The sequence below is a fragment of the Drosophila biarmipes genome, unplaced genomic scaffold (assembly GCF_025231255.1).
Source record: "Drosophila biarmipes strain raj3 unplaced genomic scaffold, RU_DBia_V1.1 ptg000019l, whole genome shotgun sequence".
NCBI lineage: Eukaryota > Metazoa > Arthropoda > Insecta > Diptera > Drosophilidae > Drosophila > Drosophila biarmipes.
This window is the reverse complement of record NW_026114537.1, coordinates 160447-232535: the sequence shown is the minus strand read 5'-3', so window position 1 is coordinate 232535 and position 72089 is coordinate 160447. Positions and strand designations below refer to the sequence as shown.

Below are 72089 nucleotides of genomic sequence, written 5' to 3'. Positions count from 1 at the left end.
GGGCAACGTACCAGCAACGAATCTTTTACAGCACGGTGCTCTGCTTACACAGAGCAGCGATCAGGTGCTTAGTGGTACACTGGATACACGGAACAGCAACCAGGTGCTCAGTGGTAGCACAACAGAGCAAAGACATCAACAGCACGGTGCACTGCTGACACAGCAACAGATGGGTACTCTCAGCACAGCAACACAGCGGCATGCTCGTTCAGTCAGTCAGAATGAGGAAACGAGGTCAACAAAAAACCTAGCTCAACATAAACAATACACATAGAAGATATCTACTATATCAACGTTAGGGCCAATAGTACTTAAGCTCTAAACTCAAGCACAAACTCAAGTCCCATAACTACCCGTGCCTGGACGAGATCATGCTATCGTGCAGACTGTCCCCGTGCCAGCGACAAGGTGCTCACTACAACCACTTGTACCACGGCGACGCTCAGCAGTCGTCTATCTACCACCGGTTTTGCACAAACAATGTAACAAAGTATTATTTTTAATCTAGTTTTATGCAGTAATTTTAGTATTATCGTTGCGTACCAAGCTGTGCTACGCCTCTACTTTAATCAACCAAATTGTCTTCCGAAGCAGGCAAACAACTCACACACAAACGAAATATATAAGTTGTTATTCCCCCAACCTTAACGTAGGGTTTAAAAAGTATCTGGGCGATACCCTGAGTTTAAGGTAGACTTATGCATTCAACTACCTATTTAAATTAGATCAGTCAAGACCCAAAATCGTCTACTGCCTGACTTCGAACCTCGGCGAGGGCCGTTGCGAGTAAGACGTGGTCGATTCTTAGTGCAGAATGGGTTACCTGATTGTCAGAAGGAGACGGAAAAAATTTGCTAGGGAATGCTTGGGAGGTCAATGTATGGCGTGGTAAAACTGTATGATGGTGTTTTGTACAAAACGAGACAACGAGATGATTGGCATGTTGAGACTTCATGTCCGCTGTGTAGACAATTGAGTTAAAATGCGTGTAATGGCGTCTCGAAATGACTGTCCATGCACCCAAAGTGCGATGCCGACGCGCGGGATATTTAGAGTTAGTATTTTATGTATTTTCGCAACCATGCTCAAACTGCACAGTACCCAACACGGCGGGGTCGTAGGTGGGCAACGTACCAGCAACGAATCTTTTACAGCACGGTGCTCTGCTTACACAGCGCAGCGATCAGGTGCTTAGTGGTACACTGCATACACGGAACAGCAACCAGGTGCTCAGTGGTAGCACAACAGAGCGAAGACATCAACAGCACGGTGCACTGCTGACACAGCAACAGATGGGTACTCTCAGCACAGCAACACAGCGGCATGCTCGTTCAGTCAGTCAGAATGAGGAAACGAAGTCAACAAAAAACCTAGCTCAACATAAACAATACACATAGAAGATATCTACTATATCAACGTTAGGGCCAATAGTACTTAAGCTCTAACCAACGGAACAATAAAGTCAGTTTAAAACTCAAGCACACCCACCCCATAATTGCTAAACGGGCACCCATTATAAGCCACCCAAACACAGCACGGGAAGTCCCATAACTACCCGTGCCTGGACGAGATCATCCTATCGTACAGACTGTCCCCGTGCTAGCGACAAGGTGCTCACTACAACGCCTTCTACCACGACGAGGCTCAGCAGTCGTCTATCTACCACTGGTTTGGCACAAACATTGTAAGATAGTATTATTTTTAATCTAGTTTTATGCAGTAATTTTAGTACTATCGTTGCTTACCGAGCTGTGCTCCGCCTCTGCTTTGATCAACCAAATTGTCTTCCAAAGCAGGCAAACGACTCACACGCAAACAAAATATATGACTTGTTATTCCCCCAACCTTAACGTAGGGTTTAGAAAGTATCTGGGCGATACCTTGAGTCGAAGGTAGAATTATGCATTCAACTACCTCTTTAAAGGAGATCAGTCAAGACCATAAATCGTCTACTGCCTGACTTCGAACCCGGGCGAGGGCCGTTGCGAGTAAGACGTGGTCGATTCTTAGTGAAGAACGGGTTACCTGATTGTCAGAAGATGACGGCAAAAAATTGCTAGGGAATGCTTGGGAGGTCAATGTATGGCGTGGTAAAACTGTATGATGGTGTTTTGTACAAAACGAGACAACGAGATGATTGGCATGTTGAGACTTCATGTCCGCTGTGTAGACAATTGAGTTAAAATGCGTGTAATGGCGTCTCGAAATGACTGTCCATGCACCCAAAGTGCGATGCCGACGCGCGGGATATTTAGAGTTAGTATTTTATGTATTTTCGCAACCATGCTCAAACTGCACAGTACCCAACACGGCGGGGTCGTAGGTGGGCAACGTACCAGCAACGAATCTTTTACAGCACGGTGCTCTGCTTACACAGCGCAGCGATCAGGTGCTTAGTGGTACACTGCATACACGGAACAGCAACCAGGTGCTCAGTGGTAGCACAACAGAGCGAAGACATCAACAGCACGGTGCACTGCTGACACAGCAACAGATGGGTACTCTCAGCACAGCAACACAGCGGCATGCTCGTTCAGTCAGTCAGAATGAGGAAACGAGGTCAACAAAAAACCTAGCTCAACATAAACAATACACATAGAAGATATCTACTATATCAACGTTAGGGCCAATAGTACTTAAGCTCTAAACTCAAGCACAAACTCAAGTCCCATAACTACCCGTGCCTGGACGAGATCATGCTATCGTGCAGACTGTCCCCGTGCCAGCGACAAGGTGCTCACTACAACCACTTGTACCACGGCGACGCTCAGCAGTCGTCTATCTACCACCGGTTTTGCACAAACAATGTAACAAAGTATTATTTTTAATCTAGTTTTATGCAGTAATTTTAGTATTATCGTTGCGTACCAAGCTGTGCTACGCCTCTACTTTAATCAACCAAATTGTCTTCCGAAGCAGGCAAACAACTCACACACAAACGAAATATATAAGTTGTTATTCCCCCAACCTTAACGTAGGGTTTAAAAAGTATCTGGGCGATACCCTGAGTTTAAGGTAGACTTATGCATTCAACTACCTATTTAAATTAGATCAGTCAAGACCCAAAATCGTCTACTGCCTGACTTCGAACCTCGGCGAGGGCCGTTGCGAGTAAGACGTGGTCGATTCTTAGTGCAGAATGGGTTACCTGATTGTCAGAAGGAGACGGCAAAAAACTGCTAGGGAAATGCTTGGGAGGTCAATGTATAGCGTGGTTAAACTGTATGATGGTGTTTTGTACAAAACGAAACAACGAGATGATTGGCATGTTGAGACTTCATGTCCCCTGTGTAGACAATTGAGTTAAAGGGCGAGTAATGGCGTCTCCAAATGACTGTCCATGCACCCAAAGTGCGATGCCGACGCGCGAGATATTTAGTGTTAGTATTTTATGCATTTTCGCAACCATGCTCAAAATGCACAGTACCCAACACGGCGGGGTCGTAGGGGGCAACGTACCAGCAACGAATCTTTTACAGCACGGTGCACAGCAATACACATAGAAGATATCTACTATATCATCGTTAGGGCCAATAGTACCTAAGCTCTTATCAACGGAACAATAAAGTTAGTTTAAAACTCAAGCACACCCGCCCCATAATTGCCAAACGGGCACCCTTTATCAGCCACCCAAACACAGCATGGGAGATCAGTCATGACCCAAAATCGTCTACAGCCTGACTTCTAACCTGGGCGACGTGGTCGATTCTTAGTGATGATGGGTTAGCTGATTGTCAGAAGGAGACGGCAAAAAATTGCTAGGGAATGCTTGGGAGGTCAATGTATAGCGTGGTTAAACTGTATTATGGTGTTTTGTACAAAACGAGACAACGAGATGATTGGCATGTCGATTCTTAGTGACTGATGGGTTACCTGATTGTCAGAATGAGACGGCAAAAAACTGCTAGGGAATGCTTAGGAAGTCAATCTATGGCGTGGTAAAACTGTATGATGGTGTTTTGTGCAAAACGAGACAACGAGATGATTGGCATGTTGAGACTTCATGTCCCCTGTGTAGACAATTGAGTTAAAGGGCGAGTACTGGCGTCTCCAAATGACTGTCCATGCACCCAAAGTGCGATGCCGACGCGCGAGATATTTAGTGTAGTATTTTATGCATTTTCGCAACCATGCTCAAAATGCACAGTACCCAACACGGCAGGGTCGTAGGGGGCAACGTACCAGCAACGAATCTTTTACAGCACGGTGCACAGCAATACACATAGAAGATATCTACTATATCATCGTTAGGGCCAATAGTACTTAAGCTCTTATCAACGGAACAATAAAGTTAGTTTAAAACTCAAGCACACCCGCCCCATAATTGCCAAACGGGCACCCATTATCAGCCACCCAAACACAGCATGGGAGATCAGTCATGACCCAAAATCGTCTACAGCCTGACTTCTTACCTGGGCGACGTGGTCGATTCTTAGTGATTATGGGTTAGCTGATTGTCAGAAGGAGACGGCAAAAAATTGCTAGGGAATGCTTGGGAGGTCAATGTATAGCGTGGTTAAACTGTATTATGGTGTTTTGTACAAAACGAGACAACGAGATGATTGGCATGTCGATTCTTAGTGACTGATGGGTTACCTGATTGTCAGAATGAGACGGCAAAAAACTGCTAGGGAATGCTTAGGAAGTCAATCTATGGCGTGGTACAACTGTATGATGGTGTTTTGTACAAAACGAGACAACGAGATGATTGGCATGTTGAGACTTCATGTCCCCTGTGTAGACAATTGAGTTAAAGGGCGAGTAATGGCGTCTCCAAATGACTGTCCATGCACCCAAAGTGCGATGCCGACGCGCGAGATATTTAGAGTTAGTATTTTATGTATTTTCGCAACCATGCTCAAAATGCACAGTACCCAACACGGTGGGGTCGTAGAGGGGCAACGTACTAGCAACGAATCTTTTACAGCACGGTGCTCTGCTTACACAGAGCAGCGATCAGGTGCTTAGTGCTTACAGCAGTGTACAGGGAACAGCAACCAGGTGCTCAGTGGTAGCACAACAGAGCGAAGACATTAACAGCACGGTGCACTGCTGACACAGCAGCAGATGGGTACTCTCAGAACAGCAACACAGCGGCATGCTCGGTCAGTCGGTCAGAAAGAGGAAACAAGGTCAACAAAAAACCTAGCTCAACATAAACAATACACATAAAAGATATCTACTATATCAACGTTAGGGCCAATAGTAGTTAAGCTCTAATCAACGGAACAATAAAGTCAGTTTAAAAACTCAAGCACACCCGCCCCATAATTGCTAAACGGGCACCCATTATCAGCCACCAAAACACAGCACGGGAAGTCCCATAACTACCCGTGCCTGGACGAGATCATCCTATCGTACAGACTGTCCCCGTGCCACCGACAAGGTGCTTACTAAACCCCCTTGAGTCGCGGAGCGACTCAACCGGTGTCCAAATCACGGCTCTCAACCACATTCATTGCATCCCCGTGTCAGCGACAAGGCGCTCACGATAACACCCTTGTCCCGCGGAGTATTCCAATCATCGTCTACCCTGATTACCGAAACGTATATCGGGCATCCCCGTGCCAACGACAAGGTGTCCCTACAACCCCTTGTACCACGGCTTGGCACAAACAATGTAAGATAGTATTATTTTTAATCTAGTTTTATGCAGTAATTTTAGTACTATCGTTGCTTACCGAGCTGTGCTACGCCTCTGCTTCGATCAACCAAATTGTCTTCCGAAGCAGGCAAACGACTCACACACAAACGAAATATATAAAATGTTATTCCCCCAACCTTAACGTAGGGTTTAAAAAGTATCTGGGCGATGCCTTGAGTCAAAGGTAGAATTATGCATTCAACTACCTCTTTAAAGGAGATCAGTCAAGACCCAAAGTCGTCTACAGCCTGACTTTGAACCTGGGCGAGGGCCGTTGCGAGTAAGACGTGGTCGATTCTTAGTGACTGATGGGTTAGCTGATTGTCAGAAGGAGACGGCAAAAAATGGCTAGGGAATGCTTGGGAGGTCAATGTATAGCGTGGTTAAACTGTATGATGGTGTGTTGTACAAAACGAGACAACGAGTTGATTGGCATGTTGAGACTTCATGTCCCCTGTGTAGACAATTGATGCAAAGACACATGCCTTTTGCGAATTTGAACCGAGCTTCTACAAAGATATTTATAGGGAAGTACAACAACAATTGTTCATCTGACTTCCTTAAGTGACATTAGATTTAATTTCTTCAGCACTGCTTATGCGGTTTTACTAAAAGTAAGCTTGTTCCCCAACTGACCCAGCTTGGAAGCTCTTCTGCAAGTCGTAAATTCCTTAGCTGCTAACTGTTTATATCCTTCATTAAGCAATCCTTACATTACGAAATAGAGTTTAAACTAAATTGTTAGAACCATCGCGACGGCGTTTTGGGATCTACTCTAGACACAACGCTGTCATGCATTGCCGAGTGAAAGAAGGTATTTCTAAATACCACTTACGCTGGGATGGGATCTTGAAATCCCTTGTGGCGGATGGCGTATCATTGCAGGGATTCAAAACAAGCCAGATATATTTTTAAAATATATTAGGCTCAAATTATTATAAGCTCTGACTGATTGGGGTACGGGGACTCCGGTTGTGCGGGTGCTCCAACGACGAAAGATGAAATTAGAGGTAAAGGGCGAGTAATGGCGTCTCCAAGTGACTGTCCATGCACCCAAAGTGCGATGCCGACGCGCGAGATATTTAGAGTTAGTATTTTATGTATTTTCGCAACCATGCTCAAAATGCACAGTACCCAACACGGCGGGGTCGTAGAGGGGCAACGTACCAGCAACGAATCTTTTACAGCACGGTGCTCTGCTTACACAGAGCAGCGATCAGGTGCTTAGTGGTACACTGGATACACGGAACAGCAACCAGGTGCTCAGTGGTAGCACAACAGAGCAAAGACATCAACAGCACGGTGCACTGCTGACACAGCAACAGATGGGTACTCTCAGCACAGCAACACAGCGGCATGCTCGTTCAGTCAGTCAGAATGAGGAAACGAGGTCAACAAAAAACCTAGCTCAACATAAACAATACACATAGAAGATATCTACTATATCAACGTTAGGGCCAATAGTACTTAAGCTCTAAACTCAAGCACAAACTCAAGTCCCATAACTACCCGTGCCTGGACGAGATCATGCTATCGTGCAGACTGTCCCCGTGCCAGCGACAAGGTGCTCACTACAACCACTTGTACCACGGCGACGCTCAGCAGTCGTCTATCTACCACCGGTTTTGCACAAACAATGTAACAAAGTATTATTTTTAATCTAGTTTTATGCAGTAATTTTAGTATTATCGTTGCGTACCAAGCTGTGCTACGCCTCTACTTTAATCAACCAAATTGTCTTCCGAAGCAGGCAAACAACTCACACACAAACGAAATATATAAGTTGTTATTCCCCCAACCTTAACGTAGGGTTTAAAAAGTATCTGGGCGATACCCTGAGTTTAAGGTAGACTTATGCATTCAACTACCTATTTAAATTAGATCAGTCAAGACCCAAAATCGTCTACTGCCTGACTTCGAACCTCGGCGAGGGCCGTTGCGAGTAAGACGTGGTCGATTCTTAGTGCAGAATGGGTTACCTGATTGTCAGAAGAAGACGGCAAAAAACTGCTAGGGAATGCTTAGGAAGTCAATCTATGGCGTGGTAAAACTGTATGATGGTGTTTTGTACAAAACGAAACAACGAGATGATTGGCATGTTGAGACTTCATGTCCCCTGTGTAGACAATTGAGTTAAAGGGCGAGTAATGGCGTCTCCAAATGACTGTCCATGCACCCAAAGTGCGATGCCGACGCGCGAGATATTTAGAGTTAGTATTTTATGTATTTTCGGAACCATGCTCGAAATGCACAGTACCCAACACGGCGGGGTCGTAGAGGGGCAACGTACTAGCAACGAATCTTTTACAGCACGGTGCTCTGCTTACACAGAGCAGCGATCAGGTGCTTAGTGGTACACTGCTTACAGGGAACAGCAACCAGGTGCTCAGTGGTAGCACAACAGAGCGAAGACATTAACAGCACGGTGCACTGCTGACACAGCAGCAGATGGGTACTCTCAGCTCAGCAACAAAGCGGCATGCACGGTCAGTCGGTCAGAATAAGGAAACGAGGTCAACAAAAAACCTAGCTCAACATAAACAATACACATAGAAGATATAACAATAAAGTCAGCTTAAAACTCAAGCACACCCGCCCCATAATTGCTAAACGGGCAGCCATTATCAGACACCAAAACACAGCACGGGAAGTCCCATAACCACCCGTGCCTGGACGAGAACATCCCATCGTACAGACTGTCCCCGTGCTATCGACAAGGTGCTCACTAACCCCCCTTGACTCGTGGAGCGACTCAACCTGTGTCCAAATCACGGCTCTCTACCACATTCATTGCATCCCCGTGTCAGCGACAAGGCGCTCACGATAACACCCTTGTCCAGCGGAGCTGTGCTACGCCTCTACTTCGATCAACCAAATTGTCTTCCGAAGCAGGCAAACGACTCACACACAAACGAAATATATAAGTTGTTATTCCCCCAACCTTAACGTAGGGTTTAAAAAGTATCTGGGCGATGCCTTGAGTCAAAGGTAGAATTATGCATTCAACTACCTCTTTAAAGGAGATCAGTCAAGACCCAAAATCGTCTACTGCCTGACTTCGAACCTGGGCGAGGGCCGTTGCGAGTAAGACGTGGTCGATTCTTAGTGACTGATGGGTTAGCTGATTGTCAGAAGGAGACGGCAAAAAACTGCTAGGGAAATGCTTGGGAGGTCAATGTATAGCGTGGTTAAACTGTATGATGGTGTTTTGTACAAAACGAAACAACGAGATGATTGGCATGTTGAGACTTCATGTCCCCTGTGTAGACAATTGAGTTAAAGGGCGAGTAATGGCGTCTCCAAACGACTGTCCATGCACCCAAAGTGCGATGCCGACGCGCGAGATATTTAGTGTTAGTATTTTATGCATTTTCGCAACCATGCTCAAAATGCACAGTACCCAACACGGCGGGGTCGTAGGGGGCAACGTACCAGCAACGAATCTTTTACAGCACGGTGCTCTGCTTACACAGAGCAGCGATCAGGTGCTTAGTGGTACACTGGATACACGGAACAGCAACCAGGTGCTCAGTGGTAGCACAACAGAGCAAAGACATCAACAGCACGGTGCACTGCTGACACAGCAACAGATGGGTACTCTCAGCACAGCAACACAGCGGCATGCTCGTTCAGTCAGTCAGAATGAGGAAACGAGGTCAACAAAAAACCTAGCTCAACATAAACAATACACATAGAAGATATCTACTATATCAACGTTAGGGCCAATAGTACTTAAGCTCTAATCAACGGAACAATAAAGTCAGTTTAAAACTCAAGCACACCCACCCCATAATTGCTAAACGGGCACCCATTATAAGCCACCCAAACACAGCACAGGAAGTCCCATAACCACCCGTGCCTGGACGAGAACATCTTATCGTACAGACTGTCCCCGTGCCAGCGACAAGGTGCTCACTACAACCCCTTGTACCACGACGAGGCTCAGCAGTCGTCTATCTACCACCGGTTTGGCACAAACAATGTAAGATAGTATTATTTTTAATCTAGTTTTATGCAGTAATTTTAGTACTGTCGTTGCTTACCGAGCTGTGCTACGCCTCTGCTTTGATCAACCAAATTGTCTTCCGAAGCAGGCAAACGACTCACACACAAACGAAATATATAAGTTGTTATTCCCCCAACCTTAACGTAGGGTTTAAAAAGTATTTGGGCGATACCTTGAGTCGAAGGTAGAATTATGCATTCAACTACCTCTTTAAAGGAGATCAGTCAAGACCCAAAGTCGTCTACAGCCTGACTTCGAACCTGGGCGAGGGCCGTTGCGAGTAAGACGTGGTCGATTCTTAGTGACTGATGGGTTAGCTGATTGTCAGAAGTAGACGGCTAAAAATTGCTAGGGAATGCTTGGGAGGTCAATGTATAGCGTGGTTGAACTGTATGATGGTGTGTTGTACAAAAAGAGACAACGAGATGCTTGGCATGTTGAGACTTCATGTCCCCTGTGTAGACAATTGATGCAAAGACACATGCCTTTTGCGAATTTGAACCGAGCTATATATAGGGAAGTACAAAAACAAATGTTCATCTGACTTGCAGAAGTGACATTTAGATTTAAGTTCTTCCGCATGTTGGGATACTGCTAATGCCGTTTTACTATAAGTAAGCTTGCTCCCCAACTGACCCAGCCTGGGAGCTCTTCTGCAAGTCGTAAATTCCTCAGCTGCTAACTGTTTACATCCTTAATTAAGCAATCTTTACATTACGAAATAGAGTTTAAACTAAACAGTTCTAAACAGTCAAGACCCAAAATCGTCTACTGCCTGACTTCGAACCTGGGCGAGGGCCGTTGCGAGTAAGACCTGGTCGATTCTTAGTGACTGGTGCGTTAGCTGAATGTCAGAAGGAGACTGCAAAAAATTGCTTGGGAATGCTTGGGAGGTCAATGTATGGCGTGGCAAAACTGTATGATGGTGTTTTGTACAAAACGAGACAACGAGATGATTGGCATGTTGAGACTTCATGTCCGCTGTGTAGACAATTGAGTTAAAGGGCGTGTAATGGCGTCTCGAAATGACTGTCCATGCACCCAAAGTGCGATGCCGACGCGTGAGATATTTAGAGTTAGTATTTTATGTATTTTCGCAACCATGCTCAAAATGCACAGTACCCAACACGGCGGGGTCGTAGGTGGGCAACGTACCAGGAACGAATCTTTTACAGCACGGTGCTCTGCTTACACAGAGCAGCGATCAGGTGCTTAGTGGTACACTGCATACACGGAACAGCAACCAGGTGCTCAGTGGTAGCACAACAGAGCGAAGACATCAACAGCACGGTGCACTGCTGACACAGCAGCAGATGGGTACTCTCAGCACAGCAACACAGCGGTATGCACGGTCAGTCGGTCAGAATGAGGAAACGAGGTCAACAAAAAACCTAGCTCAACTTAAACAATATACATAGAAGATATCTACTATATCAACGTTAGGGCCAATAGTACTTTAGCTCTAATCAACGGAACAATAAAGTCAGTTTAAAACTCAAGCACACCCACCCCATAATTGCACCCATTATCAGCCACCCAAACACAGCACGGGAAGTCCCATAACTACCCGTGCCTGGACGAGATCATCCTATCGTACAGACTTTCCCCGTGCCAGCGACAGGGTGCCCACTAACCCCCCTTGACTCGTGGAGCGACTCAACCGGTGTCCAAATCACGGCTCTCTACCACATTCATTGCATCCCCGTGTCAGCGACAAGGCGCTCACGATGACACCTTTGTCCCGCGGAGTATTCCAATCATCGTCTACCCTGATTACCGAAACGTACATCGGGCATCCCCGTGCCAACGACAAGATGTCCCTCCACATCCTTGTACCACGGCGATGCTCAGCAGTCGTCTATCTACCACTGGTTTGGCACAAACATTGTAAGATAGTATTATTTTTAATCTAGTTTTATGCAGTAATTTTAGTACTATCGTTGCTTACCGAGCTGTGCTCCGCCTCTGCTTTGATCAACCAAATTGTCTTCCGAAGCAGGCAAACGACTCACACGCAAACAAAATATATGACTTGTTATTCCCCCAACCTTAACGTAGGGTTTAGAAAGTATCTGGGCGATACCTTGAGTCGAAGGTAGAATTATGCATTCAACTACCTCTTTAAAGGAGATCAGTCAAGACCATAAATCGTCTACTGCCTGACTTCGAACCCGGGCGAGGGCCGTTGCGAGTAAGACGTGGTCGATTCTTAGTGAAGAATGGGTTACCTGATTGTCAGAAGATGACGGCAAAAAATTGCTAGGGAATGCTTGGGAGGTCAATGTATGGCGTGGTAAAACTGTGATGGTCTTTTGTGCAAAACGAGACAACGAGATGATTGGCATGTTGAGACTTCATGTCCCCTGTGTAGACAATTGAGTTAAAGGGCGAGTAATGGCGTCTCCAAATGACTGTCCATGCACCCAAAGTGCGATGCCGACGCGCGAGATATTTAGAGTTAGTATTTTATGTATTTTCGCAACCATGCTCGAAATGCACAGTACCCAACACGGCGGGGTCGTAGAGGGGCAACGTACTAGCAACGAATCTTTTACAGCACGGTGCTCTGCTTACACAGAGCAGCGATCAGGTGCTTAGTGGTACACTGGATACACGGAACAGCAACCAGGTGCTCAGTGGTAGCACAACAGAGCAAAGACATCAACAGCACGGTGCACTGCTGACACAGCAACAGATGGGTACTCTCAGCACAGCAACACAGCGGCATGCTCGTTCAGTCAGTCAGAATGAGGAAACGAGGTCAACAAAAAACCTAGCTCAACATAAACAATACACATAGAAGATATCTACTATATCAACGTTAGGGCCAATAGTACTTAAGCTCTAACCAACGGAACAATAAAGTCAGTTTAAAACTCAAGCACACCCACCCCATAATTGCTAAACGGGCACCCATTATAAGAAGTCCCATAACTACCCGTGCCTGGACGAGATCATCCTATCGTACAGACTGTCCCCGTGCTAGCGACAAGGTGCTCACTACAACCCCTTCTACCACGACGAGGCTCAGCAGTCGTCTATCTACCACTGGTTTGGCACAAACATTGTAAGATAGTATTATTTTTAATCTAGTTTTATGCAGTAATTTTAGTACTATCGTTGCTTACCGAGCTGTGCTCCGCCTCTGCTTTGATCAACCAAATTGTCTTCCAAAGCAGGCAAACGACTCACACGCAAACAAAATATATGACTTGTTATTCCCCCAACCTTAACGTAGGGTTTAGAAAGTATCTGGGCGATACCTTGAGTCGAAGGTAGAATTATGCATTCAACTACCTCTTTAAAGGAGATCAGTCAAGACCATAAATCGTCTACTGCCTGACTTCGAACCCGGGCGAGGGCCGTTGCGAGTAAGACGTGGTCGATTCTTAGTGAAGAATGGGTTACCTGATTGTCAGAAGATGACGGCAAAAAATTGCTAGGGAATGCTTGGGAGGTCAATGTATGGCGTGGTAAAACTGTGATGGTCTTTTGTGCAAAACGAGACAACGAGATGATTGGCATGTCCCCTTTGTAGACAATTGAGTTAAAGGGCGAGTAATGGCGTCTCCAAATGACTGTCCATGCACCCAAAGTGCGATGCCGACGCGCGAGATATTTAGAGTTAGTATTTTATGTATTTTCGCAACCATGCTCGAAATGCACAGTACCCAACACGGCGGGGTCGTAGAGGGGCAACGTACTAGCAACGAATCTTTTACAGCACGGTGCTCTGCTTACACAGAGCAGCGATCAGGTGCTTAGTGGTACACTGGATACACGGAACAGCAACCAGGTGCTCAGTGGTAGCACAACAGAGCAAAGACATCAACAGCACGGTGCACTGCTGACACAGCAACAGATGGGTACTCTCAGCACAGCAACACAGCGGCATGCTCGTTCAGTCAGTCAGAATGAGGAAACGAGGTCAACAAAAAACCTAGCTCAACATAAACAATACACATAGAAGATATCTACTATATCAACGTTAGGGCCAATAGTACTTAAGCTCTAACCAACGGAACAATAAAGTCAGTTTAAAACTCAAGCACACCCACCCCATAATTGCTAAACGGGCACCCATTATAAGCCACCCAAACACAGCACGGGAAGTCCCATAACTACCCGTGCCTGGACGAGATCATCCTATCGTACAGACTGTCCCCGTGCTAGCGACAAGGTGCTCACTACAACCCCTTCTACCACGACGAGGCTCAGCAGTCGTCTATCTACCACTGGTTTGGCACAAACATTGTAAGATAGTATTATTTTTAATCTAGTTTTATGCAGTAATTTTAGTACTATCGTTGCTTACCGAGCTGTGCTCCGCCTCTGCTTTGATCAACCAAATTGTCTTCCAAAGCAGGCAAACGACTCACACGCAAACAAAATATATGACTTGTTATTCCCCCAACCTTAACGTAGCGTTTAGAAAGTATCTGGGCGATACCTTGAGTCGAAGGTAGAATTATGTATTCAACTACCTCTTTAAAGGAGATCAGTCAAGACCATAAATCGTCTACTGCCTGACTTCGAACCCGGGCGAGGGCCGTTGCGAGTAAGACGTGGTCGATTCTTAGTGAAGAATGGGTTACCTGATTGTCAGAAGATGACGGCAAAAAATTGCTAGGGAATGCTTGGGAGGTCAATGTATGGCGTGGTAAAACTGTGATGGTCTTTTGTGCAAAACGAGACAACGAGATGATTGGCATGTTGAGACTTCATGTCCCCTGTGTAGACAATTGAGTTAAAGGGCGAGTAATGGCGTCTCCAAATGACTGTCCATGCACCCAATGTGCGATGCCGACGCGCGAGATATTTAGAGTTAGTATTTTATGTATTTTCGCAACCATGCTCGAAATGCACAGTACCCAACACGGCGGGGTCGTAGAGGGGCAACGTACTAGCAACGAATCTTTTACAGCACGGTGCTCTGCTTACACAGAGCAGCGATCAGGTGCTTAGTGGTACACTGCTTACAGGGAACAGCAACCAGGTGCTCAGTGGTAGCACAACAGAGCGAAGACATTAACAGCACGGTGCACTGCTGACACAGCAGCAGATGGGTACTCTCAGCACAGCAACACAGCGGCATGATCGGTCAGTCGAACAGAATGAGGAAACGAGGTCAACAAAAACCCTAGCTCAACATAAGCAATACACATAGAAGATATCTACTATATTAACGTTAGGGCCAATAGTAATTAAGCTCTAATCAACGGAACAATAAAGTCAGTTTAAAAACTCAAGCACACCCACCCCATAATTGCTAAACGGGCACCCATTATCAGCCACCCAAACACAGCACGGGAAGTCCCATAACTACCCGTGCCTGGACGAGATCATCCTATCGTACAGACTGTCCCTGTGCCACCGACAAGGTGCTTACTAAACCCCCTTGAGTCGCGAAGCGACTCAACCTGTGTCCAAATCACGGCTCTCTACCACATTCATTGCATCCCCGTGTCAGCGACAAGGCGCTCACGATAACACCCTTGTCCCGCGGAGCTGTGCTACGCCTCTACTTCGATCAACCAAATTGTCTTCCGAAGCAGGCAAACGACTCACACACAAACGAAATATATAAGTTGTTATTCCCCCAACCTTAACGTAGGGTTTAAAAAGTATCTGGGCGATACCTTGAGTCGAAGGTAGAATTATGCATTCAACTACCTCTTTAAAGGAGATCAGTCAAGACCCAAAGTCGTCTACAGCCTGACTTCGAACCTGGGCGAGGGCCGTTGCGAGTAAGACGTGGTCGATTCTTAGTGACTGATGGGTTAACTGATTGTCAGAAGGAGACGGCAAAAAATTGCTAGGGAATGCTTGGGAGGTCAATGTATAGCGTGGTTGAACTGTATGATGGTGTGTTGTACAAAACGAGACAACGAGATGATTGGCATGTTGAGACTTCATGTCCCCTGTGTAGACAATTGATGCAAAGACACATGCCTTTTGCGAATTTGAACCGAGCTATATATAGGGAAGTACAAAAACAAATGTTCATCTGACTTGCAGAAGTGACATTTAGATTTAAGTTCTTCCGCATGTTGGGATACTGCTAATGCCGTTTTACTATAAGTAATCTTGCTCCCCAACTGACCCAGCTTGGGAGCTCTTCTGCAAGTCGTAAAATCCTCAGCTGCTAACTGTTTATATCCTTAATTAAGCAATCTTTACATTACGAAATAGAGTTTAAACTAAACAGTTCTAAACAGTCAAGACCCAAAATCGTCTACTGCCTGACTTCGAACCTGGGCGAGGGCCGTTGCGAGTAAGACGTGGTCGATTCTTAGTGACTGGTGCGTTAGCTGAATGTCAGAAGGAGACTGCAAAAAATTGCTAGGGAATGCTTGGGAGGTCAATGTATGGCGTGGCAAAACTGTATGATGGTGTTTTGTAAAAAACGAAACAACGAGATGATTGGCATGTTGAGACTTCATGTCCGTGTGTAGACAATTGAGTTAAAGGGCGTGTAATGGCGTCTCGAAATGACTGTCCATGCACCCAAAGTGCGATGCCGACGCACGAGATATTTAGAGTTAGTATTTTATGTATTTTCGCAACCATGCTCAAAATGCACAGTACCCAACACGGCGGGGTCGTAGGTGGGCAACGTACCAGGAACGAATCTTTTACTGCGCGGTGCTCTGCTTACACAGAGCAGCGATCAGCTGCTTAGTGGTACACTGCTTACAGGGAACAGCAACCAGGTGCTCAGTGGTAGCATAACAGAGCGAAGACATTATCAGCACGGTGCACTGCTGACACAGCAGCAGATGGGTACTCTCAGCACAGCAACACAGCGGTATGCACGGTCAGTCGGTCAGAATGAGGAAACGAGGTCAACAAAAAACCTAGCTCAACTTAAACAATATACATAGAAGATATCTACTATATCAACGTTAGGGCCAATAGTACTTAAGCTCTAATCAACGGAACAATAAAGTCAGTTTAAAACTCAAGCACACCCGCCATATAATTGCTAAACGGGCACCCATTATCAGCCACCCAAACACAGCACGGGAAGTCCCATAACCACCCGTGCCTGGACGAGAACATCCTATCGTACAGACTGTCCCCGTGCCAGCGACAAGGTGCTCACTACAACCCATTGTACCACGACGAGGCTCAGCAGTCGTCTGTCTAACACCAGTTTGGCACAAACAATGTAAGATAGTATTATTTTTAATCTAGTTTTATGCAGTAATTTTAGTACTATCGTTGCTTACCGAGCTGTGCTCCGCCTCTGCTTTGATCAACCAAATTGTCTTCCGAAGCAGGCAAACGACTCACACGCAAACAAAATATATGACTTGTTATTTCCCCAACCTTAACGTAGGGTTAAAAAAGTATCTGGGCGATACCCTGAGTTTAAGGTAGACTTATACATTCAACTACCTATTTAAATTAGATCAGTCAAGACCCAAAATCGTCTACTGCCTGACTTCGAACCTCGGCGAGGGCCGTTGCGAGTAAGACGTGGTCGATTCTTAGTGCAGAATGGGTTACCTGATTGTCAGAAGGAGACGGAAAAAATTTGCTAGGGAATGCTTGGGAGGTCAATGTATGGCGTGGTAAAACTGTATGATGGTGTTTTGTACAAAACGAGACAACGAGATGATTGGCATGTTGAGACTTCATGTCCGCTGTGTAGACAATTGAGTTAAAATGCGTGTAATGGCGTCTCGAAATGACTGTCCATGCACCCAAAGTGCGATGCCGACGCGCGGGATATTTAGAGTTAGTATTTTATGTATTTTCGCAACCATGCTCAAACTGCACAGTACCCAACACGGCGGGGTCGTAGGTGGGCAACGTACCAGCAACGAATCTTTTACAGCACGGTGCTCTGCTTACACAGCGCAGCGATCAGGTGCTTAGTGGTACACTGCATACACGGAACAGCAACCAGGTGCTCAGTGGTAGCACAACAGAGCGAAGACATCAACAGCACGGTGCACTGCTGACACAGCAGCAGATGGGTACTCTCAGCACAGCAACACAGCGGCATGCTCGTTCAGTCAGTCAGAATGAGGAAACGAGGTCAACAAAAAACCTAGCTCAACATAAACAATACACATAGAAGATATCTACTATATCAACGTTAGGGCCAATAGTACTTAAGCTCTAACCAACGGAACAATAAAGTCAGTTTAAAACTCAAGCACACCCACCCCATAATTGCTAAACGGGCACCCATTATAAGCCACCCAAACACAGCACGGGAAGTCCCATAACTACCCGTGCCTGGACGAGATCATCCTATCGTACAGACTGTCCCCGTGCCAGCGACAAGGTGCTCACTACAACCCCTTCTACCACGACGAGGCTCAGCAGTCGTCTATCTACCACTGGTTTGGCACAAACATTGTAAGATAGTATTATTTTTAATCTAGTTTTATGCAGTAATTTTAGTACTATCGTTGCTTACCGAGCTGTGCTCCGCCTCTGCTTTGATCAACCAAATTGTCTTCCGAAGCAGGCAAACGACTCACACGCAAACAAAATATATGACTTGTTATTCCCCCAACCTTAACGTAGGGTTTAGAAAGTATCTGGGCGATACCTTGAGTCGAAGGTAGAATTATGCATTCAACTACCTCTTTAAAGGAGATCAGTCAAGACCATAAATCGTCTACTGCCTGACTTCGAACCCGGGCGAGGGCCGTTGCGAGTAAGACGTGGTCGATTCTTAGTGAAGAATGGGTTACCTGATTGTCAGAAGATGACGGCAAAAAATTGCTAGGGAATGCTTGGGAGGTCAATGTATGGCGTGGTAAAACTGTGATGGTCTTTTGTGCAAAACGAGACAACGAGATGATTGGCATGTTGAGACTTCATGTCCCCTGTGTAGACAATTGAGTTAAAGGGCGAGTAATGGCGTCTCCAAATGACTGTCCATGCACCCAAAGTGCGATGCCGACGCGCGAGATATTTAGAGTTAGTATTTTATGTATTTTCGCAACCATGCTCGAAATGCACAGTACCCAACACGGCGGGGTCGTAGAGGGGCAACGTACTAGCAACGAATCTTTTACAGCACGGTGCTCTGCTTACACAGAGCAGCGATCAGGTGCTTAGTGGTACACTGGATACACGGAACAGCAACCAGGTGCTCAGTGGTAGCACAACAGAGCAAAGACATCAACAGCACGGTGCACTGCTGACACAGCAACAGATGGGTACTCTCAGCACAGCAACACAGCGGCATGCTCGTTCAGTCAGTCAGAATGAGGAAACGAGGTCAACAAAAAACCTAGCTCAACATAAACAATACACATAGAAGATATCTACTATATCAACGTTAGGGCCAATAGTACTTAAGCTCTAACCAACGGAACAATAAAGTCAGTTTAAAACTCAAGCACACCCACCCCATAATTGCTAAACGGGCACCCATTATAAGCCACCCAAACACAGCACGGGAAGTCCCATAACTACCCGTGCCTGGACGAGATCATCCTATCGTACAGACTGTCCCCGTGCCAGCGACAAGGTGCTCACTACAACCCCTTCTACCACGACGAGGCTCAGCAGTCGTCTATCTACCACTGGTTTGGCACAAACATTGTAAGATAGTATTATTTTTAATCTAGTTTTATGCAGTAATTTTAGTACTATCGTTGCTTACCGAGCTGTGCTACGCCTCTGCTTTGATCAACCAAATAGTCTTCCGAAGCAGGCAAACGACTCACACACAACCAAAATATATGACTTGTTATTTCCCCAACCTTAACGTAGGGTTAAAAAAGTATCTGGGCGATACCCTGAGTTTAAGGTAGACTTATGCATTCAACTACCTATTTAAATTAGATCAGTCAAGACCCAAAATCGTCTACTGCCTGACTTCGAACCTCGGCGAGGGCCGTTGCGAGTAAGACGTGGTCGATTCTTAGTGCAGAATGGGTTACCTGATTGTCAGAAGGAGACGGAAAAAATTTGCTAGGGAATGCTTGGGAGGTCAATGTATGGCGTGGTAAAACTGTATGATGGTGTTTTGTACAAAACGAGACAACGAGATGATTGGCATGTTGAGACTTCATGTCCGCTGTGTAGACAATTGAGTTAAAATGCGTGTAATGGCGTCTCGAAATGACTGTCCATGCACCCAAAGTGCGATGCCGACGCGCGGGATATTTAGAGTTAGTATTTTATGTATTTTCGCAACCATGCTCAAACTGCACAGTACCCAACACGGCGGGGTCGTAGGTGGGCAACGTACCAGCAACGAATCTTTTACAGCACGGTGCTCTGCTTACACAGCGCAGCGATCAGGTGCTTAGTGGTACACTGCATACACGGAACAGCAACCAGGTGCTCAGTGGTAGCACAACAGAGCGAAGACATCAACAGCACGGTGCACTGCTGACACAGCAGCAGATGGGTACTCTCAGCACAGCAACACAGCGGCATGCTCGTTCAGTCAGTCAGAATGAGGAAACGAGGTCAACAAAAAACCTAGCTCAACATAAACAATACACATAGAAGATATCTACTATATCAACGTTAGGGACAATAGTACTTAAGCTCTAACCAACGGAACAATAAAGTCAGTTTAAAACTCAAGCACACCCATCCCATAATTGCTAAACGGGCACCCATTATAAGCCACCCAAACACAGCACGGGAAGTCCCATAACTACCCGTGCCTGGACGAGATCATCCTATCGTACAGACTGTCCCCGTGCTAGCGACAAGGTGCTCACTACAACCCCTTCTACCACGACGAGGCTCAGCAGTCGTCTATCTACCACTGGTTTGGCACAAACATTGTAAGATAGTATTATTTTTAATCTAGTTTTATGCAGTAATTTTAGTACTATCGTTGCTTACCGAGCTGTGCTCCGCCTCTGCTTTGATCAACCAAATTGTCTTCCGAAGCAGGCAAACGACTCACACGCAAACAAAATATATGACTTGTTATTCCCCCAACCTTAACGTAGGGTTTAGAAAGTATCTGGGCGATACCTTGAGTCGAAGGTAGAATTATGCATTCAACTACCTCTTTAAAGGAGATCAGTCAAGACCATAAATCGTCTACTGCCTGACTTCGAACCCGGGCGAGGGCCGTTGCGAGTAAGACGTGGTCGATTCTTAGTGAAGAATGGGTTACCTGATTGTCAGAAGATGACGGCAAAAAATTGCTAGGGAATGCTTGGGAGGTCAATGTATGGCGTGGTAAAACTGTGATGGTCTTTTGTGCAAAACGAGACAACGAGATGATTGGCATGTTGAGACTTCATGTCCCCTGTGTAGACAATTGAGTTAAAGGGCGAGTAATGGCGTCTCCAAATGACTGTCCATGCACCCAAAGTGCGATGCCGACGCGCGAGATATTTAGAGTTAGTATTTTATGTATTTTCGCAACCATGCTCGAAATGCACAGTACCCAACACGGCGGGGTCGTAGAGGGGCAACGTACTAGCAACGAATCTTTTACAGCACGGTGCTCTGCTTACACAGAGCAGCGATCAGGTGCTTAGTGGTACACTGGATACACGGAACAGCAACCAGGTGCTCAGTGGTAGCACAACAGAGCAAAGACATCAACAGCACGGTGCACTGCTGACACAGCAACAGATGGGTACTCTCAGCACAGCAACACAGCGGCATGCTCGTTCAGTCAGTCAGAATGAGGAAACGAGGTCAACAAAAAACCTAGCTCAACATAAACAATACACATAGAAGATATCTACTATATCAACGTTAGGGCCAATAGTACTTAAGCTCTAACCAACGGAACAATAAAGTCAGTTTAAAACTCAAGCACACCCACCCCATAATTGCTAAACGGGCACCCATTATAAGCCACCCAAACACAGCACGGGAAGTCCCATAACTACCCGTGCCTGGACGAGATCATCCTATCGTACAGACTGTCCCCGTGCCAGCGACAAGGTGCTCACTACAACCCCTTCTACCACGACGAGGCTCAGCAGTCGTCTATCTACCACTGGTTTGGCACAAACATTGTAAGATAGTATTATTTTTAATCTAGTTTTATGCAGTAATTTTAGTACTATCGTTGCTTACCGAGCTGTGCTCCGCCTCTGCTTTGATCAACCAAATTGTCTTCCGAAGCAGGCAAACGACTCACACGCAAACAAAATATATGACTTGTTATTCCCCCAACCTTAACGTAGGGTTTAGAAAGTATCTGGGCGATACCTTGAGTCGAAGGTAGAATTATGCATTCAACTACCTCTTTAAAGGAGATCAGTCAAGACCATAAATCGTCTACTGCCTGACTTCGAACCCGGGCGAGGGCCGTTGCGAATAAGACGTGGTCGATTCTTAGTGAAGAATGGGTTACCTGATTGTCAGAAGATGACGGCAAAAAATTGCTAGGGAATGCTTGGGAGGTCAATGTATGGCGTGGTAAAACTGTGATGGTCTTTTGTGCAAAACGAGACAACGAGATGATTGGCATGTTGAGACTTCATGTCCCCTGTGTAGACAATTGAGTTAAAGGGCGAGTAATGGCGTCTCGAAATGACTGTCCATGCACCCAAAGTGCGATGCCGACGCGCGAGATATTTAGAGTTAGTATTTTATGTATTTTCGCAACCATGCTCGAAATGCACAGTACCCAACACGGCGGGGTCGTAGAGGGGCAACGTACTAGCAACGAATCTTTTACAACACGGTGCTCTGCTTACACAGAGCAGCGATCACGTGCTTAGTGGTACACTGGATACACGGAACAGCAACCAGGTGCTCAGTGGTAGCACAAAAGAGCAAAGACATCAACAGCACGGTGCACTGCTGACACAGCAACAGATGGGTACTCTCAGCACAGCAACACAGCGGCATGCTCGTTCAGTCAGTCAGAATGAGGAAACGAGGTCAACAAAAAACCTAGCTCAACATAAACAATACACATAGAAGATATCTACTATATCAACGTTAGGGCCAATAGTACTTAAGCTCTAATCAACGGAACAATAAAGTCAGTTTAAAACTCAAGCACACCCACCCCATAATTGCTAAACGGGCACCCATTATAAGCCATTATGATATCTACTATATCAACGTTAGGGCCAATAGTACTTAAGCTCTAATCAACGGAACAATAAAGTCAGTTTAAAGCTCAAGCACACCCACCCCATAATTGCTAAACGGGCACCCATTATAAGCCACCCAAACACAGCACGGGAAGTCCCATAACTACCCGTGCCTGGACGAGATCATCCTATCGTACAGACTGTCCCCGTGCTAGCGACAAGGTGCTCACTACAACCCCTTCTACCACGACGAGGCTCAGCAGTCGTCTATCTACCACTGGTTTGGCACAAACATTGTAAGATAGTATTTTTAATCTAGTTTTATGCAGTAATTTTAGTACTATCGTTGCTTACCGAGCTGTGCTCCGCCTCTGCTTTGATCAACCAAATTGTCTTCCGAAGCAGGCAAACGACTCACACGCAAACAAAATATATGACTTGTTATTCCCCCAAACTTAACGTAGGGTTTAGAAAGTATCTGGGCGATACCTTGAGTCGAAGGTAGAATTATGCATTCAACTACCTCTTTAAAGGAGATCAGTCAAGACCATAAATCGTCTACTGCCTGACTTCGAACCCGGGCGAGGGCCGTTGCGAGTAAGACGTGGTCGATTCTTAGTGAAGAATGGGTTACCTGATTGTCAGAAGATGACGGCAAAAAATTGCTAGGGAATGCTTGGGAGGTCAATGTATGGCGTGGTAAAACTGTGATGGTCTTTTGTGCAAAACGAGACAACGAGATGATTGGCATGTTGAGACTTCATGTCCCCTGTGTAGACAATTGAGTTAAAGGGCGAGTAATGGCGTCTCCAAATGACTGTCCATGCACCCAAAGTGCGATGCCGACGCGCGAGATATTTAGAGTTAGTATTTTATGTATTTTCGCAACCATGCTCGAAATGCACAGTACCCAACACGGCGGGGTCGTAGAGGGGCAACGTACTAGCAACGAATCTTTTACAGCACGGTGCTCTGCTTACACAGAGCAGCGATCAGGTGCTTAGTGGTACACTGCTTACAGGGAACAGCAACCAGGTGCTCAGTGGTAGCACAACAGAGCGAAGACATTAACAGCACGGTGCACTGCTGACACAGCAGCAGATGGGTACTCTCAGCACAGCAACACAGCGGCATGATCGGTCAGTCGAACAGAATGAGGAAACGAGGTCAACAAAAACCCTAGCTCAACATAAGCAATACACATAGAAGATATCTACTATATTAACGTTAGGGCCAATAGTAATTAAGCTCTAATCAACGGAACAATAAAGTCAGTTTAAAAACTCAAGCACACCCACCCCATAATTGCTAAACGGGCACCCATTATCAGCCACCCAAACACAGCACGGGAAGTCCCATAACTACCCGTGCCTGGACGAGATCATCCTATCGTACAGACTGTCCCTGTGCCACCGACAAGGTGCTTACTAAACCCCCTTGAGTCGCGAAGCGACTCAACCTGTGTCCAAATCACGGCTCTCTACCACATTCATTGCATCCCCGTGTCAGCGACAAGGCGCTCACGATAACACCCTTGTCCCGCGGAGCTGTGCTACGCCTCTACTTCGATCAACCAAATTGTCTTCCGAAGCAGGCAAACGACTCACACACAAACGAAATATATAAGTTGTTATTCCCCCAACCTTAACGTAGGGTTTAAAAAGTATCTGGGCGATACCTTGAGTCGAAGGTAGAATTATGCATTCAACTACCTCTTTAAAGGAGATCAGTCAAGACCCAAAGTCGTCTACAGCCTGACTTCGAACCTGGGCGAGGGCCGTTGCGAGTAAGACGTGGTCGATTCTTAGTGACTGATGGGTTAACTGATTGTCAGAAGGAGACGGCAAAAAATTGCTAGGGAATGCTTGGGAGGTCAATGTATAGCGTGGTTGAACTGTATGATGGTGTGTTGTACAAAATGAGACAACGAGATGATTGGCATGTTGAGACTTCATGTCCCCTGTGTAGACAATTGATGCAAAGACACATGCCTTTTGCGAATTTGAACCGAGCTATATATAGGGAAGTACAAAAACAAATGTTCATCTGACTTGCAGAAGTGACATTTAGATTTAAGTTCTTCCGCATGTTGGGATACTGCTAATGCCGTTTTACTATAAGTAATCTTGCTCCCCAACTGACCCAGCTTGGGAGCTCTTCTGCAAGTCGTAAAATCCTCAGCTGCTAACTGTTTATATCCTTAATTAAGCAATCTTTACATTACGAAATAGAGTTTAAACTAAACAGTTCTAAACAGTCAAGACCCAAAATCGTCTACTGCCTGACTTCGAACCTGGGCGAGGGCCGTTGCGAGTAAGACGTGGTCGATTCTTAGTGACTGATGGGTTACCTGATTGTCAGAAGAAGACGGCAGAAAATTGCTAGGGAATGCTTGGGAGGTCAATGTATGGCGTGGTAAAACTGTATGATGGTGTTTTGTAAAAAACGAAACAACGAGATGATTGGCATGTTGAGACTTCATGTCCGTGTGTAGACAATTGAGTTAAAGGGCGTGTAATGGCGTCTCGAAATGACTGTCCATGCACCCAAAGTGCGATGCCGACGCACGAGATATTTAGAGTTAGTATTTTATGTATTTTCGCAACCATGCTCAAAATGCACAGTACCCAACACGGCGGGGTCGTAGGTGGGCAACGTACCAGGAACGAATCTTTTACAGCACGGTGCTCTGCTTACACAGAGCAGCGATCAGGTGCTTAGTGGTACACTGCACACACGGAACAGCAACCAGGTGCTCAGTGGTAGCACAACAGAGCGAAGACATCAACAGCACGGTGCACTGCTGACACAGCAGCAGATGGGTACTCTCAGCACAGCAACACAGCGGCATGCTCGGTCAGTCGGTCAGAATGAGGAAACGAGGTCAACAAAAAAACAATACACATAGAAGATATCTACTATATCAACGTTAGGGCCAATAGTACTTAAGCTCTAATCAACGGAACAATAAAGTCAGTTTAAAACTCAAGCACACCCACCCCATAATTGCTAAACGGGCACCCATTATAAGCCACCCAAACACAGCACGGGAAGTCCCATAACTACCCGTGCCTGGACGAGATCATCCTATCGTACAGACTGTCCCCGTGCTAGCGACAAGGTGCTCACTACAACCCCTTCTACCACGACGAGGCTCAGCAGTCGTCTATCTACCACTGGTTTGGCACAAACATTGTAAGATAGTATTATTTTTAATCTAGTTTTATGCAGTAATTTTAGTACTATCGTTGCTTACCGAGCTGTGCTCCGCCTCTGCTTTGATCAACCAAATTGTCTTCCAAAGCAGGCAAACGACTCACACGCAAACAAAATATATGACTTGTTATTCCCCCAACCTTAACGTAGGGTTTAGAAAGTATCTGGGCGATACCTTGAGTCGAAGGTAGAATTATGCATTCAACTACCTCTTTAAAGGAGATCAGTCAAGACCATAAATCGTCTACTGCCTGACTTCGAACCCGGGCGAGGGCCGTTGCGAGTAAGACGTGGTCGATTCTTAGTGAAGAATGGGTTACCTGATTGTCAGAAGATGACGGCAAAAAATTGCTAGGGAATGCTTGGGAGGTCAATGTATGGCGTGGTAAAACTGTATGAAGGTGTTTTGTACAAAACGAGACAACGAGATGATTGGCATGTTGAGACTTCATGTCCCCTGTGTAGACAATTGATGCAAAGACACATGCCTTTTGCGAATTTGAACCGAGCTATATATAGGGAAGTACAAAAACAAATGTTCATCTGACTTGCAGAAGTGACATTTAGATTTAAGTTCTTCCGCATGTTGGGATACTGCTAATGCCGTTTTACTATAAGTAATCTTGCTCCCCAACTGACCCAGCTTGGGAGCTCTTCTGCAAGTCGTAAAATCCTCAGCTGCTAACTGTTTATATCCTTAATTAAGCAATCTTTACATTACGAAATAGAGTTTAAACTAAACAGTTCTAAACAGTCAAGACCCAAAATCGTCTACTGCCTGACTTCGAACCTGGGCGAGGGCCGTTGCGAGTAAGACGTGGTCGATTCTTAGTGACTGATGGGTTACCTGATTGTCAGAATGAGACGGCAAAAAACTGCTAGGGAATGCTTAGGAAGTCAATCTATGGCGTGGTAAAACTGTATGATGGTGTTTTGTGCAAAACGAGACAACGAGATGATTGGCATGTTGAGACTTCATGTCCCCTGTGTAGACAATTGAGTTAAAGGGCGAGTAATGGCGTCTCCAAATGACTGTCCATGCACCCAAAGTGCGATGCCGACGCGCGAGATATTTAGAGTTAGTATTTTATGTATTTTCGCAACCATGCTCGAAATGCACAGTACCCAACACGGCGGGGTCGTAGGTGGGCAACGTACCAGGAACGAATCTTTTACTGCGCGGTGCTCTGCTTACACAGAGCAGCGATCAGCTGCTTAGTGGTACACTGCTTACAGGGAACAGCAACCAGGTGCTCAGTGGTAGCACAACAGAGCAAAGACATCAACAGCACGGTGCACTGCTGACACAGCAGCAGATGGGTACTCTCAGCACAGCAACACAGCGGTATGCACGGTCAGTCGGTCAGAATGAGGAAACGAGGTCAACAAAAAACCTAGCTCAACATAAACAATATACATAGAAGATATCTACTATATCAACGTTAGGGCCAATAGTACTTAAGCTCTAATCAACGGAACAATAAAGTCAGTTTAAAACTCAAGCACACCCGCCATATAATTGCTAAACGGGCACCCATTATCAGCCACCCAAACACAGCACGGGAAGTCCCATAACCACCCGTGCCTGGACGAGAACATCCTATCGTACAGACTGTCCCCGTGCCAGCGACAAGGTGCTCACTACAACCCCTTGTACCACGACGAGGCTCAGCAGTCGTCTATCTACCACCGGTTTGGCACAAACAATGTAAGATAGTATTATTTTTAATCTAGTTTTATGCAGTAATTTTAGTACTATCGTTGCTTACCGAGCTGTGCTACGCCTCTGCTTTGATCAACCAAATAGTCTTCCGAAGCAGGCAAACGACTCACACACAACCAAAATATAAGACTTGTTATTTCCCCAACCTTAACGTAGGATTAAAAAAGTATCTGGGCGATACCCTGAGTTTAAGGTAGACTTATGCATTCAACTACCTATTTAAATTAGATCAGTCCAGACCCAAAATCGTCTACTGCCTGACTTCGAACCTCGGCGAGGGCCGTTGCGAGTAAGACGTGGTCGATTCTTAGTGCAGAATGGGTTACCTGATTGTCAGAAGGAGACGGAAAAAATTTGCTAGGGAATGCTTGGGAGGTCAATGTATGGCGTGGTAAAACTGTATGAAGGTGTTTTGTACAAAACGAGACAACGAGATGATTGGCATGTTGAGACTTCATGTCCGCTGTGTAGACAATTGAGTTAAAATGCGTGTAATGGCGTCTCGAAATGACTGTCCATGCACCCAAAGTGCGATGCCGACGCGCGGGATATTTAGAGTTAGTATTTTATGTATTTTCGCAACCATGCTCAAACTGCACAGTACCCAACACGGCGGGGTCGTAGGTGGGCAACGTACCAGCAACGAATCTTTTACAGCACGGTGCTCTGCTTACACAGCGCAGCGATCAGGTGCTTAGTGGTACACTGCATACACGGAACAGCAACCAGGTGCTCAGTGGTAGCACAACAGAGCGAAGACATCAACAGCACGGTGCACTGCTGACACAGCAGCAGATGGGTACTCTCAGCACAGCAACACAGCGGCATGCTCGGTCAGTCGGTCAGAATGAGGAAACGAGGTCAACAAAAAACCTAGCTCAACATAAACAATACACATAGAAGATATCTACTATATCAACGTTAGGGCCAATAGTACTTAAGCTCTAATCAACGGAACAATAAAGTCAGTTTAAAACTCAAGCACACCCGCCATATAATTGCTAAACGGGCACCCATTATCACCCACCCAAACACAGCACGGGAAGTCCCATAACCACCCGTGCCTGGACGAGAACATCCTATCGTACAGACTGTCCCCGTGCCAGCGACAAGGTGCTCACTACAACTCCTTGTACCACGACGAGGCCAGCAGTCGTCTATCTACCACCGGTTTGGCACAAACAATGTAAGATAGTATTATTTTTAATCTAGTTTTATGCAGTAATTTTAGTACTATCGTTGCTTACCGAGCTGTGCTACGCCTCTGCTTTGATCAACCAAATAGTCTTCCGAAGCAGGCAAACGACTCACACACAACCAAAATATATGACTTGTTATTTCCCCAACCTTAACGTAGGGTTAAAAAAGTATCTGGGCGATACCCTGAGTTTAAGGTAGACTTATGCATTCAACTACCTATTTAAATTAGATCAGTCAAGACCCAAAATCGTCTACTGCCTGACTTCGAACCTCGGCGAGGGCCGTTGCGAGTAAGACGTGGTCGATTCTTAGTGCAGAATGGGTTACCTGATTGTCAGAAGGAGACGGAAAAAATTTGCTAGGGAATGCTTGGGAGGTCAATGTATGGCGTGGTAAAACTGTATGAAGGTGTTTTGTACAAAACGAGACAACGAGATGATTGGCATGTTGAGACTTCATGTCCGCTGTGTAGACAATTGAGTTAAAATGCGTGTAATGGCGTCTCGAAATGACTGTCCATGCACCCAAAGTGCGATGCCGACGCGCGGGATATTTAGAGTTAGTATTTTATGTATTTTCGCAACCATGCTCAAACTGCACAGTACCCAACACGGCGGGGTCGTAGGTGGGCAACTTACCAGCAACGAATCTTTTACAGCACGGTGCTCTGCTTACACAGCGCAGCGATCAGGTGCTTAGTGGTACACTGGATACACGGAACAGCAACCAGGTGCTCAGTGGTAGCACAACAGAGCAAAGACATCAACAGCACGGTGCACTGCTGACACAGCAGCAGATGGGTACTCTCAGCACAGCAACACAGCGGCATGCTCGGTCAGTCGGTCAGAATGAGGAAACGAGGTCAACAAAAAACCTAGCTCAACATAAACAATACACATAGAAGATATCTACTATATCAACGTTAGGGCCAATAGTACTTAAGCTCTAATCAACGGAACAATAAAGTCAGTTTAAAACTCAAGCACACCCGCCATATAATTGCTAAACGGGCACCCATTATCAGCCACCCAAACACAGCACGGGAAGTCCCATAACCACCCGTGCCTGGACGAGAACATCCTATCGTACAGACTGTCCCCGTGCCAGCGACAAGGTGCTCACTACAACCCCTTGTACCACGACGAGGCTCAGCAGTCGTCTATCTACCACCGGTTTGGCACAAACAATGTAAGATAGTATTATTTTTAATCTAGTTTTATGCAGTAATTTTAGTACTATCGTTGCTTACCGAGCTGTGCTACGCCTCTGCTTTGATCAACCAAATAGTCTTCCGAAGCAGGCAAACGACTCACACACAACCAAAATATAAGACTTGTTATTTCCCCAACCTTAACGTAGGATTAAAAAAGTATCTGGGCGATACCCTGAGTTTAAGGTAGACTTATGCATTCAACTACCTATTTAAATTAGATCAGTCAAGACCCAAAATCGTCTACTGCCTGACTTCGAACCTCGGCGAGGGCCGATGCGAGTAAGACGTGGTCGATTCTTAGTGCAGAATGGGTTACCTGATTGTCAGAAGGAGACGGAAAAAATTTGCTTGGGAGGTCAATGTATGGCGTGGCAAAACTGTATGATGGTGTTTTGTACAAAACGAGACAACGAGATGATTGGCATGTTGAGACTTCATGTCCGCTGTGTAGACAATTGAGTTAAAATGCGTGTAATGGCGTCTCAAAATGACTGTCCATACACCCAAAGTGCGATGCCGACGCGCGGTATATTTAGATTTAGTATTTTATGTATTTTCGCAACCATGCTCAAACTGCACAGTACCCAACACGGCGGGGTCGTAGGTGGGCAACGTACCAGCAACGAATCTTTTACAGCACGGTGCTCTGCTTACACAGAGCAGCGATCAGGTGCTTAGTGGTACACTGCATACACGGAACAGCAACCAGGTGCTCAGTGGTAGCACAACAGAGCGAAGACATCAACAGCACGGTGCACTGCTGACACAGCAGCAGATGGGTACTCTCAGCACAGCAACACAGCGGCATGCTCGGTCAGTCGGTCAGAATGAGGAAACGAGGTCAACAAAAAACCTAGCTCAACAAAAACAATACACATAGAAGAAATCTACTATATCAACGTCAGGGCCAATAGTACTTAAGCTCTAATCAACGGAACAATAAAGTCAGTTTAAAAACTCAAGCACACCCGCCCCATAATTGCTAAAGGGGCACCCATTATCACCCACCGAAACACAGCACAGGAAGTCCCATAACCACCCGTGCCTGGACGAGATCATCCTATCGTACAGACTGTCCCCGTGCCACCGACAAGGTGCTTACTAAACCCCCTTGAGTCGCGGAGCGACTCAACCGGTGTCCAAATCACGGCTCTCTACCACATTCATTGCATCCCCGTGTCAGCGACAAGGCGCTCACGATAACACCCTTGTCCCGCGGAGTATTCCAATCATCGTCTACCCTGATTACCGAAACGTACATCGCGCATCCCCGCGCCAACGACAAGATGTCCCTTCACATCCTTGTACCACGGCGAGGCTCAGCAGTCGTCTATCTACCACCGGTTTGGCACAAACAATGTACACAGTATTATTTTTAATCTAGTTTTATGCAGTAATTTTAGTATTATCGTTGCTTACCAAGCTGTGCTACGCCTCTGCTCTGATCAACCAAATTGTCTTTCGAAGCAGGCAAACGACTCACACTGAACAGCTTGTGCGAAGAATGAAAAGCAAAACCTGCGTTATGCAGCTGCTAAAACGTAATCGTTACAACGTTTCCATGTTCTGCCATAAGCGAAACGAAATATATATGTTTTTATTCCCCCAACCTTAACGTAGGGCTTAAAAAGTATCTGGGCGATACCCTGAGTTGAGGGTAGAATTATGCATTCAACTACCTCTATAAAGGAGATCAGGCAAGACCCAAAATCGTCTACAGCCTGACTTCGAACCTGGGCGAGGGCCGTTGCGAGTAAGACGTGTTCGATTCTTAGCGACTGATGGGTTACCTGATTGTCAGAAGCAGACTGCAAAGAATTGCTAGGGAATGCTTGGGAGGTCAATGTATAGCGTGGTAAAACTGTATGATGGTGTTTTGTACAAAACGAGACAACGAGATGATTGGCATGTTGAGACTTCATGTCCCCTGTGTAGATAATTGAGTTAAAGGGCAAGTAATGGCGTCTCCAAATGACTGTCCATGCACCCAAAGTGCGATGCCGACGCGCGATATATTTAGAGTTAGTATTTTATGTATTTGCGCAACCATGCTCAAAATGCACAGTACCCAACACGGCTGGGTCGTAGGTGGGCAACGTACCAGCAACGAATCTTTTACAGCACGGTGCACTGCTTACACAGAGCAGCGATCAGGTGCTTAGTGGTACACTACTTACACGATAGCACAACAGAGAGAAGACATCAACAGCACTGCTGACACAGCAGCAGATTGGTACTCTCAGCTCAGCAACACAGCGGCATGCTCGGTCAGTCGGTCAGAATGAGGAAACGAGGTCAACAAAAAACCTAGCTCAACATAAACAATACACATAGAAGATATCTACTATATGAACGTTAGGGCCAATAGTACTTAAGCTCTAATCAACGGAACAATAAAGTCAGTTTAAAACTCAAGCACACCCGCCATATAATTGCTAAACGGGCACCCATTATCAGCCACCCAAACACAGCACGGGAAGTCCCATAACCACCCGTGCCTGGACGAGAACATCCTATCGTACAGACTGTCCCCGTGCCAGCGACAAGGTGCTCACTACAACCCCTTGTACCACGGCGACGCTCAGCAGTCGTCTATCTACCACCGGTTTGGCACAAACAATGTACACAGTATTATTTTTAATCTAGTTTTATGCAGTAATTTTAGTATTATCGTTGCTTACCAAGCTGTGCTACGCCTCTGCTCTGATCAACCAAATTGTCTTTCGAAGCAGGCAAACGACTCACACTGAACAGCTTGTGCGAAGAATGAAAAGCAAAACCTGCGTTATGCAGCTGCTAAAACGTAATCGTTACAACGTTTCCATGTTCTGCCATAAGCGAAACGAAATATATATGTTTTTATTCCCCCAACCTTAACGTAGGGCTTAAAAAGTATCTGGGCGATACCCTGAGTTGAGGGTAGAATTATGCATTCAACTACCTCTATAAAGGAGATCAGGCAAGACCCAAAATCGTCTACAGCCTGACTTCGAACCTGGGCGAGGGCCGTTGCGAGTAAGACGTGTTCGATTCTTAGCGACTGATGGGTTACCTGATTGTCAGAAGCAGACTGCAAAGAATTGCTAGGGAATGCTTGGGAGGTCAATGTATAACGTGGAAAACTGTATGATGGTGTTTTGTACAAAACGAGACAACGAGATGATTGGCATTTTGAGACTTCATGTCCCCTGTGTAGAAAATTTATGCAAAGACACATGCCTTTTGCGAATTTGAACCGAGCTTCTACCGAGAAGCACGGTGCTCTGCTTACACAGAGCAGCGATCAGGTGCTTAGTGGTACACTGCATACACGGAACAGCAACCAGGTGCTCAGTGGTAGCACAACAGAGCGAAGACATCAACAGCACGGTGCACTGCTGACACAGCAGCAGATGGGTACTCTCAGCACAGCAACACAGCGGCATGCTCGGTCAGTCGGTCAGAATGAGGAAACGAGGTCAACAAAAAACCTAGCTCAACATAAACAATACACATAGAAGATATCTACTATATCAACGTTAGGGCCAATAGTACTTAAGCTCTAATCAACGGAACAATAAAGTCAGTTTAAAAACTCAAGCACACCCGCCCCATAATTGCTAAAGGGGCACCCATTATCACCCACCGAAACACAGCACAGGAAGTCCCATAACCACCCGTGCCTGGACGAGATCATCCTATCGTACAGACTGTCCCCGTGCCACCGACAAGGTGCTTACTAAACCCCCTTGAGTCGCGGAGCGACTCAACCGGTGTCCAAATCACGGCTCTCTACCACATTCATTGCATCCCCGTGTCAGCGACAAGGCGCTCACGATAACACCCTTGTCCCGCGGAGTATTCCAATCATCGTCTACCCTGATTACCGAAACGTACATCGCGCATCCCCGCGCCAACGACAAGATGTCCCTTCACATCCTTGTACCACGGCGAGGCTCAGCAGTCGTCTATCTACCACCGGTTTGGCACAAACAATGTACACAGTATTATTTTTAATCTAGTTTTATGCAGTAATTTTAGTATTATCGTTGCTTACCAAGCTGTGCTACGCCTCTGCTCTGATCAACCAAATTGTCTTTCGTAGCAGGCAAACGACTCACACTGAACAGCTTGTGCGAAGAATGAAAAGCAAAACCTGCGTTATGCAGCTGCTAAAACGTAATCGTTACAACGTTTCCATGTTCTGCCATAAGCGAAACGAAATATATATGTTTTTATTCCCCCAACCTTAACGTAGGGCTTAAAAAGTATCTGGGCGATACCCTGAATTGAGGGTAGAATTATGCATTCAACTACCTCTATAAAGGAGATCAGACAAGACCCAAAATCGTCTACAGCCTGACTTCGAACCTGGGCGAGGGCCGTTGCGAGTAAGACGTGTTCGATTCTTAGCGACTGATGGGTTACCTGATTGTCAGAAGCAGACTGCAAAGAATTGCTAGGGAATGCTTGGGAGGTCAATGTATAGCGTGGTAAAACTGTATGATGGTGTTTTGTACAAAACGAGACAATGAGATGATTGGCATGTTGAGACTTCATGTCCCCTGTGTAGATAATTGAGTTAAAGGGCAAGTAATGGCGTCTCCAAATGACTGTCCATGCACCCAAAGTGCGATGCCGACGCGCGATATATTTAGAGTTAGTATTTTATGTATTTGCGCAACCATGCTCAAAATGCACAGTACCCAACACGGCTGGGTCGTAGGTGGGCAACGTACCAGCAACGAATCTTTTACAGCACGGTGCTCTGCTTACACAGCGCAGCGATCAGGTGCTTAGTGGTACACTGCATACACGGAACAGCAACCAGGTGCTCAGTGGTAGCACAACAGAGCGAAGACATCAACAGCACGGTGCACTGCTGACACAGCAGCAGATGGGTACTCTCAGCACAGCAACACAGCGGCATGCTCGGTCAGTCGGTCAGAATGAGGAAACGAGGTCAACAAAAAACCTAGCTCAACATAAACAATACACATAGAAGATATCTACTATATCAACGTTAGGGCCAATAGTACTTAAGCTCTAATCAACGGAACAATAAAGTCAGTTTAAAACTCAAGCACACCCGCCATATAATTGCTAAACGGGCACCCATTATCACCCACCCAAACACAGCACGGGAAGTCCCATAACCACCCGTGCCTGGACGAGAACATCCTATCGTACAGACTGTCCCCGTGCCAGCGACAAGGTGCTCACTACAACTCCTTGTACCACGACGAGGCCAGCAGTCGTCTATCTACCACCGGTTTGGCACAAACAATGTAAGATAGTATTATTTTTAATCTAGTTTTATGCAGTAATTTTAGTACTATCGTTGCTTACCGAGCTGTGCTACGCCTCTGCTTTGATCAACCAAATAGTCTTCCGAAGCAGGCAAACGACTCACACACAACCAAAATATATGACTTGTTATTTCCCCAACCTTAACGTAGGGTTAAAAAAGTATCTGGGCGATACCCTGAGTTTAAGGTAGACTTATGCATTCAACTACCTATTTAAATTAGATCAGTCAAGACCCAAAATCGTCTACTGCCTGACTTCGAACCTCGGCGAGGGCCGTTGCGAGTAAGACGTGGTCGATTCTTAGTGCAGAATGGGTTACCTGATTGTCAGAAGGAGACGGAAAAAATTTGCTAGGGAATGCTTGGGAGGTCAATGTATGGCGTGGTAAAACTGTATGAAGATGTTTTGTACAAAACGAGACAACGAGATGATTGGCATGTTGAGACTTCATGTCCGCTGTGTAGACAATTGAGTTAAAATGCGTGTAATGGCGTCTCGAAATGACTGTCCATGCACCCAAAGTGCGATGCCGACGCGCGGGATATTTAGAGTTAGTATTTTATGTATTTTCGCAACCATGCTCAAACTGCACAGTACCCAACACGGCGGGGTCGTAGGTGGGCAACTTACCAGCAACGAATCTTTTACAGCACGGTGCTCTGCTTACACAGCGCAGCGATCAGGTGCTTAGTGGTACACTGGATACACGGAACAGCAACCAGGTGCTCAGTGGTAGCACAACAGAGCAAAGACATCAACAGCACGGTGCACTGCTGACACAGCAGCAGATGGGTACTCTCAGCACAGCAACACAGCGGCATGCTCGGTCAGTCGGTCAGAATGAGGAAACGAGGTCAACAAAAAACCTAGCTCAACATAAACAATACACATAGAAGATATCTACTATATCAACGTTAGGGCCAATAGTACTTAAGCTCTAATCAACGGAACAATAAAGTCAGTTTAAAACTCAAGCACACCCGCCATATAATTGCTAAACGGGCACCCATTATCAGCCACCCAAACACAGCACGGGAAGTCCCATAACCACCCGTGCCTGGACGAGAACATCCTATCGTACAGACTGTCCCCGTGCCAGCGACAAGGTGCTCACTACAACCCCTTGTACCACGACGAGGCTCAGCAGTCGTCTATCTACCACCGGTTTGGCACAAACAATGTAAGATAGTATTATTTTTAATCTAGTTTTATGCAGTAATTTTAGTACTATCGTTGCTTACCGAGCTGTGCTACGCCTCTGCTTTGATCAACCAAATAGTCTTCCGAAGCAGGCAAACGACTCACACACAACCAAAATATAAGACTTGTTATTTCCCCAACCTTAACGTAGGATTAAAAAAGTATCTGGGCGATACCCTGAGTTTAAGGTAGACTTATGCATTCAACTACCTATTTAAATTAGATCAGTCAAGACCCAAAATCGTCTACTGCCTGACTTCGAACCTCGGCGAGGGCCGATGCGAGTAAGACGTGGTCGATTCTTAGTGCAGAATGGGTTACCTGATTGTCAGAAGGAGACGGAAAAAATTTGCTTGGGAGGTCAATGTATGGCGTGGCAAAACTGTATGATGGTGTTTTGTACAAAACGAGACAACGAGATGATTGGCATGTTGAGACTTCATGTCCGCTAATGGCGTCTCAAAATGACTGTCCATACACCCAAAGTGCGATGCCGACGCGCGGTATATTTAGATTTAGTATTTTATGTATTTTCGCAACCATGCTCAAACTGCACAGTACCCAACACGGCGGGGTCGTAGGTGGGCAACGTACCAGCAACGAATCTTTTACAGCACGGTGCTCTGCTTACACAGAGCAGCGATCAGGTGCTTAGTGGTACACTGCATACACGGAACAGCAACCAGGTGCTCAGTGGTAGCACAACAGAGCGAAGACATCAACAGCACGGTGCACTGCTGACACAGCAGCAGATGGGTACTCTCAGCACAGCAACACAGCGGCATGCTCGGTCAGTCGGTCAGAATGAGGAAACGAGGTCAACAAAAAACCTAGCTCAACAAAAACAATACACATAGAAGATATCTACTATATCAACGTCAGGGCCAATAGTACTTAAGCTCTAATCAACGGAACAATAAAGTCAGTTTAAAAACTCAAGCACACCCGCCCCATAATTGCTAAAGGGGCACCCATTATCACCCACCGAAACACAGCACAGGAAGTCCCATAACCACCCGTGCCTGGACGAGATCATCCTATCGTACAGACTGTCCCCGTGCCACCGACAAGGTGCTTACTAAACCCCCTTGAGTCGCGGAGCGACTCAACCGGTGTCCAAATCACGGCTCTCTACCACATTCATTGCATCCCCGTGTCAGCGACAAGGCGCTCACGATAACACCCTTGTCCCGCGGAGTATTCCAATCATCGTCTACCCTGATTACCGAAACGTACATCGCGCATCCCCGCGCCAACGACAAGATGTCCCTTCACATCCTTGTACCACGGCGAGGCTCAGCAGTCGTCTATCTACCACCGGTTTGGCACAAACAATGTACACAGTATTATTTTTAATCTAGTTTTATGCAGTAATTTTAGTATTATCGTTGCTTACCAAGCTGTGCTACGCCTCTGCTCTGATCAACCAAATTGTCTTTCGAAGCAGGCAAACGACTCACACTGAACAGCTTGTGCGAAGAATGAAAAGCAAAACCTGCGTTATGCAGCTGCTAAAACGTAATCGTTACAACGTTTCCATGTTCTGCCATAAGCGAAACGAAATATATATGTTTTTATTCCCCCAACCTTAACGTAGGGCTTAAAAAGTATCTGGGCGATACCCTGAGTTGAGGGTAGAATTATGCATTCAACTACCTCTATAAAGGAGATCAGGCAAGACCCAAAATCGTCTACAGCCTGACTTCGAACCTGGGCGAGGGCCGTTGCGAGTAAGACGTGTTCGATTCTTAGCGACTGATGGGTTACCTGATTGTCAGAAGCAGACTGCAAAGAATTGCTAGGGAATGCTTGGGAGGTCAATGTATAGCGTGGTAAAACTGTATGATGGTGTTTTGTACAAAACGAGACAACGAGATGATTGGCATGTTGAGACTTCATGTCCCCTGTGTAGATAATTGAGTTAAAGGGCAAGTAATGGCGTCTCCAAATGACTGTCCATGCACCCAAAGTGCGATGCCGACGCGCGATATATTTAGAGTTAGTATTTTATGTATTTGCGCAACCATGCTCAAAATGCACAGTACCCAACACGGCTGGGTCGTAGGTGGGCAACGTACCAGCAACGAATCTTTTACAGCACGGTGCACTGCTTACACAGAGCAGCGATCAGGTGCTTAGTGGTACACTACTTACACGATAGCACAACAGAGAGAAGACATCAACAGCACTGCTGACACAGCAGCAGATTGGTACTCTCAGCTCAGCAACACAGCGGCATGCTCGGTCAGTCGGTCAGAATGAGGAAACGAGGTCAACAAAAAACCTAGCTCAACATAAACAATACACATAGAAGATATCTACTATATGAACGTTAGGGCCAATAGTACTTAAGCTCTAATCAACGGAACAATAAAGTCAGTTTAAAACTCAAGCACACCCGCCATATAATTGCTAAACGGGCACCCATTATCAGCCACCCAAACACAGCACGGGAAGTCCCATAACCACCCGTGCCTGGACGAGAACATCCTATCGTACAGACTGTCCCCGTGCCAGCGACAAGGTGCTCACTACAACCCCTTGTACCACGGCGACGCTCAGCAGTCGTCTATCTACCACCGGTTTGGCACAAACAATGTACACAGTATTATTTTTAATCTAGTTTTATGCAGTAATTTTAGTATTATCGTTGCTTACCAAGCTGTGCTACGCCTCTGCTCTGATCAACCAAATTGTCTTTCGAAGCAGGCAAACGACTCACACTGAACAGCTTGTGCGAAGAATGAAAAGCAAAACCTGCGTTATGCAGCTGCTAAAACGTAATCGTTACAACGTTTCCATGTTCTGCCATAAGCGAAACGAAATATATATGTTTTTATTCCCCCAACCTTAACGTAGGGCTTAAAAAGTATCTGGGCGATACCCTGAGTTGAGGGTAGAATTATGCATTCAACTACCTCTATAAAGGAGATCAGGCAAGACCCAAAATCGTCTACAGCCTGACTTCGAACCTGGGCGAGGGCCGTTGCGAGTAAGACGTGTTCGATTCTTAGCGACTGATGGGTTACCTGATTGTCAGAAGCAGACTGCAAAGAATTGCTAGGGAATGCTTGGGAGGTCAATGTATAACGTGGAAAACTGTATGATGGTGTTTTGTACAAAACGAGACAACGAGATGATTGGCATTTTGAGACTTCATGTCCCCTGTGTAGAAAATTTATGCAAAGACACATGCCTTTTGCGAATTTGAACCGAGCTTCTACCGAGAAGCACGGTGCTCTGCTTACACAGAGCAGCGATCAGGTGCTTAGTGGTACACTGCATACACGGAACAGCAACCAGGTGCTCAGTGGTAGCACAACAGAGCGAAGACATCAACAGCACGGTGCACTGCTGACACAGCAGCAGATGGGTACTCTCAGCACAGCAACACAGCGGCATGCTCGGTCAGTCGGTCAGAATGAGGAAACGAGGTCAACAAAAAACCTAGCTCAACATAAACAATACACATAGAAGATATCTACTATATCAACGTTAGGGCCAATAGTACTTAAGCTCTAATCAACGGAACAATAAAGTCAGTTTAAAAACTCAAGCACACCCGCCCCATAATTGCTAAAGGGGCACCCATTATCACCCACCGAAACACAGCACAGGAAGTCCCATAACCACCCGTGCCTGGACGAGATCATCCTATCGTACAGACTGTCCCCGTGCCACCGACAAGGTGCTTACTAAACCCCCTTGAGTCGCGGAGCGACTCAACCGGTGTCCAAATCACGGCTCTCTACCACATTCATTGCATCCCCGTGTCAGCGACAAGGCGCTCACGATAACACCCTTGTCCCGCGGAGTATTCCAATCATCGTCTACCCTGATTACCGAAACGTACATCGCGCATCCCCGCGCCAACGACAAGATGTCCCTTCACATCCTTGTACCACGGCGAGGCTCAGCAGTCGTCTATCTACCACCGGTTTGGCACAAACAATGTACACAGTATTATTTTTAATCTAGTTTTATGCAGTAATTTTAGTATTATCGTTGCTTACCAAGCTGTGCTACGCCTCTGCTCTGATCAACCAAATTGTCTTTCGTAGCAGGCAAACGACTCACACTGAACAGCTTGTGCGAAGAATGAAAAGCAAAACCTGCGTTATGCAGCTGCTAAAACGTAATCGTTACAACGTTTCCATGTTCTGCCATAAGCGAAACGAAATATATATGTTTTTATTCCCCCAACCTTAACGTAGGGCTTAAAAAGTATCTGGGCGATACCCTGAATTGAGGGTAGAATTATGCATTCAACTACCTCTATAAAGGAGATCAGACAAGACCCAAAATCGTCTACAGCCTGACTTCGAACCTGGGCGAGGGCCGTTGCGAGTAAGACGTGTTCTATTCTTAGCGACTGATGGGTTACCTGATTGTCAGAAGCAGACTGCAAAGAATTGCTAGGGAATGCTTGGGAGGTCAATGTATAGCGTGGTAAAACTGTATGATGGTGTTTTGTACAAAACGAGACAATGAGATGATTGGCATGTTGAGACTTCATGTCCCCTGTGTAGATAATTGAGTTAAAGGGCAAGTAATGGCGTCTCCAAATGACTGTCCATGCACCCAAAGTGCGATGCCGACGCGCGATATATTTAGAGTTAGTATTTTATGTATTTGCGCAACCATGCTCAAAATGCGCAGTACCCAACACGGCTGGGTCGTAGGTGGGCAACGTACCAGCAACGAATCTTTTACAGCACGGTGCACTGCTTACACAGAGCAGCGATCAGGTGCTTAGTGGTACACTACTTACACGATAGCACAACAGAGAGAAGACATCAACAGCACTGCTGACACAGCAGCAGATTGGTACTCTCAGCTCAGCAACACAGCGGCATGCTCGGTCAGTCGGTCAGAATGAGGAAACGAGGTCAACAAAAAACCTAGCTCAACATAAACAATACACATAGAAGATATCTACTATATCAACGTTAGGGCCAATAGTACTTAAGCTCTAATCAACGGAACAATAAAGTCAGTTTAAAACTCAAGCACACCCGCCATATAATTGCTAAACGGGCACCCATTATCAGCCACCCAAACACAGCACGGGAAGTCCCATAACCACCCGTGCCTGGACGAGAACATCCTATCGTACAGACTGTCCCCGTGCCAGCGACAAGGTGCTCACTACAACCCCTTGTACCACGGCGACGCTCAGCAGTCGTCTATCTACCACCGGTTTGGCACAAACAATGTACACAGTATTATTTTTAATCTAGTTTCATGCAGTAATTTTAGTATTATCGTTGCTTACCAAGCTGTGCTACGCCTCTGCTCTGATCAACCAAATTGTCTTTCGAAGCAGGCAAACGACTCACACTGAACAGCTTGTGCGAAGAATGAAAAGCAAAACCTGCGTTATGCAGCTGCTAAAACGTAATCGTTACAACGTTTCCATGTTCTGCCATAAGCGAAACGAAATATATATGTTTTTATTCCCCCAACCTTAACGTAGGGCTTAAAAAGTATCTGGGCGATACCCTGAGTTGAGGGTAGAATTATGCATTCAACTACCTCTATAAAGGAGATCAGGCAAGACCCAAAATCGTCTACAGCCTGACTTCGAACCTGGGCGAGGGCCGTTGCGAGTAAGACGTGTTCGATTCTTAGCGACTGATGGGTTACCTGATTGTCAGAAGCAGACTGCAAAGAATTGCTAGGGAATGCTTGGGAGGTCAATGTATAACGTGGAAAACTGTATGATGGTGTTTTGTACAAAACGAGACAACGAGATGATTGGCATTTTGATGCAAAGACACATGCCTTTTGCGAATTTGAACCGAGCTTCTACCGAGATATTTGTAGGGAAGTACAACAACAAATGTTCATCTGACTTGCAGATTTAAGTTCTTCGGCATGTCGGGATTCTGCTAATGCCGTTATACTATAAGTAAGCTTGTTCCCCAACTGACCCAGCTTGGGAGCTCTTCTGCAAGTCGTAAACTCCTAAGCTGCTAACTGTTTATATCCTTCATTAAGCAATCTTTACATTATGAAATAGAGTTTAAACTAAACAGTTCTAAACAGTCAAGACCCAAAATCGTCTACTGCCTGACTTCGAACCTGGGCGAGGGCCGTTGCAAGTAAGACGTGGTCGATTCTTAGTGCAGAATGGGTTACCTGATTGTCAGAAGGAGACGGCAAAAAACTGCTAGGGAATGCTTGGGAGGTCAATGTATAGCTTGGAAAACTGTATGATGGTGTTTTGTACAAAACGAGACAACAAGATGATTGGCATGTTGAGACTTCATGTCCCCTGTGTAGACAATTGATGCAAAGACACATGCCTTTTGCGAATTTGAACCGAGCTATATATAGGGAAGTACAAAATTAAATGTTCATCTGACTTGCAGAAGTGACATTTAGATTTAAGTTCTTCGGCATGTCGGGATTCTGCTAATGCCGTTATACTATAAGTAAGCTAAACAGCCAAGACCCAAAATCGTCAACTGCCTGATTCGAACCTGGGCGAGGGCCGTTGCGAGTAAGACGTGGTCGATTCTTAGTGACTCATGGGTTACCTGATTGTCAGAAGCAGACTGCAAAGAATTTCTAGGGAATGCTTGGGAGGTCAATGTATAGCGTGGTAAAACTGTATGATGGTGTTTTGTACAAAACGAGACAACGAGCTGATTGGCATTTTGAGACTTCATGTCCCTAGTGTAGACAATTGAGTTAAAGGGCGAGTAATGGCGTCTCCAAATGACTGTCCATGCACCCAAAGTGCGATGCCGTCGCGTGGGATATTTAGAGTAAGTAGTTTATGTATTTTCGAAACCATGCTCAAAATGCACAGTACCCAACACGGCGGGGTCGTAGGTGGGCAACGTACCAGCAACGAATCTTTTACAGCACGGTGCACTGCTTACACAGAGCAGCGATCAGGTGCTTAGTGGTACACTACTTACACGGAACAGCAACCAGGTGCTCAGTGGTAGCACAACAGAGAGAAGCCATCAACAGCACTGCTGACACAGCAGCAGATGGGTACTCTCAGCTCAGCAACAAAGCGGCATGCACGGTCAGTCGGTCAGAATGAGAAAACGAGGTCAACAAAAAACCTAGCTCAACATAAACAATACACATAGAAGATATAACAATAAAGTCAGTTTAAAACTCAAGCACACCCGCCCCATAATTGCTAAACGGGCACCTATTATCAGCCACCAAAACACAGCACGGGAAGTCCCATAACTACCCGTGCCTGGACGAAATCATCCTATCGTACAGACTGTCCCCGTGCCAGCGACAGGGTGCCCACTAACCCCCCTTGACTCGTGGAGCGACTCAACCGGTGTCCAAATCACGGCTCTCTACCACATTCATTGCATCCCCGTGTCAGCGACAAGGCGCTCACTATAACACCCTTGTCCCGCGGAGTATTCCAATCATCGTCTACCCTGATTACCGAAACGTACATCGAGCATCCCCGTGTAAATGACAAGGTGCTCACTACAACCCCTTGTACCACGGCGAGGCTCAGCAGTCGTCTATCTACCACCGGTTTGGCACAAACAATGTACACAGTATTATTTTTAATCTAGTTTTATGCAGTAATTTTAGTATTATCGTTGCTTACCGAGCTGTGCTACGCCTCTGCTTTGATCAACCAAATTGTCTTCCCAAGCAGGCAAACGACTCACACTGAACAGCTTGTGCGAAGAATGAAAAGCAAAACATGCGTTATGCAGCTGATAAAAAATAAAACGTAATCGTTACAACGTTTCCATGTCCTGCCATATGCGAAACGAAATGTATGTGTTGTTATTCCCCTGTTGGGAAATAGTTCGTCTTTATGTTGAATTTAAATAGTATTACATTTGCTTCTTTACTTTTGCATATTTACCTATAACCTATATTACCTATAGTACCTATTTTTGCGCACATCATTGTATTGTAACCATTTGGGAGCTTTAAGCTCACACGCATAGCCGAAATTGCAGTGCAATGCGTTAGTATTAGAACATCACGCGATCGCTTTTCTGTTCTTTTTTTCTGCACGTTTTGCAAGCCGGCTGCATTCGCTTGTTGATATTAACCGCAACCGCTCGCTGATAGCAACCCCGCTTAAAGTATTGTAAACCCGCTAAATAGTGAAAATAAATGCATAAAACTATAATAAAAACCATAATACAGTCCACTATTCATAAACATAACAAATTTTGGTCCTTCGAGAGCCGGATACCCGCGTTTATTTGTGCATTTACTTTTGTGAACATTAGAGACAAATTTACCGTTTTTTCGTCATGAACGCGATAATGCATAGAACGATTCAACAACGTGGTGCCTGCAAGGGGCAAATAACGCGCACCCTCAACAGTGCTGTGGAGTTTTCACAAAGATGTGAGAATGTGGAAACATTGCAATTCAAGCTGGAGCGTTTGGTCGCCACTTTCAACCACTTTATGGAGCTCTCAGATGAGTTAGTGGAATTTCACTTGGAGGAGGGATATGAAGACCCTGGATTGGACATACCCGAATACGAAGACAAGTTCTACGCCGCGCATGCTATTTTTAGTAACGCCATCAAGGACATGGGAGGTCAGGATCATGGACAGGACCAGTCGAACATTCTACTTTCAAGTACAGTGGAACGCCTATTTGAGGGACAAAACAACCTTTTGGAGAAAATTCATACTTCATCGGGAACTGCTGATTTAAGGTTTGAGAAAATTCGGATTCCCACATTTTCTGGTAAATATGAGGATTGGAGCCAGTTTAGTGATCTGTTCTTAAGCTCAGTAAATAGTAACGAAAAGCTCTCCAAGTGCCAAAAGTTTCATTATCTCAAATCATATCTGGAGGGAGAAGCACTGTCCCTAATTAAACATATTTCCGTCTGTAATGATAATTACCAAGACGCATGGGAAAAATTAGAAAATCGTTATAATAAAAGGTCGCTCATCGCTCGATCGTTTGTTCAGAATTTTTTATCGTTGCCAACCGCTAACAATTCGAATATTGCAGAATTACGCAAGGTAATTGACTCGGCCGACGAATGCATTCGAGGCTTACATGCGCTGAACTGTGACAGCCGCGATGTATGGCTCATTCATATTTTGCTGTCAAAGTTAGGTTCAGAAATTAAACAAGCTTGGGCCAACTGCAGTTTATCGGCCACTGAAGACGTCACCATAGAGGAGCTGTTCGCCTTTCTTTTCGCTCATTGTGATACTTTGGAGTCTTGTCAGGATTTACCCGCAATGCAACCCTCAAGACCAGCCCAGAGTAGACGCCGCCAAGCCGCTTTTCATGCCAGTGGATCAACTCAGTCGTCTCGCGAATGTATATATTGCCAAGGACAGCATTCTATATATTCATGCAATGAATTCAAGGCACTGGATGTAGTCAGCCGCCGCACCTTCGCCAAGGATACAAAATTATGCTTCAACTGCTTGAGTCGATCGCATCAAGTCAGGGATTGTAATTCATCGAACACTTGCCGTCAGTGCAACGCTAAGCATCACACGTTAGTACACCCGATTGAAGCAAGATCGATTCCTGAGGCACCTGCGCACTCGACTGCCGCTGATACGAATACTGCCGCTGTTAGCCATCATATTTTGGAGAGGGCCAACAATCCAGCCCTACTGCCAACTGTTGTCGCCAATGTTATTGACACATGGGGAAACGAGACCTCGTGTAGGTTATTGCTCGATACTGGATCAACAATAACCATGGTATCTGAGTCGTTTATCCAAAGGATCGGAATTCCTCGCACGCATGCCCGCATTTCGGTAGTTGGTTTAGGTGCTAACCCGGCTGGTGTTAGCCGAGGTCGCGCTAGCTTCACCTTACTCTCAAGAACCACGACTGCATCATTGGAAGTCTCTTGTCTAATTATGAGTTCTCTAACTTCTACGATTCCAGCTCAGCAGGTCAAATCAAATGCAACTATTTGGACCAAGATTCGCAGCCTACCGCTAGCTGACCCGACGTTTGGATCTCCGGGCAAAATCGACGTTATCTTAGGCGCTGATCAGCTGTGGAACTTATATACTGGACATCGCCGAGAGTTTGGTATCGAATACCCCATCGCACTGCATACTAATTTTGGTTGGGTTATTACAGGCAGCTACACTGATGGTAACAAAGCATCTACGCACGCACAAGTTCATCACGCTTATGAAGATTTGGATTCCTTAGTTCGCTCATTTATGGACATGGAACAAGTGCATCCGAGTAAAACAACGATAGACGCCAGTGATCCCGCCGAACAACATTTTCTGAAAACACATGCTCGTAGAGAAGATGGTGTTTATATTGTTCAATACCCATTCAAGGAGCCCCGCACGCCAATTGGCTCCACTTTGCCACAGGCTTTAAACCGCTTCGCCGCTTTGGAAAGGAAATTTAGAAGATTCCCCGCACTCAAACAACAATATGTGGATTTCATGGATGATTATTTAAATCGAGGACATATGGAATTGATTCCGGCTGCTGCAGGCGGTGAGGATCCCGCACTTTACAACTATTTGGCACACCATGCAGTTTTTAAGCCAGATAGTACTACCACACGTTGCCGAGTGGTATTTGACGGCTCTGGAAAGGATTCCACGGGTCATTCTCTTAATTCGCGACTGCATATAGGACCGCCTATTCAACGGGACTTAATTGGAGTATGCCTTCGATTTCGTCAGCATCGTTATGTATTTTGTGCAGACATCGAGAAGATGTTTAGAGGCATTTTGGTGTCGGACGAACATACACAGTACCAACGCATAGTTTGGAGGAAGGATGAAAACGCTACGATGGATCATTATCGACTGTTGACAGTAACATATGGATTAGCTTCATCGCCGTTTATTGCAGTTCGAGTTCTTAAACAGCTCTCGAATGACTATGCCGAATTGTATCCCACCGCTGCTGTCGTGCTCAACAGAGACGCGTACGTTGATGATATTCCTACTGGATGCGACAACATCAAGGATCTCATTGCACTCAAAGATGAATTGATTCTGCTTCTTAGCGAAGCTCAATTCAAATTGCGAAAGTGGAGCTCAAACTGTTACGCCCTTTTAAAGTCGTTGCCAAAGGAGATTTGTGAGTATCCACCAGAGGATTTAGAGGAAGACCGCTCAATTCGATTTGTTAAAGTCCTGGGATTGTGTTGGGAACCAAAACCGGACTATATTTTCTTCAAATTAGAAACCCCCGCATTTACGACTGCTCTTACTAAACGCATATTGCTTTCAGAACTAGCCAAGATCTACGACCCGCTGGGTTTGCTTTCGCCAACTGTTGTTTTTCTGAAGATCCTATTTCAAGATAGTTGGCTAAGTTCTGCCGATTGGAATGAAGTACTACCGCAGCAAATGTGTACACGATGGCAACAGTTTGCATCGGAAATGCATTTATTGGAAACTTGTCGAGTTCCTCGCTACATATCTGCACCACATCAAGAAATGGAACTGCACGGATTTGCTGATGCATCATCTCAAGCGTATGCTGCCGTCATCTATAGCCGCGTCGAAGTCAACAATGGATATGCTGTCAAACTGATTATGGCTAAAACTCGCGTAGCCCCTATTAAGCCTATCTCCATTCCGCGACTAGAGTTAAACGCAGCTCATTTACTCTCTAAACTGATTTATCTGGTCAAGCAATCATTAACTGTTCCTATTTCCAGAATTAATTGTTGGTCAGACTCTGAAATAGTCCTGCATTGGCTATCTTCTCCGCCTAGGACTTGGAACACCTATGTTTGCAACCGCACTGCTGAAATTCTAGAGGTTTGCCCACGCAGCTGCTGGCAACATATTCGAAGTGGTGATAATCCCGCAGACTGCGCATCGCGAGGAGTACTGCCAAAGGACCTCGTGGATCATCAAATATGGTGGAATGGACCACCTTGGCTATCTCAGTCCCGTTCAGCTTGGCCACCTGTTAAAGCTAAGTTTGTTCTGTCGACAGAAGGAGAGGCCTGCCTAGAGATGAAGGCTGAAACGAAAGTTAATCTACACATTTCCGACGACGGAAATTCGCTATCTTGTATGATCAACAAATCCTCCTCATGGTCCCGTTTATTAAGGATAGTCAGCTACTGCCTTCGCTTCGTTCATCGTCTTCGTGAGAGGAATCGACTTTCACCATTCCTATCGGCGTGGGAGCTACAATATGCACGAGCTAAGATCTTTACGCACGCTCAAAAGGAGTTCTTCAACGTGGAGTACCAGCAGTTAACTACCGGACAGCCATTGTCGAAGAAATCGAAGTTGATCCGCTACACACCCTTTTTAGACGAGCAGAGAGTAATGCGTGTTGGTGGTCGCATCGATAATTCCATAGCTACTTATGACGCAAAGCATCCCATTCTCCTTCCTAAGGAATCTCCAATAGCTGGTCTGCTAGTTCGCTATCAACATGCTGCATTGTTACACGCTGGAGTCGAATACACGTTTCATAGTCTACGCCAAAGGTATTGGATTCTAGGAGCTCGGAACCTCGTCCGCAAAACTGTATTCAATTGCAGAACTTGCTTTCTGCAGCGAAGACACACGAGTTCTCAGCTTATGGCTGATTTACCGGAGTTTCGAGTTCAACCCGCCCGTTGTTTTCTGCACACTGGATTGGATTATGCTGGACCTGTGTCAATCAAAACATCGACAGGCCGGACACCAAGATTTGGCAAAGCTTGGTTTGCGATCTTTGTCTGCCTATCTACAAAAGCGATTCACATAGAATTGGTCAGCGATTTGACGACATCCGCCTTTATAGCCGCTTTCAAACGCTTTTGGTCTCGACGTGGACCTATATCAGATTTATACTCGGACAATGGAACGACTTTCCATGGAGCCAAAAGAGATTTAGCTGAAATGCAACGAATGGCAATAGCTCAAAGTCAAGATGAAGAAATTTCAAGCTTCATGGCCAGCCACGAGATTAATTGGCATTTCATTCCGCCATCTGCTCCCCATTTCGGAGGCATTTGGGAGACTGGTGTGAGATCCATAAAGCTGCACTTAAAACGAGTCATTGGCAGCAGTGCCTTGACATTCGAGGAGTATTCGACCCTGTTAATTCAGATTGAAGGGCTTCTGAACTCTCGCCCTTTATGCGCACCTAGCGATCACAGTCTTAACCCGCTAACTCCTTCTCATTTTCTAACAGGTCAGCCTCTCACTTCGGTACCAGAACCATCTTTCCTGGATGTAAATATCAACAGACTGCAGCACTGGAGACAACTACAGGCCAAGGTTCAAGGTTTCTGGAAACGTTGGAATCTCGAGTATCTCAGCACGCTTCAACCTCGCACGAAATGGCATCAAGATGCTCCAAATGTTGCCGTGGACACACTGGTTGTGCTGAAGGAGCCCAATCAACCGCCAAGCAAGTGGATGCTAGGACGAGTCACCGAAGTTCATCCTGGCCAGGATCAGAGGGTTCTGGTGGTCACCGTTAAAACCGCCAAGGGAATCTACAAGCGCCCTATTACGAAAATTGCTGTGCTTCCTTTGAACTGAACCGTCGTTCAGGGGGGCCGGTATGTTGGGAAATAGTTCGTCTTTATGTTGAATTTAAATAGTATTACATTTGCTTCTTTACTTTTGCATATTTACCTATAACCTATATTACCTATAGTACCTATTTTTGCGCACATCATTGTATTGTAACCATTTGGGAGCTTTAAGCTCACACGCATAGCCGAAATTGCAGTGCAATGCGTTAGTATTAGAACATCACGCGATCGCTTTTCTGTTCTTTTTTTCTGCACGTTTTGCAAGCCGGCTGCATTCGCTTGTTGATATTAACCGCAACCGCTCGCTGATAGCAACCCCGCTTAAAGTATTGTAAACCCGCTAAATAGTGAAAATAAATGCATAAAACTATAATAAAAACCATAATACAGTCCACTATTCATAAACATCCCCCAAGCTTAACATAGGGTTTAAAAAGTATCTGGGCGATACCTTGAGTCGAAGGTAGAATTATGCATTCAACTACCTCTTTAAAGGAGATCAGTCAAGACCCAAAGTCGTCTACAGCCTGACTTCGAACCTGGGCGAGGGCCGTTGCGAGTAAGACGTGGTCGATTCTTAGTGACTGATGGGTTAGCTGATTGTCAGAAGGAGACGGCAAAAAACTGCTAGGGAATGCTTGGAAGGTCAATGTATAGCGTGGTTGAACTGTATGATGGTGTGTTGTACAAAACGAGACAACGAGTCCCCTGTCATGTCCCCTGTGTAGACAATTGATGCAAAGACACTTGCCTTTTGCGAATTTGATCCGAGCTATATATAGGGAAGTACAAAAACAAATGTTCATCTGACTTGCAGAAGTGATATTTAGATTTAAGTTCTTCGGCATGTTGGGATTCTGCTAGTGCCGTTTTACTATAAGTAAGCTTGTTCCCCAACTGACCCAGCTTGGGAGCTCTTCTGCAAGTCGTAAATTCCTCAGCTGCCAACTGTTTATATCCTTCATCAAGCTATATTTGACACAGCAGCAGATGGGTACTCTCAGCACAGCAATACAGCGGCATGCACGGTCAGTCTGTCAGAATGAGGAAACCACATTCATTGCATCCCCGTGTCAGCGACAAGGCGCTCACTATAACACCCTTGTCCCGCGGAGTATTCCAATCATCGTCTACCCTGATTACCGAAACGTACATCGCGCATCCCCGTGTCAATGACAAGGTGCTCACTACAAGAGGTTGTACCACGGCGAGGCTCAGCAGTCGTCTATCTACCACCGGTTTGGCACAAACAATGTACACAGTATTATTTTTAATCTAGTTTTATGCAGTAATTTTAGTATTATCGTTGCTTACCAAGCTGTGCTACGCCTCTGCTCTGATCAACCAAATTGTCTTCCGAAGCAGGCAAACGACTCACACTGAACAGCTTGTGCGAAGAATGAAAAGCAAAACCTGCGTTATGCATCTGCTAAAACGTAATCGTTTTAACGTTTCCATGTCCTGCCATATGCGAAACGAAATATATGTGTTGTTATTCCCCCAACCTTAACGTAGGGCTTAAAAAGTATCTGGGCGATACCCTGAGTTTAGGGTAGAATTATGCATTCAACTACCTCTATAAAGGAGATCAGTCAAGACCCAAAATCGTCTACAGCCTGACTTCGAACCTGGGCGAGGGCCGTTGCGAGTAAGACGTGGTCGATTCTTAGCGACTGATGGGTTATCTGATTGTCAGAAGCAGACTGAAAAGAATTGCTAGGGAATGCTTGGGGGGTCAATGTATAGCGTGGTAAAACTGTATGATGGTGTTTTGTACAAAACAAGACAACGAGATGATTTGCTTGTTGAGACTTCATGTCCCCTGTGTAGACAGTTGATGCAAAGACACATGCTTTTTGCGAATTTGAACCGAGCTTCTACAGAGATATTTGTAGGGAAGTACAACAACAAATGTTCATCTGACTTGCAGAAGTGACATTTAGATTTTAGTTCTTCGGCATGTCGGGATTCTGCTAATGCCGTTATACTATAAGTAAGCTTCTTCCCCAACTGACCCAGCGTGGGAGCTCTTATGCAAGTCGTAAATTCCTCAGCTGCTAACTCTTTATACCCTTCATTAAGCAATCTTTACATTAAGAAATAGAGTTTAAACTAAACAGTTCTAAACAGCCAAGACCCAAAATCGTCAACTGCCTGATTCGAACCTGGGCGAGGGCCGTTGTGAGTAAGTCGTGGTCGATTCTTAGTGACTGATGGGTTACCTGATTGTCAGAAGCAGACTGCAAAGAATTGCTAGGGAATGCTTGGGAGGTCAATGTATAGCGTGGTAAAACTGTTTGATGGTGTTTTGTACAAAACAAGACAACGAGATGATTGGCATTTTGAGACTTCATGTCCCCTGTGTAGACAATTGAGTTAAAGTGCGAGTAATGGCGTCTCCAAATGACCGTCCATGCACCCAAAGTGCGATGCCGACGCGCGAGATATTTAGAATTAGTATTTTATGTATTTTCGCAACCATGCTCAAAATGCACAGTACCCAACACGTCGGGGTAGTAGGTGGGCAACGTACCAGCAAAGAATCTTTTACAGCACGGTGCACTGCTTACACAGAGCAGCGATCAGGTGCTTAGTGGTACACTACTTACACGATAGCACAACAGAGAGAAGCCATCAACAGCACTGCTGACACAGCAGCAGATTGGTACTCTCAGCTCAGCAACACAGCGGCATGCTCGGTCAGTCGGTCAGAATGAGGAAACGAGGTCAACAAAAAACCTAGCTCAACATAAACAATACACATAGAAGATATCTACTATATCAACGTTAGGGCCAATAGTACTTAAGCTCTAATCAACGGAACAATAAAGTCAGTTTAAAACTCAAGCACACCCGCCATATAATTGCTAAACGGGCACCCATTATCAGCCACCGAAACACAGCACGGGAAGTCCCATAACCACCCGTGCCTGGACGAGAACATCTTATCGTACAGACTGTCCCCGTGCCAGCGACAAGGTGCTCACTACAACCCCTTGTACCACGGCGACGCTCAGCAGTCGTCTATCTACCACCGGTTTGGCACAAACAATGTAAGATAGTATTATTTTTAATCTAGTTTTATGCAGTAATTTTAGTACTATCGTTGCTTACCGAGCTGTGCTACGCCTCTGCTTTGATCAACCAAATTGTCTTCCAAAGCAGGCAAACGACTCACACTGAACAGCTTGTGCGAAGAAAAAACCTGCGTTATGCAGCTTATAAAACGTAATCGTTACAACGTTTTAATGTCCTTCCATATGCGAAACGAAATATATGTGTTGTTATTCCGACAACCTTTACGTAGGAATAGGAATTTTTGAAAATTTGTAAGAATGGTGCTAAGGCGATAAATTTGTAGAGGGATTTTAGGGATTTGACGCCATAGGATCAAATGAAAGTTTTATTTGGTACAATTTGCCGAGATTGCGCGTTTTTGGAGTCTTAATTGTGGGAACGTACCGTACAAGCTTAACATATATTATTCACCTTCGTGCTGTTCTGCACGAGGAACCGAGACAAGGACTACAATTTTTGGCTCATCTGAAATGTTATCTGAAAATGATTCATCACTCAATATTTGGTCAGGGGTAAACAACTGTGATATACTTAATTCAAATATCCTATCGATTTCCGTAATTTTAATTGGGGTCTGTCCAAATTATTGTCTTCCGTAGCTTCTGGGGTGGTAGATGAGGTTGACCGCGCAGGCGGATTGTTTTCACAATATCCCGATGCTAGCCAGCCAAAGACAGTATTTTGTAGGGTTTGACCTGAGTGCTTGTGACGTATTCGTCCTTCCCTAAGCAAGTCAAAAAACATCTCAGCGGCAATCAGCATATCAGCATGTTTAGGGTTGAAAAATACTGGGCGATACCCTGAGTTTAAGGTAGACTTATGCATTCAACTACCTATTTAAATTAGATCAGTCAAGACCCAAAATCGTCTACTGCCTGACTTCGAACCTCGGCGAGGGCCGTTGCGAGTAAGTAGTGCAGAATGGGTTACCTGATTGTCAGAAGGAGACGGAAAAAATTTGCTAGGGAATGCTTGGGAGGTCAATGTATGGGGTGGCAAAACTGTATGATGGTGTTTTGTACAAAACGAAACAACGAGATGATTGGCATGTTGAGACTTCATGTCCGCTGTGTAGACAATTGAGTTAAAATGCGTGTAATGGCGTCTCGAAATGACTGTCCATGCACCCAAAGAGCGATGCCGACGCGCGGGATATTTAGAGTTAGTATTTTATGTATTTTCGCAACCATGCTCAAACTGCACAGTACCCAATACGGCGGGGTCGTAGGTGGGCAACGTACCAGCAACGAATCTTTTACAGCACGGTGCTCTGCTTACACAGAGCAGCGATCAGGTGCTTAGTGGTACACTGCATACACGGAACAGCAACCAGGTGCTCAGTGGTAGCACAACAGAGCGAAGACATCAACAGCACGGTGCACTGCCGACACAGCAGCAGATGGGTACTCTCAGCACAGCAACACAGCGGCATGCTCGGTCAGTCGGTCAGAATGAGGAAACGAGGTCAACAAAAAACCTAGCTCAACATAAACAATACACATAGAAGATATAACAATAAAGTCAGTTTAAAACTCAAGCACACCCACCCCATAATTGCTAAACGGGCACCCATTATCAGCCACCCAAACACAGCACGGGAAGTCCCATAACTACCCGTGCCTGGACGAGATCATCCTATCGTACAGACTGTCCCTGTGCCACCGACAAGGTGCTCACTAACCCCCCTTGAGTCGCGGAGAGACTCAACCGGTATCCAAATCACGGCTCTCTACCACAGTCATTGCATCCCCGTGTCAGCGACAAGGCGCTCACTATAACACCCTTGGCCCGCGGAGTATTCCAATCATCGTCTGCCCTGATTACCGGAACGTACATCGAGCATTCCCGTGTCAATGACAAGGTGCTCACTACAACCCCTTGTACCACGGCGATGCTCAGCAGTCGTCTATCTACCACCGGTTTGGCACAAACAATGTACACAGTATTATTTTTAATCTAGTTTTATGCAGTAATTTTAGTATTATCGTTGCTTACCAAGCTGTGCTACGCCTCTGCCTTGATCAACCAAATTGTCTTCCGAAGCAGACCTGGGCGAACCTGGGCGAGGGCCGTTGCGAGTATGACGTGGTCGAATCTTAGTGACTGATGGGTTAGCTGATTGTCAGAAGGAGACGGCAAAAAATCTTTTACAGCACGGTGCTCTGCTTACACAGAGCAGCGATCAGGTGCTTAGTGGTACACTGCATACACGGAACAGCAACCAGGTGCTCAGTGGTAGCACAACAGAGCGAAGACATCAACAGCACGGTGCACTGCTGACACAGCAGCAGATGGGTACTCTCAGCACAGCAACACAGCGGCATGCTCGGTCAGTCGGTCAGAATGAGGAAACGAGGTCAACAAAAAACCTAGCTCAACATAAACAATACACATAGAAGATATCTACTATATCAACGTCAGGGCCAATAGTACTTAAGCTCTAATCAACGGAACAATAAAGTCAGTTTAAAAACTCAAGCACACCCGCCCCATAATTGCTAAAGGGGCACCCATTATCACCTACCGAAACACAGCACAGGAAGTCCCATAACCACCCGTGCCTGGACGAGATCATCCTATCGTACAGACTGTCCCCGTGCCACCGACAAGGTGCTTACTAAACCCCCTTGAGTCGCGGAGCGACTCAACCGGTGTCCAAATCACGGCTCTCTACCACATTCATTGCATCCCCGTGTCAGCGACAAGGCGCTCACGATAACACCCTTGTCCCGCGGAGTATTCCAATCATCGTCTACCCTGATTACCGAAACGTACATCGCGCATCCCCGCGCCAACGACAAGATGTCCCTTCACATCCTTGTACCACGGCGAGGCTCAGCAGTCGTCTATCTACCACCGGTTTGGCACAAACAATGTACACAGTATTATTTTTAATCTAGTTTTATGCAGTAATTTTAGTATTATCGTTGCTTACCAAGCTGTGCTACGCCTCTGCTCTGATCAACCAAATTGTCTTTCGAAGCAGGCAAACGACTCACACTGAACAGCTTGTGCGAAGAATGAAAAGCAAAACCTGCGTTATGCAGCTGCTAAAACGTAATCGTTACAACGTTTCCATGTTCTGCCATAAGCGAAACGAAATATATATGTTTTTATTCCCCCAACCTTAACGTAGGGCTTAAAAAGTATCTGGGCGATACCCTGAGTTGAGGGTAGAATTATGCATTCAACTACCTCTATAAAGGAGATCAGGCAAGACCCAAAATCGTCTACAGCCTGACTTCGAACCTGGGCGAGGGCCGTTGCGAGTAAGACGTGTTCGATTCTTAGCGACTGATGGGTTACCTGATTGTCAGAAGCAGACTGCAAAGAATTGCTAGGGAATGCTTGGGAGGTCAATGTATAGCGTGGTAAAACTGTATGATGGTGTTTTGTACAAAACGAGACAACGAGATGATTGGCATGTTGAGACTTCATGTCCCCTGTGTAGATAATTGAGTTAAAGGGCAAGTAATGGCGTCTCCAAATGACTGTCCATGCACCCAAAGTGCGATGCCGACGCGCGATATATTTAGAGTTAGTATTTTATGTATTTGCGCAACCATGCTCAAAATGCACAGTACCCAACACGGCTGGGTCGTAGGTGGGCAACGTACCAGCAACGAATCTTTTACAGCACGGTGCACTGCTTACACAGAGCAGCGATCAGGTGCTTAGTGGTACACTACTTACACGATAGCACAACAGAGAGAAGACATCAACAGCACTGCTGACACAGCAGCAGATTGGTACTCTCAGCTCAGCAACACAGCGGCATGCTCGGTCAGTCGGTCAGAATGAGGAAACGAGGTCAACAAAAAACCTAGCTCAACATAAACAATACACATAGAAGATATCTACTATATCAACGTTAGGGCCAATAGTACTTAAGCTCTAATCAACGGAACAATAAAGTCAGTTTAAAACTCAAGCACACCCGCCATATAATTGCTAAACGGGCACCCATTATCAGCCACCCAAACACAGCACGGGAAGTCCCATAACCACCCGTGCCTGGACGAGAACATCCTATCGTACAGACTGTCCCCGTGCCAGCGACAAGGTGCTCACTACAACCCCTTGTACCACGGCGACGCTCAGCAGTCGTCTATCTACCACCGGTTTGGCACAAACAATGTACACAGTATTATTTTTAATCTAGTTTTATGCAGTAATTTTAGTATTATCGTTGCTTACCAAGCTGTGCTACGCCTCTGCTCTGATCAACCAAATTGTCTTTCGAAGCAGGCAAACGACTCACACTGAACAGCTTGTGCGAAGAATGAAAAGCAAAACCTGCGTTATGCAGCTGCTAAAACGTAATCGTTACAACGTTTCCATGTTCTGCCATAAGCGAAACGAAATATATATGTTTTTATTCCCCCAACCTTAACGTAGGGCTTAAAAAGTATCTGGGCGATACCCTGAGTTGAGGGTAGAATTATGCATTCAACTACCTCTATAAAGGAGATCAGGCAAGACCCAAAATCGTCTACAGCCTGACTTCGAACCTGGGCGAGGGCCGTTGCGAGTAAGACGTGTTCGATTCTTAGCGACTGATGGGTTACCTGATTGTCAGAAGCAGACTGCAAAGAATTGCTAGGGAATGCTTGGGAGGTCAATGTATAACGTGGAAAACTGTATGATGGTGTTTTGTACAAAACGAGACAACGAGATGATTGGCATTTTGAGACTTCATGTCCCCTGTGTAGATAATTGAGTTAAAGGGCAAGTAATGGCGTCTCCAAATGACTGTCCATGCACCCAAAGTGCGATGCCGACGCGCGATATATTTAGAGTTAGTATTTTATGTATTTGCGCAACCATGCTCAAAATGCACAGTACCCAACACGGCTGGGTCGTAGGTGGGCAACGTACCAGCAACGAATCTTTTACAGCACGGTGCACTGCTTACACAGAGCAGCGATCAGGTGCTTAGTGGTACACTACTTACACGATAGCACAACAGAGAGAAGACATCAACAGCACTGCTGACACAGCAGCAGATTGGTACTCTCAGCTCAGCAACACAGCGGCATGCTCGGTCAGTCGGTCAGAATGAGGAAACGAGGTCAACAAAAAACCTAGCTCAACATAAACAATACACATAGAAGATATCTACTATATCAACGTTAGGGCCAATAGTACTTAAGCTCTAATCAACGGAACAATAAAGTCAGTTTAAAACTCAAGCACACCCGCCATATAATTGCTAAACGGGCACCCATTATCAGCCACCCAAACACAGCACGGGAAGTCCCATAACCACCCGTGCCTGGACGAGAACATCCTATCGTACAGACTGTCCCCGTGCCAGCGACAAGGTGCTCACTACAACCCCTTGTACCACGGCGACGCTCAGCAGTCGTCTATCTACCACCGGTTTGGCACAAACAATGTACACAGTATTATTTTTAATCTAGTTTTATGCAGTAATTTTAGTATTATCGTTGCTTACCAAGCTGTGCTACGCCTCTGCTCTGATCAACCAAATTGTCTTTCGAAGCAGGCAAACGACTCACACTGAACAGCTTGTGCGAAGAATGAAAAGCAAAACCTGCGTTATGCAGCTGCTAAAACGTAATCGTTACAACGTTTCCATGTTCTGCCATAAGCGAAACGAAATATATATGTTTTTATTCCCCCAACCTTAACGTAGGGCTTAAAAAGTATCTGGGCGATACCCTGAGTTGAGGGTAGAATTATGCATTCAACTACCTCTATAAAGGAGATCAGGCAAGACCCAAAATCGTCTACAGCCTGACTTCGAACCTGGGCGAGGGCCGTTGCGAGTAAGACGTGTTCGATTCTTAGCGACTGATGGGTTACCTGATTGTCAGAAGCAGACTGCAAAGAATTGCTAGGGAATGCTTGGGAGGTCAATGTATAACGTGGAAAACTGTATGATGGTGTTTTGTACAAAACGAGACAACGAGATGATTGGCATTTTGATGCAAAGACACATGCCTTTTGCGAATTTGAACCGAGCTTCTACCGAGATATTTGTAGGGAAGTACAACAACAAATGTTCATCTGACTTGCAGAAGTGACATTTAGATTTAAGTTCTTCGGCATGTCGGGATTCTGCTAATGCCGTTATACTATAAGTAAGCTTGTTCCCCAACTGACCCAGCTTGGGAGCTCTTCTGCAAGTCGTAAACTCCTAAGCTGCTAACTGTTTATATCCTTCATTAAGCAATCTTTACATTACGAAATAGAGTTTAAACTAAACAGTTCTAAACAGTCAAGACCCAAAATCGTCTACTGCCTGACTTCGAACCTGGGCGAGGGCCGTTGCAAGTAAGACGTGGTCGATTCTTAGTGCAGAATGGGTTACCTGATTGTCAGAAGGAGACGGCAAAAAACTGCTAGGGAATGCTTGGGAGGTCAATGTATAGCTTGGAAAACTGTATGATGGTGTTTTGTACAAAACGAGACAACAAGATGATTGGCATGTTGAGACTTCATGTCCCCTGTGTAGACAATTGATGCAAAGACACATGCCTTTTGCGAATTTGAACCGAGCTATATATAGGGAAGTACAACAACAAATGTTCATCTGACTTGCAGAAGTGACATTTAGATTTAAGTTCTTCGGCATGTCGGGATTCTGCTAATGCCGTTATACTATAAGTAAGCTTCTTCCCCAACTGACCCAGCGTGGGAGCTCTTATGCAAGTCGTAAATTCCTCAGCTGCTAACTCTTTATACCCTTCTTTACATTAAGAAATAGAGTTTAAACTAAACAGTACTAAACAGCCAAGACCCAAAATCGTCAACTGCCTGATTCGAACCTGGGCGAGGGCCGTTGCGAGTAAGACGTGGTCGATTCTTAGTGACTCATGGGTTACCTGATTGTCAGAAGCAGACTGCAAAGAATTTCTAGGGAATGCTTGGGAGGTCAATGTATAGCGTGGTAAAACTGTATGATGGTGTTTTGTACAAAACGAGACAACGAGCTGATTGGCATTTTGAGACTTCATGTCCCTAGTGTAGACAATTGAGTTAAAGGGCGAGTAATGGCGTCTCCAAATGACTGTCCATGCACCCAAAGTGCGATGCCGTCGCGTGGGATATTTAGAGTAAGTAGTTTATGTATTTTCGAAACCATGCTCAAAATGCACAGTACCCAACACGGCGGGGTCGTAGGTGGGCAACGTACCAGCAACGAATCTTTTACAGCACGGTGCACTGCTTACACAGAGCAGCGATCAGGTGCTTAGTGGTACACTACTTACACGGAACAGCAACCAGGTGCTCAGTGGTAGCACAACAGAGAGAAGCCATCAACAGCACTGCTGACACAGCAGCAGATGGGTACTCTCAGCTCAGCAACAAAGCGGCATGCACGGTCAGTCGGTCAGAATGAGAAAACGAGGTCAACAAAAAACCTAGCTCAACATAAACAATACACATAGAAGATATAACAATAAAGTCAGTTTAAAACTCAAGCACACCCGCCCCATAATTGCTAAACGGGCACCTATTATCAGCCACCAAAACACAGCACGGGAAGTCCCATAACTACCCGTGCCTGGACGAAATCATCCTATCGTACAGACTGTCCCCGTGCCAGCGACAGGGTGCCCACTAACCCCCCTTGACTCGTGGAGCGACTCAACCGGTGTCCAAATCACGGCTCTCTACCACATTCATTGCATCCCCGTGTCAGCGACAAGGCGCTCACTATAACACCCTTGTCCCGCGGAGTATTCCAATCATCGTCTACCCTGATTACCGAAACGTACATCGAGCATCCCCGTGTAAATGACAAGGTGCTCACTACAACCCCTTGTACCACGGCGAGGCTCAGCAGTCGTCTATCTACCACCGGTTTGGCACAAACAATGTACACAGTATTATTTTTAATCTAGTTTTATGCAGTAATTTTAGTATTATCGTTGCTTACCGAGCTGTGCTACGCCTCTGCTTTGATCAACCAAATTGTCTTCCCAAGCAGGCAAACGACTCACACTGAACAGCTTGTGCGAAGAATGAAAAGCAAAACATGCGTTATGCAGCTGATAAAAAATAAAACGTAATCGTTACAACGTTTCCATGTCCTGCCATATGCGAAACGAAATGTATGTGTTGTTATTCCCCCAAGCTTAACATAGGGTTTAAAAAGTATCTGGGCGATACCTTGAGTCGAAGGTAGAATTATGCATTCAACTACCTCTTTAAAGGAGATCAGTCAAGACCCAAAGTCGTCTACAGCCTGACTTCGAACCTGGGCGAGGGCCGTTGCGAGTAAGACGTGGTCGATTCTTAGTGACTGATGGGTTAGCTGATTGTCAGAAGGAGACGGCAAAAAATTGCTAGGGAATGCTTGGAAGGTCAATGTATAGCGTGGTTGAACTGTATGATGGTGTGTTGTACAAAACGAGACAACGAGTCCCCTGTCATGTCCCCTGTGTAGACAATTGATGCAAAGACACTTGCCTTTTGCGAATTTGATCCGAGCTATATATAGGGAAGTACAAAAACAAATGTTCATCTGACTTGCAGAAGTGATATTTAGATTTAAGTTCTTCGGCATGTTGGGATTCTGCTAATGCCGTTTTACTATAAGTAAGCTTGTTCCCCAACTGACCCAGCTTGGGAGCTCTTCTGCAAGTCGTAAATTCCTCAGCTGCCAACTGTTTATATCCTTCATCAAGCTATATTTGACACAGCAGCAGATGGGTACTTTCAGCACAGCAATACAGCGGCATGCACGGTCAGTCTGTCAGAATGAGGAAACCACATTCATTGCATCCCCGTGTCAGCGACAAGGCGCTCACTATAACACCCTTGTCCCGCGGAGTATTCCAATCATCGTCTACCCTGATTACCGAAACGTACATCGCGCATCCCCGTGTCAATGACAAGGTGCTCACTACAAGAGGTTGTACCACGGCGAGGCTCAGCAGTCGTCTATCTACCACCGGTTTGGCACAAACAATGTACACAGTATTATTTTTAATCTAGTTTTATGCAGTAATTTTAGTATTATCGTTGCTTACCAAGCTGTGCTACGCCTCTGCTCTGATCAACCAAATTGTCTTCCGAAGCAGGCAAACGACTCACACTGAACAGCTTGTGCGAAGAATGAAAAGCAAAACCTGCGTTATGCATCTGCTAAAACGTAATCGTTTTAACGTTTCCATGTCCTGCCATATGCGAAACGAAATATATGTGTTGTTATTCCCCCAACCTTAACGTAGGGCTTAAAAAGTATCTGGGCGATACCCTGAGTTTAGGGTAGAATTATGCATTCAACTACCTCTATAAAGGAGATCAGTCAAGACCCAAAATCGTCTACAGCCTGACTTCGAACCTGGGCGAGGGCCGTTGCGAGTAAGACGTGGTCGATTCTTAGCGACTGATGGGTTATCTGATTGTCAGAAGCAGACTGCAAAGAATTGCTAGGGAATGCTTGGGGGGTCAATGTATAGCGTGGTAAAACTGTATGATGGTGTTTTGTACAAAACAAGACAACGAGATGATTTGCTTGTTGAGACTTCATGTCCCCTGTGTAGACAGTTGATGCAAAGACACATGCTTTTTGCGAATTTGAACCGAGCTTCTACAGAGATATTTGTAGGGAAGTACAACAACAAATGTTCATCTGACTTGCAGAAGTGACATTTAGATTTTAGTTCTTCGGCATGTCGGGATTCTGCTAATGCCGTTATACTATAAGTAAGCTTCTTCCCCAACTGACCCAGCGTGGGAGCTCTTATGCAAGTCGTAAATTCCTCAGCTGCTAACTCTTTATACCCTTCATTAAGCAATCTTTACATTAAGAAATAGAGTTTAAACTAAACAGTTCTAAACAGCCAAGACCCAAAATCGTCAACTGCCTGATTCGAACCTGGGCGAGGGCCGTTGTGAGTAAGTCGTGGTCGATTCTTAGTGACTGATGGGTTACCTGATTGTCAGAAGCAGACTGCAAAGAATTGCTAGGGAATGCTTGGGAGGTCAATGTATAGCGTGGTAAAACTGTTTGATGGTGTTTTGTACAAAACAACGGTTTGGCACAAACAATGTACACAGTATTATTTTTAATCTAGTTTTATGCAGTAATTTTAGTATTATCGTTGCTTACCAAGCTGTGCTACGCCTCTGCTCTGATCAACCAAATTGTCTTTCGAAGCAGGCAAACGACTCACACTGAACAGCTTGTGCGAAGAATGAAAAGCAAAACCTGCGTTATGCAGCTGCTAAAACGTAATCGTTACAACGTTTCCATGTTCTGCCATAAGCGAAACGAAATATATATGTTTTTATTCCCCCAACCTTAACGTAGGGCTTAAAAAGTATCTGGGCGATACCCTGAGTTGAGGGTAGAATTATGCATTCAACTACCTCTATAAAGGAGATCAGGCAAGACCCAAAATCGTCTACAGCCTGACTTCGAACCTGGGCGAGGGCCGTTGCGAGTAAGACGTGTTCGATTCTTAGCGACTGATGGGTTACCTGATTGTCAGAAGCAGACTGCAAAGAATTGCTAGGGAATGCTTGGGAGGTCAATGTATAACGTGGAAAAGTGTATGATGGTGTTTTGTACAAAGCGAGACAACGAGATGATTGGCATTTTGATGCAAAGACACATGCCTTTTGCGAATTTGAACCGAGCTTCTACCGAGATATTTGTAGGGAAGTACAACAACAAATGTTCATCTGACTTGCAGAAGTGACATTTAGATTTAAGTTCTTCGGCATGTCGGGATTCTGCTAATGCCGTTATACTATAAGTAAGCTTGTTCCCCAACTGACCCAGCTTGGGAGCTCTTCTGCAAGTCGTAAACTCCTAAGCTGCTAACTGTTTATATCCTTCATTAAGCAATCTTTACATTACGAAATAGAGTTTAAACTAAACAGTTCTAAACAGTCAAGACCCAAAATCGTCTACTGCCTGACTTCGAACCTGGGCGAGGGCCGTTGCAAGTAAGACGTGGTCGATTCTTAGTGCAGAATGGGTTACCTGATTGTCAGAAGGAGACGGCAAAAAACTGCTAGGGAATGCTTGGGAGGTCAATGTATAGCTTGGAAAACTGTATGATGGTGTTTTGTACAAAACGAGACAACAAGATGATTGGCATGTTGAGACTTCATGTCCCCTGTGTAGACAATTGATGCAAAGACACATGCCTTTTGCGAATTTGAACCGAGCTATATATAGGGAAGTACAAAATTAAATGTTCATCTGACTTGCAGAAGTGACATTTAGATTTAAGTTCTTCGGCATGTCGGGATTCTGCTAATGCCGTTATACTATAAGTAAGCTTCTTCCCCAACTGACCCAGCGTGGGAGCTCTTATGCAAGTCGTAAATTCCTCAGCTGCTAACTCTTTATACCCTTCTTTACATTAAGAAATAGAGTTTAAACTAAACAGTACTAAACAGCCAAGACCCAAAATCGTCAACTGCCTGATTCGAACCTGGGCGAGGGCCGTTGCGAGTAAGACGTGGTCGATTCTTAGTGACTCATGGGTTACCTGATTGTCAGAAGCAGACTGCAAAGAATTTCTAGGGAATGCTTGGGAGGTCAATGTATAGCGTGGTAAAACTGTATGATGGTGTTTTGTACAAAACGAGACAACGAGCTGATTGGCATTTTGAGACTTCATGTCCCTAGTGTAGACAATTGAGTTAAAGGGCGAGTAATGGCGTCTCCAAATGACTGTCCATGCACCCAAAGTGCGATGCCGTCGCGTGGGATATTTAGAGTAAGTAGTTTATGTATTTTCGAAACCATGCTCAAAATGCACAGTACCCAACACGGCGGGGTCGTAGGTGGGCAACGTACCAGCAACGAATCTTTTACAGCACGGTGCACTGCTTACACAGAGCAGCGATCAGGTGCTTAGTGGTACACTACTTACACGGAACAGCAACCAGGTGCTCAGTGGTAGCACAACAGAGAGAAGCCATCAACAGCACTGCTGACACAGCAGCAGATGGGTACTCTCAGCTCAGCAACAAAGCGGCATGCACGGTCAGTCGGTCAGAATGAGAAAACGAGGTCAACAAAAAACCTAGCTCAACATAAACAATACACATAGAAGATATAACAATAAAGTCAGTTTAAAACTCAAGCACACCCGCCCCATAATTGCTAAACGGGCACCTATTATCAGCCACCAAAACACAGCACGGGAAGTCCCATAACTACCCGTGCCTGGACGAAATCATCCTATCGTACAGACTGTCCCCGTGCCAGCGACAGGGTGCCCACTAACCCCCCTTGACTCGTGGAGCGACTCAACCGGTGTCCAAATCACGGCTCTCTACCACATTCATTGCATCCCCGTGTCAGCGACAAGGCGCTCACTATAACACCCTTGTCCCGCGGAGTATTCCAATCATCGTCTACCCTGATTACCGAAACGTACATCGAGCATCCCCGTGTAAATGACAAGGTGCTCACTACAACCCCTTGTACCACGGCGAGGCTCAGCAGTCGTCTATCTACCACCGGTTTGGCACAAACAATGTACACAGTATTATTTTTAATCTAGTTTTATGCAGTAATTTTAGTATTATCGTTGCTTACCGAGCTGTGCTACGCCTCTGCTTTGATCAACCAAATTGTCTTCCCAAGCAGGCAAACGACTCACACTGAACAGCTTGTGCGAAGAATGAAAAGCAAAACATGCGTTATGCAGCTGATAAAAAATAAAACGTAATCGTTACAACGTTTCCATGTCCTGCCATATGCGAAACGAAATGTATGTGTTGTTATTCCCCCAAGCTTAACATAGGGTTTAAAAAGTATCTGGGCGATACCTTGAGTCGAAGGTAGAATTATGCATTCAACTACCTCTTTAAAGGAGATCAGTCAAGACCCAAAGTCGTCTACAGCCTGACTTCGAACCTGGGCGAGGGCCGTTGCGAGTAAGACGTGGTCGATTCTTAGTGACTGATGGGTTAGCTGATTGTCAGAAGGAGACGGCAAAAAATTGCTAGGGAATGCTTGGAAGGTCAATGTATAGCGTGGTTGAACTGTATGATGGTGTGTTGTACAAAACGAGACAACGAGTCCCCTGTCATGTCCCCTGTGTAGACAATTGATGCAAAGACACTTGCCTTTTGCGAATTTGATCCGAGCTATATATAGGGAAGTACAAAAACAAATGTTCATCTGACTTGCAGAAGTGATATTTAGATTTAAGTTCTTCGGCATGTTGGGATTCTGCTAATGCCGTTTTACTATAAGTAAGCTTGTTCCCCAACTGACCCAGCTTGGGAGCTCTTCTGCAAGTCGTAAATTCCTCAGCTGCCAACTGTTTATATCCTTCATCAAGCTATATTTGACACAGCAGCAGATGGGTACTCTCAGCACAGCAATACAGCGGCATGCACGGTCAGTCTGTCAGAATGAGGAAACCACATTCATTGCATCCCCGTGTCAGCGACAAGGCGCTCACTATAACACCCTTGTCCCGCGGAGTATTCCAATCATCGTCTACCCTGATTACCGAAACGTACATCGCGCATCCCCGTGTCAATGACAAGGTGCTCACTACAAGAGGTTGTACCACGGCGAGGCTCAGCAGTCGTCTATCTACCACCGGTTTGGCACAAACAATGTACACAGTATTATTTTTAATCTAGTTTTATGCAGTAATTTTAGTATTATCGTTGCTTACCAAGCTGTGCTACGCCTCTGCTCTGATCAACCAAATTGTCTTCCGAAGCAGGCAAACGACTCACACTGAACAGCTTGTGCGAAGAATGAAAAGCAAAACCTGCGTTATGCATCTGCTAAAACGTAATCGTTTTAACGTTTCCATGTCCTGCCATATGCGAAACGAAATATATGTGTTGTTATTCCCCCAACCTTAACGTAGGGCTTAAAAAGTATCTGGGCGATACCCTGAGTTTAGGGTAGAATTATGCATTCAACTACCTCTATAAAGGAGATCAGTCAAGACCCAAAATCGTCTACAGCCTGACTTCGAACCTGGGCGAGGGCCGTTGCGAGTAAGACGTGGTCGATTCTTAGCGACTGATGGGTTATCTGATTGTCAGAAGCAGACTGCAAAGAATTGCTAGGGAATGCTTGGGGGGTCAATGTATAGCGTGGTAAAACTGTATGATGGTGTTTTGTACAAAACAAGACAACGAGATGATTTGCTTGTTGAGACTTCATGTCCCCTGTGTAGACAGTTGATGCAAAGACACATGCTTTTTGCGAATTTGAACCGAGCTTCTACAGAGATATTTGTAGGGAAGTACAACAACAAATGTTCATCTGACTTGCAGAAGTGACATTTAGATTTTAGTTCTTCGGCATGTCGGGATTCTGCTAATGCCGTTATACTATAAGTAAGCTTCTTCCCCAACTGACCCAGCGTGGGAGCTCTTATGCAAGTCGTAAATTCCTCAGCTGCTAACTCTTTATACCCTTCATTAAGCAATCTTTACATTAAGAAATAGAGTTTAAACTAAACAGTTCTAAACAGCCAAGACCCAAAATCGTCAACTGCCTGATTCGAACCTGGGCGAGGGCCGTTGTGAGTAAGTCGTGGTCGATTCTTAGTGACTGATGGGTTACCTGATTGTCAGAAGCAGACTGCAAAGAATTGCTAGGGAATGCTTGGGAGGTCAATGTATAGCGTGGTAAAACTGTTTGATGGTGTTTTGTACAAAACAAGACAACGAGATGATTGGCATTTTGAGACTTCATGTCCCCTGTGTAGACAATTGAGTTAAAGTGCGAGTAATGGCGTCTCCAAATGACCGTCCATGCACCCAAAGTGCGATGCCGACGCGCGAGATATTTAGAATTAGTATTTTATGTATTTTCGCAACCATGCTCAAAATGCACAGTACCCAACACGTCGGGGTAGTAGGTGGGCAACGTACCAGCAACGAATCTTTTACAGCACGGTGCACTGCTTACACAGAGCAGCGATCAGGTGCTTAGTGGTACACTACTTACACGATAGCACAACAGAGAGAAGACATCAACAGCACTGCTGACACAGCAGCAGATTGGTACTCTCAGCTCAGCAACACAGCGGCATGCTCGGTCAGTCGGTCAGAATGAGGAAACGAGGTCAACAAAAAACCTAGCTCAACATAAACAATACACATAGAAGATATCTACTATATCAACGTTAGGGCCAATAGTACTTAAGCTCTAATCAACGGAACAATAAAGTCAGTTTAAAACGCAAGCACACCCGCCATATAATTGCTAAACGGGCACCCATTATCAGCCACCGAAACACAGCACGGGAAGTCCCATAACCACCCGTGCCTGGACGAGAACATCTTATCGTACAGACTCCCCGTGCCAGCGACAAGGTGCTCACTACAACCCCTTGTACCACGGCGACGCTCAGCAGTCGTCTATCTACCACCGGTTTGGCACAAACAATGTAAGATAGTATTATTTTTAATCTAGTTTTATGCAGTAATTTTAGTACTATCGTTGCTTACCGAGCTGTGCTACGCCTCTGCTTTGATCAACCAAATTGTCTTCCAAAGCAGGCAAACGACTCACACTGAACAGCTTGTGCGAAGAAAAAACCTGCGTTATGCAGCTTATAAAACGTAATCGTTACAACGTTTTAATGTCCTTCCATATGCGAAACGAAATATATGTGTTGTTATTCCGACAACCTTTACGTAGGAATAGGAATTTTTGAAAATTTGTAAGAATGGTGCTAAGGCGATAAATTTGTAGAGGGATTTTAGGGATTTGACGCCATAGGATCAAATGAAAGTTTTATTTGGTACAATTTGCCGAGATTGCGCGATTTTGGAGTCTTAATTGTGGGAACGTACCGTACAAGCTTAACATATATTATTCACCTTCGTGCTGTTCTGCACGAGGAACCGAGACAAGGACTACAATTTTTGGCTCATCTGAAATGTTATCTGAAAATGATTCATCACTCAATATTTGGTCAGGGGTAAACAACTGTGATATACTTAATTCAAATATCCTATCGATTTCCGTAATTTTAATTGGGGTCTGTCCAAATTATTGTCTTCCGTAGCTTCTGGGGTGGTAGATGAGGTTGACCGCGCAGGCGGATTGTTTTCACAATATCCCGATGCGAGCCAGCCAAAGACAGTATTTTGTAGGGTTTGACCTGAGTGCTTGTGACGTATTCGTCCTTCCCTAAGCAAGTCAAAAAACATCTCAGCGGCAATCAGCATATCAGCATGTTTAGGGTTGAAAAATACTGGGCGATACCCTGAGTTTAAGGTAGACTTATGCATTCAACTACCTATTTAAATTAGATCAGTCAAGACCCAAAATCGTCTACTGCCTGACTTCGAACCTCGGCGAGGGCCGTTGCGAGTAAGTAGTGCAGAATGGGTTACCTGATTGTCAGAAGGAGACGGAAAAAATTTGCTAGGGAATGCTTGGGAGGTCAATGTATGGCGTGGCAAAACTGTATGATGGTGTTTTGTACAAAACGAAACAACGAGATGATTGGCATGTTGAGACTTCATGTCCGCTGTGTAGACAATTGAGTTAAAATGCGTGTAATGGCGTCTCGAAATGACTGTCCATGCACCGAAAGTGCGATGCCGACGCGCGGGATATTTAGAGCTAGTCTTTTATGTATTTTCGCAACCATGCTCAAACTGCACAGTACCCAACACGGCGGGGTCGTAGGTGGGCAACGTACCAGCAACGAATCTTTTACAGCACGGTGCTCTGCTTACACAGAGCAGCGATCAGGTGCTTAGTGGTACACTGCATACACGGAACAGCAACCAGGTGCTCAATGGTAGCACAACAGAGCGAAGACATCAACAGCACGGTGCACTGCTGACACAGCAGCAGATGGGTACTCTCAGCACAGCAACACAGCGGCATGCTCGGTCAGTCGGTCAGAATGAGGAAACGAGGTCAACAAAAAACCTAGCTCAACATAAACAATACACATAGAAGATATCTACTATATCAACGTTAGGGCCAATAGTACTTAAGCTCTAATCAACGGAACAATAAAGTCAGTTTAAAACGCAAGCACACCCGCCATATAATTGCTAAACGGGCACCCATTATCAGCCACCCAAACACAGCACGGGAAGTCCCATAACCACCCGTGCCTGGACGAGAACATCCTATCGTACAGACTGTCCCCGTGCCAGCGACAAGGTGCTCACTACAACCCCTTGTACCGTGACGGGGCTCAGCAGTCGTCTATCTACCACCGGTTTGGCACAAACAATGTAAGATGGTATTATTTTTAATCTAGTTTTATGCAGTAATTTTAGTACTATCGTTGCTTACCGAGCTGTGCTACGCCTCTGCTTTGATCAACCAAATAGTCTTCCGAAGCAGGCAAACGACTCACACACAACCAAAATATATGACTTGTTATTCTCCCAACCTTAACGTAGGGTTAAAAAAGTATCTGGGCGATACCCTGAGTTTAAGGAAGACTTATGCATTCAACTACCTATTTAAATTAGATCAGTCAAGACCCAAAATCGTCTACTGCCTGACTTCGAACCTCGGCGAGGGCCGTTGCGAGTAAGACGTGGTCGATTCTTAGTGCAGAATGGGTTACCTGATTGTCAGAAGGAGACGGAAAAAATTTGCTAGGGAATGCTTGGGAGGTCAATGTATGGCGTGGCAAAACTGTATGATGGTGTTTTGTACAAAACGAGACAACGAGATGATTGGCATGTTGAGACTTCATGTCCGCTGTGTAGACAATTGAGTTAAAATGCGTGTAATGGCGTCTCGAAATGACTGTCCATGCACCCAAAGAGCGATGCCGACGCGCGGGATATTTAGAGTTAGTATTTTATGTATTTTCGCAACCATGCTCAAACTGCACAGTACCCAATACGGCGGGGTCGTAGGTGGGCAACGTACCAGCAACGAATCTTTTACAGCACGGTGCTCTGCTTACACAGAGCAGCGATCAGGTGCTTAGTGGTACACTGCATACACGGAACAGCAACCAGGTGCTCAGTGGTAGCACAACAGAGCGAAGACATCAACAGCACGGTGCACTGCCGACACAGCAGCAGATGGGTACTCTCAGCACAGCAACACAGCGGCATGCTCGGTCAGTCGGTCAGAATGAGGAAACGAGGTCAACAAAAAACCTAGCTCAACATAAACAATACACATAGAAGATATCTACTATATCAACGTTAGGGCCAATAGTACTTAAGCTCTAATCAACGGAACAATAAAGTCAGTTTAAAAACTCAAGCACACCCACCCCATAATTGCTAAACGGGCACCCATTATCAGCCACCCAAACACAGCACGGGAAGTCCCATAACTACCCGTGCCTGGACGAGATCATCCTATCGTACAGACTGTCCCTGTGCCACCGACAAGGTGCTCACTAACCCCCCTTGAGTCGCGGAGAGACTCAACCGGTATCCAAATCACGGCTCTTTACCACAGTCATTGCATCCCCGTGTCAGCGACAAGGCGCTCACTATAACACCCTCGGCCCGCGGAGTATTCCAATCATCGTCTGCCCTGATTACCGAAACGTACATCGAGCATTCCCGTGTCAATGACAAGGTGCTCACTACAACCCCTTGTACCACGGCGATGCTCAGCAGTCGTCTATCTACCACCGGTTTGGCACAAACAATGTACACAGTATTATTTTTAATCTAGTTTTATGCAGTAATTTTAGTATTATCGTTGCTTACCAAGCTGTGCTACGCCTCTGCTCTGATCAACCAAATTGTCTTCCGAAGCAGACCTGGGCGAACCTGGGCGAGGGCCGTTGCGAGTATGACGTGGTCGAATCTTAGTGACTGATGGGTTAGCTGATTGTCAGAAGGAGACGGCAAAAAATTGCTAGGGAATGCTTGGCAGGTCAATGTATAGCGTGGTTGAACTGTATGATGGTGAGTTGTACAAAACGAGACAACGAGATGATTGGCATGTTGAGACTTCATGACCCCAGTGTTGACAATTGATGCAAAGACACATGCCTTTTGCGAATTTGAACCGAGCTTCTACCGAGATATTTGTAGGGAAGTACAACAACAAATGTTCATCTGACTTGCAGAAGTGACATTTAGATTGAAGTTC

The 72089-nt window shown here is 45.5% G+C and overlaps 1 protein-coding gene across 1 annotated transcript; it reads left to right on the top strand.

Moving 5' to 3' along the window:
- The first annotated feature begins 44777 nt into the window (after positions 1 to 44777).
- Positions 44778 to 49982, top strand: LOC127012090 (uncharacterized). The gene is made up of 3 exons (XM_050890315.1): positions 44778 to 45260; positions 45855 to 46161; positions 46390 to 49982. Exons 1-3 carry the CDS (start codon positions 44778 to 44780, stop codon positions 49980 to 49982), a joined length of 4383 nt encoding a protein of 1460 aa, XP_050746272.1.
- Positions 49983 to 72089: the final 22107 nt, after the last annotated feature.

Bases quoted from the DNA above. Each gene is read 5' to 3' on its own strand.
- LOC127012090 (XM_050890315.1), top strand. From the start codon at position 44,778: ATGCATAGAACGATTCAACAACGTGGTGCCTGCAAGGGGCAAATAACG. The intron at 45,261-45,854 runs GTAAATAGTAAC...AATGAATTCAAG, and splicing joins GTGATCTGTTCTTAAGCTCA to GCACTGGATGTAGTCAGCCG. The intron at 46,162-46,389 runs GTAGGTTATTGC...CTACGATTCCAG, and splicing joins ATGGGGAAACGAGACCTCGT to CTCAGCAGGTCAAATCAAAT.